Source organism: Triticum aestivum, chromosome 1D (genome assembly GCF_018294505.1).
Source record: "Triticum aestivum cultivar Chinese Spring chromosome 1D, IWGSC CS RefSeq v2.1, whole genome shotgun sequence".
Lineage (NCBI taxonomy): Eukaryota > Viridiplantae > Streptophyta > Magnoliopsida > Poales > Poaceae > Triticum > Triticum aestivum.
In genome coordinates, this window is record NC_057796.1 from 411,775,676 (window position 1) to 411,839,739 (window position 64,064).

Here is a 64,064-nt window from a genome sequence, read left to right on the forward strand (position 1 = left end):
AACCAGGCTATCACAGAGAACAAAGTGTGGAATTTGGTTGACTTGCCCGATGATCGACAAGCCATCGAGAATAAATGGATCTTCAAGAAGAAGACAGACGCTGACGGTAATGTTACTGTCTACAAAGCTCGATTTGTTGCAAAAGGTTTTCGACAAGTTCAAGGAGTTTACTACGATGAGACCTTCTCACCCGTAGCGATGCTTAAGTCCGTCCGAATCATGTTAGCAATTGCCGCATTTTATGATTATGAAATTTGGCAAATGGATGTAAAGACTGCATTCCTGAATGGATTTCTAGAAGAAGAGTTGTATATGATGCAACTTGAAGGTTTTATCGATCCAAAGGGTCCTAACAAAGTGTGCAAGCTCCAGCGATCCATTTATGGACTGGTGCAAGCTTCTCGGAGTTGGAATAAACGTTTTGATAGTGTGATCAAAGCATATGGTTTTATACAGATTTTTGGAGAGGCCTGTATTTACAAGAAAGTGAGTGGGAGCTCTGTAGCATTTCTAATCTTATATGTGGATGGCATATTGTTGATTGGAAATGATATAGAATTTCTGGATAGCATAAAAGGATACTTGAATAAGAGTTTTTCAATGAAGGACCTCGGTGAAGCTGCTTACATATTGGGCATCAAGATCTATAGAGATAGATCAAGACGCTTAATTGGACTTTCACAAAGCACATACCTTGAGAAAGTTTTGAAGAAGTTCAAAATGGATCAAGCAAAGAAAGGGTTCTTGCCTGTGTTACAAGGTGTGAAATTGAGTAAGACACAATGCCCGAGCACTGCAGAACATAGAGAGAAAATGAAAGATGTTCCCTATGCTTCAGCCATAGGCTCTATCATGTATGCAATGCTGTGTACCAGACCTGATGTGTGCCTTGCTATTAGTTTAGCAGGGAGGTACCAAAGTAATCCAGGAGTGGATCACTGGACAGCGGTCAAGAACATCCTGAAATACCTGAAAAGGACTAAGGATATGTTTCTTCTTTATGGAGGTGACAAAGAGCTCATCGTAAATGGTTACGTTGATGCAAGCTTTGACACTGATCCGGACGATTCTAAATCGCAAACCGGATACGTGTTTTTATTGAACGGTGGAGCTGTCAGTTGGAGCAGTTCTAAACAAAGCGTCGTGGCGGGATCTACATGTGAAGCGGAGTACATTGATGCTTCGGAAGCAGCAAATGAAGGAGTTCATATCCGATCTAGGTGTCATACCTAGTGCATCGGGTCCAATGAAAATCTTTTGTGACAATACTGGTGCAGTTGCCTTGGCAAAGGAATCCAGATTTCACAAGAGAACCAAGCACATCAAGAGACGCTTCAACTCCATCCGCGATCAAGTCCAGGTGGGAGACATAGAGATTTGCAAGATACATACGGATCTGAATGTTGCAGACCCGTTGACTAAGCCTCTCTCACGAGCAAAACATGATCAGCACCAAGACTCCATGGGTGTTAGAATCATTACTGTGTAATCTAGATTATTGACTCTAGTGCAAGTGGGAGACTGAAGGAAATATGCCCTAGAGGCAATAATAAAGTTATTATTTATTTCCTTATATCATGATAAATGTTTATTATTCATGCTAGAATTGTATTAACCGGAAACATGATACATGTGTGAATACATAGACAAACAAGAGTGTCACTAGTATGCCTCTACTAGACTAGCTCGTTAATCAAAGATGGTTATGTTTCCTAGCCATAGACATGAGTTGTCATTTGATTAACGGGATCACATCATTAGGAGAATGATGTGATTGACTTGACCCATTCCGTTAGCTTAGCACTTGATCGTTTAGTATGTTGCTATTGCTTTCTTCATGACTTATACATGTTCCTATGACTATGAGATTATGCAAATCCCGTTTACCGGAGGAACACTTTGTGTGCTACCAAATGTCACAACGTAACTGGGTGATTATAAAGGTGCTCTACAGGTGTCTCCGAAGGTACTTGTTGGGTTGGCGTATTTCGAGATTAGGATTTATCACTTCGAATTGTCGGAGAGGTATCTCTGGGCCCACTCGGTAATGCACATCACTATAAGCCTTGCAAGCATTGTAACTAATGAGTTAGTTGCGGGATGATGTATTACGGAATGAGTAAAGAGACTTGTCGGTAACGAGATTGAACTAGGTATTGAGATACCGACAATCGAATCTCGGGCAAGTAACATACCGATGACAAAGGGAACAACGTATGTTGTTATGCAGTTTGACTGATAAAGATGTTCGTAGAATATGTAGGAGCCAATATGAGCATCCAGGTTCCGCTATTGGTTATTGACCGGAAACATGTCTCGGTCATGTCTACATAGTTCTCGAACCCGTAGGGTCCGCACACTTAAATTTCGGTGACGATTGTATTATGAGTTTTTGTGGTTTGATGTACCAAAGGTAGTTCGGAGTCCCGGATGTGATCACGGACATCACGAGGAGTCTCGAAATGGTCGAGACGTAAGGATCGATATATTGGACGACTATGTTCGGACACCGGAATGGTTTCGGGGAGTTTCTGACATATACCGGAGTACCGGGGGGTTACCGGAACCCCCTGGGGAGACTAATGGGCCTATTGGGCCCTAGTGGAGAAGAGGAGGGTCGGCCAAGGGTAGCCGCGCGCCCCCTCCCCCCCCCCCCCCCCCACAGTCCGAATTGGACAAGGAAGGGGGCGGTGCCCCCCTTTCCTTTCCCCCTCTCTCTCCTTCCCTCTCCTCTCCTACTCCCACTTGGAAGGGGGGAGTCCTACTCCCAGTGGGAGTAGGACTCCTCATGGGGCGCGCCTAGGGAGGCCGGCCCCCTCCCCCTCCTCCACTCCTTTATATACGGGGAGGGGGGCACCCCTTGGAGACACAACAATTGATCATTGATCTCTTAGCCATGTGCGGTGCCCCCTCCACCATATTCCACCTCGGTAATATCGTAGCGGTGCTTAGGCGAAGCCCTGCGTCGGTAGCATCATCAACACTGTCATCACGCCGTCGTGCTGACGGAACTCTCCCTCGAAGCTCTGCTGGATCGGAATTCGTGGGACGTCATCGAGCTGAACGTGTGCTGAACTCGGAGGTGCCGTGCGTTCGGTACTTGGATCGGTCGGATCGTGAAGACGTACGACTACATCATCCGCGTTGTTCTAACGCTTCCGCTTTTGGTCTACGAGGGTACGTGGACATCACTCTCCTCTCTCGTTGCTATGCATCACCATGATCCTGTGTGTGCGTAGGAAATTTTTTGAAATTACTACGTTCCCCAACAATATCCTAACCATGTTGGAGGACTTTTATTGTTCTCCTACACATAAACCATCTATTTTCCTCAAAATAGCCACCATACCTACCTATCATGGTAGTCATTCAAAGATATATTGACATGCAAAATTGATCGTAACAGTTACATTACATGACTAGATGTGATCTTTCAGTGTCATTTGATTTGCATTATCATATAGAGCTAGCATGATATTGATGTGGCAAGGCCACTGTTATTCATTGTCTCAATATATGCTACGCTAGGTCATTGCACATCCTGGTACACTATCAGAGGCATTCATTTGAGTATACATCATGTTCATTGTCATAGAGTTGAGTTATGAGTAAAATAAAAATTAGTGTTCATCATTATATATTGTTGCTCCTACGAGTGAGGATATAAAAACCAGGGTATGCACCAAAAGGTGTGACAAAAAAGATAGAGGGAGAAACACTACTATTCCTTTTTAGTATACACTTGTGCTTAAAAGTAGCACCTGGTCTTAACAGATATCATAATGTTCTAAAAAGTAGCCCTACTACATATCATATAGAGAGTTTTCATGTTATATACTAGTTGAGGATTTTTATACTTGGCTTGTATATTCCAATTATGAGCTTCCTCAAATGCTCTAGGTCTTTGTGTGCAAGCAAGTTGGATGCACACCCCACTAGTCCTTAGTAGAGCTTTTATAAATTTGTAGCGTTGCATGGCAATCACTACTCCTTTCATTAACATCGATTGTAAGGCTTCTTCATTGCCTAATGATTAGATGCGTCAATGTAAGACTTTCTTTATTTTTGACTTATTATAAACCTCCATCATTATTTTATTTTCCATTAAGTGCAGTGTAGACTCGCGCTCAAGTATTGCATGAGCGTGTAGTGGTTGATACCGAAAGATTGCATAGTTATTGTCACTTGGTCAGCATTGGGTATGGTTTATGATAATATTGGCATTAGATTATGAGAAGGATAAATGTGACACTAAGTTCCCAACATAATATTGACCTTCTTTCTAAACCTTGGCATGGGAATTCTAACTAACATTTTGATTTATAAAAAGCAATAATTGTTTACTTGTATGTTCTAATGTTGCTTATTTATTATTAAATATAGGCAATTGCATTGTGTCGCGGTTATTTTAAGTAAAACTTTAAGAGATGATGTCAAATTGATCATGTTCATGTTAAGGTACCATTCATGATCAGAAATTATCTTCTTTTTGCATAATGATCATTTTTTAGTTCTGGAGAAATATTTTTTGTTTGAGGAGGGATTAAGCTTGGCGATGCTGATATGTCACAAATGTTTCTATAAAAAATCTGGTTTGATTATACTTGTATATCATAATTTCATAGCTTTGGCACCGATTTTTATCATTTTCTAGACTGGCCTATTAGGTCACGTAAAGACCGACATGAAAAAACTGAAAGGATGGTAGGACGTGTAGAATCAGGGAGAGAGGGTACCTACAGACTCCTCGAGCTTCTCTCTAGTTCTCTGCGTGAGTACTCTGTGTGTGTGGCGGCTTACACTCTAGGGAGGACTGGGAGCTCCTCTTTCTAGGTCATCACAAGTGATGGGCCTTGTGGGCTTAAGTGAGATGAGCCAGACAGCCCATACCGGTTCAACACTCCCCCTCAAGATGGGTGGTAGATATCTATCATCCCCATCTTGTCACATGCCAAGTTACAGTCCTTATTTCCAAGTCCCTTTGTCAAGCAATCTACGAACTGCTACCCAGAACTGACATGAGTAAGACTGATGATTTCAGCATCAAGTTTCTCCTTAATGAAGAAGCGATCAATTTCCGCATGTTTTGTCATGTCATGTCAAACTGGATTATTAGCAATGGCTATAGCTGACTGCTTGTCACACCACACCTTCAAGGGTCCCTTCCTCAGAAGTTTCAACTCGCTCAGTACATACTTCACCCAGAGCATCTCACACAACCCTTGAGATAATGCTCTATACTCAGCTTCTGCTGATCTAGATACAACAGGTTGTTTCTTGCTTCTCCATGACACCAAATTTCCACCCGCAAACAACACAATAGCCAGAAGTTGATCCTCTATCATCTTGACAACTGGCCCAATCAGAGTCACTATAGCCATCCACCTCAAGATGTCCACTCCTCGCAAACCACAACCCTTTACCTGGAGTCCCCTTCAAGTATCTCAGAATTATGTGCACAATATTATGACCACTCCTTGGTTCATGCATGTATCTTCTCACCACACCCACGGCATACGTAATGCCAGGCCTGGTATGACACAAGTATAATAACCTCCCAACTAGTTTCTAATAATCTTACTTATTCACCAGCTCTCCTGATTGTGATTTCACTTGATGATTTTGTTCAATCGGAGTAGGGGCAGCACGACATACCATCATGCCCATGTCACTCAAGAGATCCAAGGTGTATTTTCGTTGGCACAATGATATTCCCTTCTCTGTCCGAGCCACTTCAATTCCAAGGAAGTATTTTAGGTTGCCCAAATCCTTTACCTCAAACTCCTTGCTCAGACAACCCTTCAATCTCTCTATTTCCTCCTTATCATCTCCAGTGATGATAATGTCATCCGCATACACAGCAAGAATGGTGATCTTCCGATCGGAATGCCTGTAGAACATCATGTGGTCACTGTTACACTGACCATACCCCATACCACGGACAGCACGTCTGAATCTATCAAACCATGCCCTCAGTGACTGTTCAGTCCATACAAGGATTTCTTTAGCCTGCATACCTTCCCCGTGGTCTCTGACGTACCAAAACCTGGTGGTATCTCCATGTACACTTCTTCCTTCAACTCACCATGCAAGAAGGCATTCTTGAAATCTAATTGATGCAATTTCCACCCAAAGTTTGCAGCAAAGGAGACCAATATCCTTACTATGTTCATCTTTTCCACTGTAGCAAACGTCTCATCATAGTCAATTCCATAAGTTTGACTATATCCTCTGGTGACCAATCTGGCCTTATAGCGTTCCACCTTCCCCTCGGGATTCTGCTTCATGGTGTATACCCACTTGCAGCTAACTGCTTTCTTTTCTGCTGGTAATGTGGTTAGCACCCACATCTTGTTTTTCTTTAGTGCTTCCAACTCATTTATCATTGCTTCACGCCACTTCGGATCTTGCTTTGCAGCCTTCCAATCCTTTGGGACTAACACAGCTTGTAGAGAGGCAACAAATGCTCTATAGAAAGGAGACAAAGCCTCACAGGACACAAAATTGCCAATGTCATGATCGTCAAAACCATCTTGTGGTAGAGCCTTCCTTGCCACATCACCCTTCCTTGCCACTTCACGTGTCCCCTTTCGCAACGCAATAGGCAGTTCCACTGTGTCAGATGAGCTTGCATCACTGCCTTGCTGCTCCCCCTGCACATCTGGCTGCCGCTGTGAATATACCAGACGCGTGTCAGATGAGTTGTGCACTTGTGGCACTTGTGGTTGCCGTCGTGAGTACACCAGGGGAATCTCCTGCCACCGATCCCGAATAGGAACCTGAAGAGTACCAATCGTCATTGTTGGCTGGACTTGAACCTGCACCTCATCATCAATGAGAGTACCAGCCGGAATTGTAACCACTTTGGACATGAGCCTGCACATCACCATCAATGTTAGTACCCTCAGAATCACTATGAGTGGCCTGCTCCCCCTCTTGACCATCTTCCACATGGTGTAGGTGGTCAAGCTCTGCAAACAACAGACTCAGGTCTATTGGCTCACCATAGAATGGCTCAGATTCCGTGAAAGTGACATCCATACGTACAAATCTTCCTTTCTTAGAGGGGCACCAACATTTGTACCCCCGCTGACTGAAGCATAGCCCAGAAAAACACACTTCACTGCCCGCGGATCTAGCTTCTCAACAGAAGGTGGGTGATCACAAACAAAGCAGGTACTGTCAAACAACTTTGGGGGAACAACAAACTTATTTTCTCCAAGCAGCAACTCACACAGAGATTTCATGCCGAGTATTCTTGAAGGTGTCCGGTTGATCAGGTATGTGGTTGTCATAACTGCTTCACTCCACAAGAACTTGAGCACATTCATGGTAAACATCAATGACTGAGCAACCTCAAGGATATGTCGATTCTTCCTTTCTGCCACTCCATTCTGAGGGGGGTGTCCGGACAGGAAGTTTGATGAAGAATCCCTTGGTCAGACAAGAAGGTCCCAAAGGTATTCTTCACATAGTCTGTGCCATTGTCAGTCCTGATCACCTGCACCTGCACCTTAAACTGATTCTTCACCAACGCATGGAAATCCTAAAAACAGCTAAACACCTCATCCTTGTGACGCATCAAATAGATCCAAGTCATACGAGTATAGCAGTCGATAAAGGTAACAAAGTACTTCATTCCATGCATTGAGACAACTAGGCTTTTCCATACATCTAAATGAATAAGCATAAAAGGAGATATGCTCCTAAGTCCCTTACTCACATAGGAGGCTCTTGTGTGTTTAGCATATTCGCAAGCATCACATGTCAACTTGCTCTTGTCTATGTCACACATAACATCCGGAAATATTCTACTCATCTTATCAAAAGATACATGCCCCATCGTACGGTGATGAATCATGGCCTACTACTCCTTGTCCTCCATGGTCACAGCACACACCAAGTCCGGCTGCACCTCCTGGTCCATATACCAGAGCCCCCTACTCCTGGTGCCAGTCCCAACCATCTGCCTCGTCTGTTGCTCTTCAATCAAGCAACCAAACTTGTCAAGAATCACATGCAGTCTATTTGATAAATGAGAGCACTCATCGAGACCAAGTTGACAGGAAAAGTTGGCACATGTAAAACTGAGGATAGGGAGATGCTTGAAGTACATTGTACTATGCCAACCCCTATGACAGGCTGCTTTGTACCATTGGCAGTTTGTATAGTGCCCTTGTGAGTAGGAGGATGCTTATTGTAAGACTCAAACACACCGGATTTACCGACAACATGCTTAGATGCTCCATAGTCTAGAACCCATTCTGGACCATTCTCATTAGTGGCAAGAGATGCCTTTTTTAGATTGTGTTCATCGGTGGAGGCCCAACGAGCACAACCTCCATAGGCGGCATCATCTGCTCCTCTGCCTCTGCCTCCTCCAAACTTCATGCGTGATATGAAAGCATGGAGCTCCTCCAACTCAGCCCTCAACTTAATGGTCTGAGCATCCTTCTCACGTATCACCCCCTCGGTTGTTTTCTTGTCAGCCTGGATTTCCTCCACCTTCCTCTTGAGGCTCTCCAATTTTTTCATCATTTTAGTCTTCTTAGTTTCTGCCACAGACATGTTGTATTTCTCCTCTACTTCTGCAACCACCTCCAGTCGCTGCCTCTTTTTCCCTCTCATTTCTGCTTCTGCAACCACCTCCACTCGCTGCCTCTTTCTCCCTCTCATTTCAGTCACGGTCCCCTTTTCTCCCCCTGGCTGGCAGCAGCACCCAGCAACAACAGTAGCAGTGTTGCCTCCTTCACCTTCAGCAATTAGCAATAGCTCACACTCCCTGGCTAGCAGCAGCGCCCAGCAGCAGCTCCAGCAACAGCAGCACACGGCAACACGCAAGTGCAAGCAGCAACAGCAGCCCCTTCCCCCTTCTGCGAACAACAGTAATTCCAGAGGATCTTGGCCTCCAACAGCAGCCAACCCTCACAGCAGCTCTCCAGCTCCCGATCCCTGCACACACACGTACAGCAACACAGAAAGCAGATGCACTTCTCCACTACCCTTCTCCTCTTCTCCTCCCGCAGCACCGCCCACCAAGCTGAGGAGCAAGCAGCAGCCGCAGCACAGCCCACTCACGAGGAGACCAAGCCGCTCCTTAGCTTTCTCCTCCTACCGCGCAGCACAGCAGCTCCACCTCTCCTTGTTCCTCTGCCACGCAGAGCACCTCCTGCACAGCCACGCCGCGCCCTCCCAGATCCGTCGCCGCCTCACAAGATGTCGCCGCCATCTCTTCAGGCCCTGTCGTCGCTGGCTTATGATACCATGTAGAATTAGGGAGAGAGGGTACCTACAGACTCCTCGAGCTTCTCTCTAGTTCTCTGCATGAGTACTCTCTGTGGGTGGCGGCTTACACTCCAGGGAGGATTGGGAGCTCCTCTTTCTAGGTCATCACAAGGGCTGGGCCTTGTGGGCTTAAGTGAGATGGGCCAGACAGCCCATACCGGTTCAACAGAATGTCTCTGAGCTTGACACCAACTTCCCTCACCTGCCTTCGGCACCACCACAGCGGCCACCAAAGAAAAAATGACGAATCACCTCCTCACCCGAGATCGACGCGGCTCCATCGCTGATACGCAACGTTGCGGGCCTCCAAGGTAGCTCACCAAAGATGAAGCCATTGTCGTTAAATGAAATAGACTGTGGCAACACCCCGGACATGCCATCGAACTCCAGATCTGGCACCCCACCACGACTAAGACGCCGAAGAAGGAAACCATACATGTCATCCATCAACCACGAACCCAGCACACGTTTCGTCTTCCAGATGTCATTGATGCAGACCAGAATCTGCATCCGCTCCTGGGCTACCTCCCAAGCTCCGCGCCGACGCTGGAGCAGATGTCGTCGCAACGGCGGAGTCCGAGGACACAAATCCACCACAAGGATGCTGCCGCCGCCATGATATCCCTGCTTGAACAAACTAGTTCCCAAATCCATCACCGACCATAGAGATGATCGCCTCGCCGAAGAAGAATCCTGACTTTCTTTATTCAGGATCGTCGTCGCCGCCACCGAAGACGTCGGACGATCCAAAAACATAAGCTACTAAGGCAAAAACGATCCGCACACCGGGATCCGGCGCCCACAGTTTCTACCTTGTACTAGACCTATGGTGAAGCGTTTTCAGATAACATACAGCGGGGCAGTATCATCAAGGCAGAACCTGTTGTAATGGTCAGGCAGTTACCTAAGGCAAAAACGATCCTCTGGACGATCTTCGGGTCTACAAATCATCAAGTGCTAACAAACTAAAACCCACAGTTTCCGTCCAGTTTTTTGTTAATTAACCGGACAACTATCTTCGACCTTTTTTAATGAATCAGGCCTTAAGGGACTGGGTTTCAAAAACAAACTAAAACCCCAGAAGAAACATACAGCGGGGCAGTCGCAGCAAGTCTGACAAGTCCTTCGCCAGGTATCACGATTTGCTTAGGATGACAATTAATAATCGATACATGCAAGGAACTCCCTCCGTTCCAAATTACTCGTCGCAGAAATGGATGTATCTAAAACTAAAATACATCTAGATACATCCATATCTGCGACAAGTAATTCAGAACGGAGGGAGTACTACAATATTACCATCAGCAAGAGTAATAGTTTTTTTTTCCTTTAACATACGAGCATGAGTCTTGCAGACAATCAAGAAAAAGAGAAAATGGTTTCAAGAAAAGAAAAACACAGGATAGGCTGGAGATCATGTTTTCAGTCTTCGCATACAACATATACAGGCTCGGAAATGATACATACACAGCAAAACCAACGACTCCGGCCTCAACTCCGCAGTAAGAAGAAAAAACTTATCACAGTGGGCTTCGGGATCTGGGTTCTCTCCTAGCTAATAAGACAGGGGAAATTCAACAATACTCTGCCGATCAATGTAACAGAGAAAATTGCTAGGATTCTCCACCGATCAGGGTACTGATATAAGAAGAGACGTATTCCATTGGAAAAACAGGATTATTCTCCACGTAAATTTACAACATGAGATATTTGATGTGGTTGGTTCTGCAAGCGAAAGGCTGGAGCTCCACCTTAAGTCCGTCTTGGTATTGCAAATAGCACATTGTTGCTGTGAACCTCAGGAACTTTCAGGACTCTGAGCGACCTGCTGACTTAGCAGGGACAGAAAGTTCGTCCTTCAACATAAAAGAGAGATCATGCATCTGAGACAGCAATTTCTCCACATTTGCATTGCCAGCTTCTGATTTTGGTCTGGGGTTACTGTCATGACTTGTTGCGGACAATGCATCAACATCACCCATCTGCTGCATTACGCCCATCCTGCACATGGTGAAAACGTGTAATATCTGATCAATCATATATCACGAACGGGATTTGAGTGAGATACTAAACATTATACAACATGGCCTGCAATATACTCCTACTTCGTTCACAACCAATCATTCACCTACTACTTAATTCTGGCAATTGTAAGGATGAATTGACCTAAAAGGGAGCAAAATGCAACAGCAAATAGGCATGCGACTAAGGGTGCTGCTTGCTGGTCAGAAATTCAGAACCAGGTTATGAAGTGGATTATTGGTAGTGTGGCTTCAAATGGTTTACCATTGCAAAATAACACGAATTTTGAACCTATGGCTCAATGTAAACATAGAAAGAAAGCCCCAGGAAACGGGATATTAAAAAAAAACAGTTCAAAAATTTCTGAATTTTGTGGAAAGAAAAATGTGTGTTCTAAATGTCAAGGGGAAGTGGTTTCGCCATATTCCTATGCTACGCGTATTACATTTTGGGCCGCATTTGCGCGTATACGTGCGATACGAAGGGCCCAGGCCTGCACAACTGGTTCCCATAGACATGCCACTCCAGGTTTTCTTAAGAGAAGTCGCCACTCCAAGTTTTCTTAAGAGAAGTCATGCCATTACCAAAGATGGAGAAGTCCACGACTTGCACGCCTAGAAGAAAGATGGAGGACGGCGCCCACCAACCAAGACCCCTATATAAGGGCGTCCCCATTAAACGATGTAGGACGTTCAACCTCTTCGAAAACCCTAGAAGTGTAGTTTAGCATACTATTAGATCCGATTGTGACATCCCGCCGAGATCATCCATCTCCATCTCTGGCGGCTTGACCCTCAACTCGCCAGATACGCGCCATTGTGCATCTCCGTTGTAATCCATCTTTGATATAATCCCATGTAAGCATGAGTAGGCTTGTTACTCGCCACGCGAAGGCCCGAACCTGGGTAAAACTTGTGCGCCCTGTCCATCTAGTAACCTGCGGTGACATCATACAAATCCATGTACATTCACCATATTTAAGTTCAAGTATATCGCGAAACACTGTCAACAGCTGACGCCGAACATGGGGAACCTCACGCTACTAGATCGGATATGCCGTATTTAGCCTATCATCAAACTTGAACTCCACCATCTTCGCCGACACAATCGCCTTTTCTATCTTCATCGATATCATTGGCTCCACCGGGCGAGTACATCAATCCTACTTGACACTATCAAGACAAAAACCAGGCAATGGGCAGCGGTGGGTGTGAGAGGTCTAGCGATTTTGCTTCTGGCGATGGTCGCGCCTAGTGATTAGGGGCATCATGTCGTAATCCCCGAGTGTTACCCTTCTTATGGCTTGTACAAACTCTTCTTTCCATCAGTGCATTGAGTAGCAAGGCTTTTACATTTTCGAGAGAGAAAAGAAGTTGCTAAGTAACTAAAATTTGTCAAAATAAATCAGAAGTTAGCAATGATTGGATCCAATATTCCCTGAATACTAATGTGTTTATCAGTGACGAAATCAAGGCATTGCGTTCACAAAAGCTACACCTGGGCTCATCAAAGTCCAGTATACATTGTTACCAGTACAAGTCGAACAAACAAGCTGCCTAAACCATTCTAGTACACTTACTAGTATGCATCCTTGTATTTCATATGATGGAAGCTCAGATGAAACATACCAGTGACGGTGATAGCTGCAGCGCACAAGCTTGGTTTAGACTAATCTTCACACGCAGAAATGACTAGTTGGCTACCTGTGCCAAAATTTGGGCTTTGCCACAAAAATAACAAAGAAAATGGTGCCAACCTTCCGCCAAAAAAAAAAAACACTTACGGTGCCAAGCTATAATGCATAAATAAGGATCTGGGCTTGTCTAGCTTTGGTTCTCAAGTTAAAAACTACACATTTATTTGACCATTTCTGTATTGCTTTAGAAGCATCAAGCATAATTAATCAAGTATACAGTTATCCCCAATCCATGAACAAAAGAATATGCGCTCAGCTTAAAAAATGTACACTATCACTAACCTTTCGTGTTCACCAGGTGGAGCTGCATTTGCTTCATTAGAATTATCTTGTTTATTATGTATTTGGCGTTGGGATGGAACAGACTGTGCAAAGCTTCCAAATTCCAGCCCTGTCATATCAGCCGTCAATACTGAGGGTTTATCAGACAATGGAGCACCTGGCTGACCTTGTAAGCTTGTTTCCAGCTCAGGAGAGTTTTTGAAATCTTGCCAGTCATCGAATGGGTCATTATTGGCATTTATCTGCTCAAGGTTCTTAAACTGCTCTGTATGGCTTGAAGACCACAAGTCCACAGGTTCAGCTCCTGAAGGATCTTTGACGAACTGTCCTTCCACAGGAATTTTCATATTTCCCTGTGCTTGACCAAAACTAGCAAAATCTTGCCATGTATTGGGTGACTCATGAATTCCACTAACATCTGTGCTGCAGCTGTTAGATCCCTTGATATTGCTGGTTAGCCACAAATCCATGGAGTCAATTTCTTTAGCAGGCACAGACGAGACACCAGTCGTTTCTCTCCCAAGATTAGATATGTTTTTCTGTTGGTGACGTGGTGCGGCAACGTCTTGCCAAATATCAAATGTATTGTCTTCCATATTTGTTGAAACTATATTTGTAGTTTTGTTACTGCTGACATTTGCCGGTAATTGCACAGGGCCAGTTCCATCAAGCTGCTCAAATGAAATATCCATCAGTTCACCACCTACATTATATGAACTTTGCTGTGTTTGATCTGAACCAGCAAAACCTTGCCAATCATCCAGCATGCTATTATTCCCATTCACCAAGCCAGTATTACTTGATTCCCTAGTACTTTCTGTGAACCATGAGTCCACATCTGTTTCTCTGTGACTCACAGGTGAAACTTCCGCCAATTTTCCAGCTTCATTGAATGAAGCAACCCGTGCTTGACCAGGCGTGGTAAAATCTTGCCAGTCATCAAAAGAATCATCAGTTTGCTCAACAATTTCTGTAGAATTATGTTCTTTGACATTACCAGCAGGCCATAAATCAACAGCATGAGCTTCTAAAGAATGTTCTAGCTCTGCAACTGGATTTCCCAAACCATCTCCTCCTTGACCACTCGATGATTCTTCCACCAGTTTCACTGAATCTCCTTGAGCAGAACTTTGTGCAAAAGCTTGCCAATCATCAGACTCTGCAACATTGTTGGATGATTCCATGCTTCCTATGGGCAAGGGGTCCGTTCCTTTTATTTCTGAGTCGCTCACTAAAGGCCTCTCTGTATGCTCTCCAACATTTGATACTGTGCCCTGATTTCCACCTTCTGTAAATTCTTGCCAGTCATCAAAAGCTTCATCAGTACTGACTCCGATGTCACTCCTTCCAGACAATTCACTGTTCTCAACTGAATTCTTGTCAAGGGAGGACCCAGTGAACTCAGCAACATTGTTTCCAGCAACCATCCTAACGTTAGTCTCTGCATTAGCTGGGACAGCCTTCTGAATGGAAAGGTTGTCTACATTTAATGCTGAAGCTAAATCTTCTGATTCTATGTTTGTTTGATTTCCAGCAGCTAATACCGGTCTGATGGCAGTCCCAGAAACTGGAAAATTAGAAGGCTCAGCAACTGAGGCACTCTTAAATAGGTCCAGTTGCTTGGAGTCTCCAACAACACTTTCTGAGCCAGTAGACTGAAAGTGAGCATCCCAATTTGCAAATGCCGTAGTAGATTCCATTTGATTTGTGCTTTGAGAACCTGTTTTTGTCCTAAAGGAATCAAAGCCTTTCGATGTAATATGCATCTCTGAGCTACTGGATTCATGACTTCTGCTATGCTTTTCCTGCACTATAGTATGAGTTGGAGGAAGAGCAGCAGTGGTGGCAGCTATCTCCTTTTTCCTTTCAATGGAAAATGAGTCCAGGTTAACACCAGGCAAATCTAGTGTGCATGCAACTGATGGTTGTTTGTTGCTTGTGGAACTTCCAGATATTTCCCTATTCTCTGGGGGGAAAGTAAGTTTTAAGTCCAGAAGATCGGATAAGACCAACCCACTCTTTGGTGTCTCCTTGCTTTTATTTGAATCCGTAGAGTCGCCATCAAATTCTACGAGAGCCTGAATGAGGGGCAAAAACAACCATCAGCTACAGATAGCACCAGGGTTAAGATTCAGATATCAGACTATGTATCCTGCATACACAGTGTAAAGACAGAATGGAAATCTAGTGCAAATCTTGGAGAGGTAAATACCAACAACAGAGATGTCTTAACTTTCATTGGTTTAGACTCCACAAGATCAACCGAGTTTAATGGGAGCTCGAGCTTACTGAAACAATCCAGATTCCAGTTTACAATGGTAAGTACTACCTCCGTCCAGGTTTATTGGTCCCCTTCATAATTAGTGTCAAATTTTGACCATAGATTTAACTAACAAAATGTCAATGCATGTCATGAAAAATTATACCATGGGAAACTATGTTCAAATACGAATCCAATGATATAATTTTTGGTGACATGCATTAACATTTAGTTAGTTAAATCTACGGTCAAAATTTGACACAAAATACGATGGGGACCAATAAACCAGGACGGAGGTAGTAAGAGCCATGCTCTCGATGGCACATGCAGCACATGCTCTAGAAATGGCTTTAAATTGTCCATGTGGTGAGTGACCGAGTAAGCACCCAAACAACTACGTGGTATATAACTATATTAGTCACAATACATCTAGATAAGCATGTTGTCGGATTTACTAAAATACGAATCATACTTTAGACAGCACTTGAGACAACTAATGCATGGTTCCTAGACATTTGTGTCATTCAACATCGGGCGTGACATCAAAGACAAACACTGTGCCAATTGAACCACTGTTATATGTTATAAACCTCAATAAATCTATATAGATCTAGATTTAATAACTTTGAGAAATATGTGAAAGACAGATTCACTTAGGCCACAATGGAGATAAATCTAGATAGTTTCAGCTTCTCGATCAGAAAATATGTGCCCTAGGGCATGTTTGATGAAGCTTTCTAGGGCAGCTTCTCTTTTGCTTTTGCAAAAAAAGAAGAGAAAATGCTTCTCCATTGGTCTAGTATAAGGCAGAACTTGTTGTAATAGTCAAGCAATCATGTCTGAGAGGTATAGGCTCCTCCCTTAGACGATCTTTGCGTCTACAAATCATCAAGTGCTAACAAACTAAAACCCCAGGTTAGTAAATACAGCAGGACCAAGACTCATTAGATACTAGACATGCATCTACTTTAGCAAACTGAAGCTGCGCAAAACAGTTTCCCAACAGCTCTCCAATTTAAGCTGCAGCTTAATAAGAAAAGCTTCTAGTTTCCAACTTGATGTAATTGAGGTTTCTCACATTCTCGAGAATATGCTGTTATAAGGTCATTGTGAAGCAGCACAAGGTTGTGGAGGAACAACTCCACCTTGCTGCTACAAAGTGTACAGCACTAGTGTTGAAGGAACTACTTCGACGTGATGCGCTAGATATCGCTCTAGAGGCAAATATAGGCCGAGAGTTCACTCCAAAACTCCTAGAACACAAGTTCTAGTAAAAGATCTTAGATAAGAACACCAAGTTCATAGGTAGTGGGTACATGGGTTGAGTTACAAACTAGAAGTGAGGACCTCTATTTATAGGCTTTGTGAAGCCTTCACATCTCAACTTAAACTCATAAATAGAAGATCCGAGAAAACATTACTTAAGGTTCAGCTTCTACTCGTAGCTAGAACACTCCAAAACCATTATTTAAAGGTTAAGAAAACAAACAAATAAAACAACATATGACTTAAGGACCAATTTATCTAGAGTGGGTAGAACCATCTAGAAGCTTCTGGTTTGTTACTCTACTTTTCTATATTGTACCTCATCACATTTTTGGCAAACACATAAGGTATATATCATAAGGAGGACTATGGAACTTCTAGATCAATAATTCACCTAAAGTAGTGCAGTGGCCTTCTAGGAGAGCAGACCACAAGCAAGAAATTCCCAATTAGGCTACTCAGATCACGCAAAAATAAATTCCACAGAACGGGTACTAAAATCCAGTGAGAGGCTCAACCGTCGCATCATGAATCAACCGAGTTAGGGAAGGATTGCTAAGATACAATTGCTACAGCCTTGTGAAGCAACCAGTTTTTCAATTCTATGAATTATTTTGTGGAAGAAACATGCAAAAAAGTTACTCCTATTATATGGATCGGAGGGAGTATAAACATAAGGAATGGTTGTATTGAAAAGAAACTGGAAAGTGGTGAACTGGCAACGTTTTCCTATTATACCATAAAATGATTAATTTCAAATGCATTCTTTACATTACACTTTCTTCACAACAACAGCAAAACATCCTACATAACAAGCTAATGACTGTGAAAAAGAGGAATTGCATTGCAGTTGAAAAGACCCAGATTTAACTACAATACGCATGTTCGAGAACATGTCCTGTGCTTGATAGTATGACATCTCTTTCTTTTTAGTTAACAGCTTGCTCGGAAGCTAATCTCCTAGTGGCCTAGCGGAGAATTTCTTTCATGACTAAATTGGGAAATCCAATTGCACAGGTCTAAGCCACATTTTCTGCTACAAACAAAGACTTGTTTTCAGTTCCTCAATTTCTCTTTTAAACTTCTAGTTCCTTCATTGGAAAGAAAAAGAAACAGCAACGTCTCTAAACTCAAATGGCACTCGCAATTCTGCCAAATTTTCCATGTTATTTCATCCACATAAAAAGAAAGCCTCATTTCCATGGTTCAGCTTTATAAACAAGCATCCCATTATTTCGACTTAGTGCTTCCCTATTTCCACATGAACCCTGCCACTAATAGAGATCTTAAGGGAAGAGACCGAAATGCCAAATCTACGGCTTTCCACTACGAAGGAACGGCATTCCACTAGAGTCGCCAATTAGTACAGCAACAACAGATCGATGGAAACAAACGAGGCCAGAAAAGGAGCTCACAGATCCATCAAGCCGGAGCGAGCCGAGCAGCCACTGGTAGGCCGCACTGCCTCGGAAGGCGATGCCATCGCCCTCCCCCCGCCTGGGGGACCCGCAGTAGACGCAGACGGCGGACTGCGCGCCACGGAGGAGGCCGCCCGCTGCGCCGCAGCGCCCGCACAGGAGCTCCGGCGAGGCATCGGGTTCGAAGGCAGCGACGGCGTCGGCGACGGAGGGGAAGGGAGGGGCAGGGGGCGCGGCGGTGGTGCCCTCCCGAATGGAGGATAGGAGGCGATGGATGGTGGCGGTGGGGATCTCCATCGCCGGGCGCCGGAGGGGGGTTGGGTCCGATTTGTGTTGGGCAGTTCAGCTGCTCTCTCCGGTGATGAGATCGCACGTCTGGGGGAAAGAAATTACCACACGGGGCGATGCTCTGCGTCGGTCGATCGATTGCAGTTTGCGGTCGGACACCCAGCGAGCCGTACGATCAGGCTTCCCTGTGCCATTGGATCGGCTTCTCCCACCTCTCATCTCCGTCGCGCCCGGCTCGCAGGCTCCGCCAACCCGCAGTTGCAGCTTCGGCGTCTCATCTCCGTCATGGCTGGCTCACCACACCGTGGGGCGTCGCTTGGAGCACCGAGTTTTGCAGCACGCGGCTATGACCTCGGCGGGGCAATGGGTACTCGATACTCGTATGCCTGACGGAAAAAAAAACTCCATTACAACAAGGATATGTGAAATAAATATCGATGGGTGTATAAATGGTAAAAAAAATTGTACCCATCACATAGAGCGCGTACGGGTACTAAAAGCCAGAACTCGTACCCGCATATACATCTACCAACTACATATATGTCATGACACGTGGGACCTAGATGTCATTGGCTAAAGATGAAAAGAAAACTAGTGAAGACCTCTGAATTCCCCCCTAAGCCCCCCTCCCCCGCCCGACACAATAGCACAAAGAAAAACCTCATGCTCGGCCGCTCTCTAGCCCCGACCCATCCTCCATGATTCCCCTCCCTTCCCCAATGCTAACTGTAGGCGAATAGGAGGGAGGCATCGACGCCACCCTGTCTCCATATGTCGGTCCTCCATGTAGTTGTCTCTCCCGCTTCAACGCTTGCTTCTACTCCTTGACCTCGCATTACTTCTCTTCCTTCACGTTGCTGTTCTTGGTGCCTCAACTCCACCACCATAAGAGCGCCTCCTCCCAGCGAACCTCCATGTCATGCCAAAAGGACAACCAGAAGGCGCTACACTTCGGCACCGACGACCTCCTCTGCGACTCTGATGCGGGAGCATTAACTTGAAGATGTGGCGCATCTAACAATGATGGAAGTGGTTCTCATGCACCAATGCCTTCCCCTTCCTCCTTGCGTGGGAAGGCGGATGTGGCTCGGGGGATGGGTGGAGGGCAGTTGAAAGTGCAACTAATCCCCGGGTGGTTTTGGTAATTCATAACAACATATAGCTCATTGAACTAATATCCATTCAAGATTAATGTTTCGGAAAGTTCACTGATTGGTATGGCATGGACTAGAGATGTGGACCCCTCAAAATGCTAAAGACACATATTGGCAAAAGCTCAAGACTCTACATTTTCAATTTAGTGATCCAAGATCACATTGAGTCCATAGGAAAAGCAATATTATTAAAAGGGGATGAGGTGTTGCTTAATGGTTTGCTTGCTCAAAATGCTTAGTGATATGCTCCAAAAGCCCTCACCCACTTTCTCATTTCCACATATGTCCTAAACCTAAAGTCAAACTCAGCCCCACCGTTTGATCAATCCGGCGCCACCGAGTTCACTTGACATAGCCATTACCAGAAACCCTAATCAGTTCGGTCTCACCGGTAGGGATCTCGGTCTCACTGAGATGGGATTGCAAACTCTCTGTTTCCCTTCGTAACGTTTCGGTCTAACCAAGATGAGCGATCGGTCCCACCAAGTTGGCAATGCAAACTCTCTGTTTCCTTTTCGTAATGTTTCGGTCTCACTGAAATGAGCGATCGGTCCCACCGAGTTTGCCTGACCAAGTCTCTGTTTGCTTATTACTGAAATCGGTCTCACCGAGTTGAGGTTTCGCCCTAACCCTAGCGCATCAGTCTCACCGAGTTGGTATTATCGGTCCCACCGAAAAGCCTAACGTTCACATTTTGAACCAGGTCGGTGTCGGGGGGATGGACCCCGGGCAGGCAACGGAACCCGGATCCTCTTCAAAAACAACGGGGCTGGCACCACCCCTCAATACCGGCGCGCGCTTGGCCGGGTCGCTCGACCCGGCCAAGCCCCCCAAGCCGGCCAGACTAGCCGACCCGGCAAGACACGTCGACTCGGCCCCAACAACTGGCGCAAGACAGCCGAACCCGGCATGGCCAAGGCCTCCTCACCAAGCCAGCGCCACCCGTGGCGTGCTACGCAATCCAGCCGCGGGTCAACTCCCGTCCCATCCAGGCCATATGACGGGGACAAGACTTCAATCAACGATGACCAAGGCAATAGTGCCCCGCCCATGCCTCTGGTCAGCAGGAACGCGGCAACAGTGCCCCTCACCTACCCACTGACCAGGGCCAGCGTGGCAATAGTGCCCCCACCCTCACCGCTGACGACAGCAAGCGGCAACCTGACGGAGAGCACTGTACGCGGCTCGACTCGGCCACGCCCTGACGATCGACAAGACGGCGCACAGTCCCCCTAGGTTTGCGGGGCCCGCACCTAGGGGAACCCGGCGAACCACAAGCCCTCAGCGGGGCCCAGCCCGGGACCCCGGACACCGACTACACGGACCCAGCGACTTATAACATTACCATTGTACCCCCGAGGGGTTGGACTATAAAACCCCCGGGAGCCCACGATCATTCGGGGGGCGAAGCAGAAGGACTAGCCACAAAAAACAACAACACCGGAGAGAAGGAGCAGCCCAAGCCTTGGCCAGCTTCCTTCCTCCTTCATACAGCTCCAGGAGCAACATTGTACTATCGATCATCCAACTACACTCGGCAGGACTAGGGGTATTATCTCTCCGGAGAGCCCCGAACCTGGGTATGTCCGGCGTCCCGCGCCCGCTCATGCCAACCTCGCCTCTGAAGCCCACCAGCGCCCTCGAGCCTCCTCCTCTCTTTAGCCATCCCTTGGCATCTGTCGTGCGCCCACCATGACAGTTGGCGCCCACCATGGGGCAGCTCGAGGAGCTGGCCGGGAGCATGCTTCGAACGGGCCCCTTCTCCTACGCTGACGAGTCCATCGCTCTGGCGGACGACGTCGTCGGCGCGCTCGCCGCCTCCTTCGTCGCGCTGCGCATCTTCGATGTGTTCGCGGCCGGCGAGTACCCCAGCGAGGTGCTCAGCTACTCCAACTCTCCCCTCTCCCTCGGCGGCGGCGTTTCCGCCGGGGCAATGGGCGTCCATGTGGAGATCTTCATCACCGGCGACGGCGCCTCCTCCTCGTCGAGCAAAACGAGGAAGGCTGCCAAAGCCAGGGCCGCAGCAGATCGGATCGAGCCGTCCGATCCATTGCGCGCCGCGATGCAGAGCCTCCGCATCCCCATCGGCACCGACGTCGACGCCACCAACGTTGCTAAGGCCCGAACCCAGCTCGAGGAAAGGCGCCAGCAGATGCTGGACCTATCTGAGACGCTCGCCGCCACTCAGCGTCGCCTGGACACCGCTCAGCTGGAGCGCGATGCCGCCTACGGATTCACGCCCGCCGCGGCCGAGCCAAGCCGGGTCGCTGATGTGCGTGCCCGGGGAGGAGCGATCGGCCGGGCCCTCGGCACCGTCCCAACCGTCTACGAGACCCCAGCGAAGAACATGCGCGCGGCCCAGGCAGCCGCAATCGGCCTGGACCAGCTCGCGGGTGAGGAGCTAAAAGAGCGCATCGAGCGGATGCGTGAACTCCTCCACGTCGCCAACACCCAGCAGGACCGCCTCAACCAGCTCGCCAAGCTGGCGGGATCCGGCTCCACCCGCCTTGGCGGGCCCGGCGAACTTGTGCACACCGCATCCTCGCCACCCGGCGAGGCGCACTCCGGCCAAGCCCGGACTCGGCGCATTCCGGTCGCTACAGCCGCCGGTGGATTGGGTAATGAGCCCATCCTGGAGATCCAACGCGGACCCGGCCAGCACGACCGGCGTCCGGCTCCAACCGACCCGACCCCCCATGGCCTGGCCGCAAGACGACTCGGCCCGCGCGCCATGCTTCGGCCCGCGCATCCGGGAGGAGCCCTTCCCCAAAGGATTCATGCTCCCCGCCACACCCCCAAGTACAACGGGACGGTGAAGCCAGAAGACTGGCTCACCGACTACACCACGGCCATTGACATCACCGGTGCCAATCGTCGTCTCACCGTGCGCTACGCACCGCTCAAGCTCCAAGGGTCGGCCCGCACGTGGTTGAACATCCTGCCGATGGGCAGCATCAACACGTGGGTGGATTTCGAGGAAGCCTTCGTCCGCAACTTCACGGGGACCTACAAGCAACCCGGCCACCCTAGCCGGCTCGCCATGTGCGTGCAAGGACCTACGGAGACCGGTCGCGAGTATCTCGCACGCTGGACCGAGCTCCGGAACAGCTGCAAGGGCGTCCAGGCGATCCAGTACTTCGTCAGCGGGTGCCGAGACGGCACCCTCCTCAAGCACAAGCTCTTACGCTCCGAGCCGGCCACCACGGTCGCGCTCATGGTGACGGCGGACAAGTACGCCAACGCCGACTCCGCCATGAAGATCCAGGTGGCGCTGGATGAAGCCGGCAAGGCGAAGCCGGTTCCCCCTCCGAAGCCGGCCGGCGAAAGCAGCCGGCAGCAGCATCACCAGAACAACAAGCGCAAGGCCGACCAGCCGGTGCCGCGTCACGACAACCGGCTCGTCGCGGCCACCGAGCCCGCGGCGGACCTGGCGGCGAAGCGCCGGCAAACCGGCAAGACGGCATGGCAACCCGCCATGAGCTTCGAGCAGATGCTCGACGCCCCCTGCAAGCACCACAGCGGCGCAAGACCCTCCACGCACACGCTTCGGCAGTGCGCCATCACCAAGCGCATCATGAGGGGCGACGTCCCGTCCCCTCCGGCTCCAGGAGCGGGACAACCGCCTCCGCCTCCACCGCCGCCTCCAGCTGGCGGTGCGATGCGCGACGACGCCTACCCGGACCAGAGCGCGGCCTACATCATCTTCACCAGCCTCGGCGACAACAAGCGCAGCGAGCGCCTCCTTCGGCAGGAGGTGAACGCCGTCGTCCCGGCCAAACCGGAGTTCATGCACTGGTCGGATCGCCCGATCACCTGGACCCGGGAGGATCACCCGGCAGCCATGCCGAGTCCGGGTGGTTACGCCCTCATCCTCAACCCCACCATCGTCGCGCGACGCACATGCAAGTTCTCCCGAGTCCTCATCGAAGGCGGCAGCAGCATCAACATCCTCTACCGCGACACGATGACCAAGCTCGGCCTCAAGGCCGAGGACCTGGAGCCAACCCGAACGATCTTCCACGGCATCGTACCCGGCCTCTCCTGCTCCCCCATTGGCCAGGTCCGGCTAGATGTCCTGTTCGGTGACAGCGGCCACTTCCGGCACGAACCGGTCTGGTTCGAGGTGGTGGACCTGTCCAGCGCGTATCACGCGTTGCTGGGCCGGCCCACGCTCGCCAAGTTCATGGCGGTTCCCCACTACGCGTACCTGAAGATGAAGATGCCGGGTCCCAAGGGCCTCATCACCGTCGCCGGCGATTACCGCAAGTCCCTGGAGTGCGCCCGCCAAGTTGGCCGAGTCGCTGGTCATTGCCGAGGAGCGGCGCCAGCTCGACCGGATCGTCGCCCTGGCAGGCGAGGCCTCCACCGCGTCAATCCCGACCCCGGACCCGGCCGACGAGGCCGCCTTCAAGCCCTCCAAGGAGACCAAGAAAGAGAAGCTCAACCCAGAAGACCCCAGCTGCAGCAAGTACGTTGTCGTAGGCGCCCGCCTCGACAGCAAATAGGAAGGCGAGCTCGTCGACTTCCTCCGTGAGAATCGGGATATCTTTGCATGGACCCCCAAGGACATGCCGGGTATCCCGAGGAAGTACGCCGAGCACAAACTTCACGTCCGCAAGGACGCCAAGCCTGTCCGTCAACCCCTACGACGATTTTCCGAAGAGAAGAGAAGAACCATTGGTGAAGAGGTCGCCAAGCTTTTGGCGGCCGGCTTCATAATGGAAGTGTTTCACCCCGAGTGGCTGGCCAACCCAGTCCTCGTCCTGAAGAAGAACAAGACCTAGCGCATGTGTATCGACTACACCAGCCTCAATAAGGCATGTCCCAAGGATCCGTTCGCCCTCCCGCGGATCGACCAAGTCATCGACTCGACCGCCGGGTGTGAGCTCCTATCCTTCCTGGACGCTTACTCCGGCTACCACCAAATCAAGCTGGACCCAGCCGACGCCCTGAAGACGTCCTTCATCACGCCCTTTGGGGCGTATTGCTACATCACCATGTCGTTCGGCTTGAAGAATGCCGGCGCCACCTTCCAGCACTGCATGCAGAAATGCCTGCTACCGCAACTCGGCCGCAATATCCACGTATACGTGGACGACATCGTGGTGAAGACCAAGCAGCACCTCACGCTCCTCGACGATTTGAAGGAAACCTTCGCCAACCTCCGCGTATTGCTACATCACCATGTCGTTCGGCTTGAAGAATGCCGGCGCCACCTTCCAGCGCTGCATGCAGAAATGCCTGCTACCGCAACTCGGCCGCAATATCCACGTATACATGGACGACATCGTGGTGAAGACCAAGCAGCACCTCACGCTCCTCGACGATTTGAAGGAAACCTTCGCCAACGTCCGCGAATACAAGGAAAGGACAAAGGTTTTCGTGAGGATGAGCACGACACCTTATGGTTTGAGGACCGTGTTTATGTGCCCAATAACACAGAGATCAGGAAGTTAATACTTCAGGAGGCTCGTGACTCACCATACTCGATACACCCCGGAAACACCAAGATGTATTTGGATTTGAAGGAACGTTTCTGGTGGACTGGTATGAAGAAGGATATTGCCGAGTATGTAGCCGTATGTGATGTATGTCAGAGAGTGAAGGCTGAGCATCAGAAGCCAGCATGATTGTTACAACCTATGCCAATACCCGAATGGAAGTGGGATAAACTTGGCATGCATTTATCACCAGATTGCCCAGGACCAAATCATGATATGATTCTATATGGGTAGTAGTTGATCGCTTGACCAAAGTGGCTCACTTTATCCCAGTGAAAACCACCTATACAAGTGCGAAGTTGGCCAAGATATATATGACCAGGATCGTATGTCTGCATGGAGTTCCGAGGACCATCGTATCAGATAGAGGAACACAGTTCACTTCAAAGTTTTGGCATCAGCTGCACCAGACTTTGGGGACAAGGTTAGAGTTCAGTACAGCATTCCACCCACAGACAGATGGACAGACTGAGAGAGTCAACCAGATTCTGGAGGATATGTTGAGAGCTTGTGCGCTGGATTATGGATCTAGTTGGGATGACAATTTGCCCTACGCAGAGTTCTCATACAACAATAGTTACCAGGCTAGTTTGAAGATGGCACCGTTCGAAGCCCTGTATGGACGAAGGTGCAGAACACCGTTGATGTGGGATGAAGTTGGAGATCGATAGTTGTTTGGACCAGACTTGATCAAGGAGTCTGAAGAGAAGGTTAAGTTGATTCGCGATAGACTAAAGGTAGCTTAGTCCATGCAGAAGAGTTATGCCGATTCAAAACGCAAGGAGGTAACCTATGAAATTGGAGACAGAGCATATCTGCGAGTGTCACCTCTGCGAGGAGTGAAACGTTTTGGAGTCAAGGGAAAGTTAGCCCCGAGATTTGTAGGACCGTATCGAATTTTGGAACGTATGGGAGAAGTTGCCTACAAGTTGGAGTTACCTGAAGGACTGTCAGGAGTTCATGATGTGTTTCACGTTTCACAGTTGAAGAAGTGTCATGCTGAGATGGCCGATATACCGTTAAGAGATACAGTTCCCTTGGAGGCGATTCAGTTGGACAGCGATCTGACCTATGAGGAGAAGCCAGTCAGGATTCTTGAATTTGCCAGCCGAGTCACCCGCAGCAAGGTTATCAAGTTTTGCAAAGTTCAGTGGAGTCACCATACCGAGGATGAAGCCACCTGGGAACGAGAGGATGATCTTCGCAAAGACCACCCACACCTATTTTCTAGCCAACCCGAATCTCGAGGGCGAGATTCATCTTAAGGGGGGTAGGTTTGTAACATCCCAAATTTTGAATTTGGAATGTTATACATAGATCATTCATGCATATCATATTTTGCTGCATTTTGTTTCGCGATCCTCGAAATCCTAAGCAACTCAAGGACCATCGGAGAGAGTTGGGGATTTCACTGTTTTCATATTTGAATTCTATCAAATATTGAAACGAGGATTTTGGTTTTAATTATTTTACTCTTCAAAAATATTTCATATTAAAATATATGAGAGGAGATAATATGACTTCTCCAAAGTAATTGAAATATTGGAGGAAAAATATTAAAATCAAATATTGGATTTTTATTCGGAGTTTATTGCTATTTTATTTGAATTAGAAAAATTGCATGTTTTCAAAGTTGCATTTTAGGGCCAAGAAAATGATCATCTTGTTCTAAATATTTTATTTAGACGGTGAAAATTTGTTTTGGTATTTTTAGTTTTTTATTTTATTTTCTAGGATTTATTTAAGTTTCGGCGAAATTATTTTAAAAAAAATCTCCAGCGCCCGACTGGGCCGAAGCCCAGCCGAGCCGGCCCAACCGCCCCGCGCCTCGTCTCCCTCCAGGAGACCGCGAGCGCCGCCGCCCAACGCCGAGTCCGGCCGGGACTCTTTCCCCGCGCCGCCTTGCCCCCTCCCCCAAGCTAGCCCCCCTCCTATATATACGCCGCCCCCGCCACGACTCCACCACCACCCGAACCCCGCCACCCGCCGAACCCCGCCGCTCGCGCCACGCCGCCGCTGCCGTCGTCGCCCCGCCGCCCAGCGCCGCGCCGCCGCCTAGCGTCGCCCCGCGCCACCCGCCGCCGCAGCCGGACCTCGCCGGAGCCACCCCGCCTCGCCGGACCTCGCCGGAGTTATAAGCCGTCGTTCGGTTTTATATTTTAAACCGATTCGGTTTGTTTAGAAAACCCTAGTTTTCGTTTTTTTAGAATAGATCGGTTTTATTTTTTTTCCTGGTTTAGTTTAGTTAGCGGACGTTCATCCGTACGTTCGTTTTAACGAACGGTGTTCACTCGTTAGCCGCAGAACGTTCGTTCGTTAGCCTGTTCGTCAGTTTTTCTTTTTCTCGGATTTTCCGCGATTATTTTTCGATCGCGATTTCTGATCCGATTTTCGTTTCAGTTTATCTTTTCGCTCGTTTATCGGAATCAGGCGATTCAAGCGCCTAGATCTTCGTCTCGAAACCCTCTTTCTGTTTAATCAATTTGAACAAGATTTTGGTATTGTAAAATTTGACTTTAGTCCAGATTAGTAAACGGATCTTGTTTCTTTCGCAGTTTGAGTTTCGTTGCTCCGTTTGATTTGATTCTTTTTGCAAACCGGAGTTCTTAAGTTGAACTTTCTGGTTAGTTCTTCTTATTTGAGATTTACCCGTGCTTCTTTGCCTGATTGATTATGTATGCAATTGTTTGTTTGCGATAGAACACCCGGAGTGCGAAGCGTGCTACTACGAGTCTCTAGGTTTTGTGGATCGTCAGCAAGGCAAGTAACACATTGATCATACTCTTTTCATACCCAGTTTTTATGCATTAGCTCCAATCCTCAAACACTGCATGATTAGGATATGATTAACTTGTGGGTATTGGGAAGTAGTTGATGAGGTAGAACCTATTGCCCTGTGATATTCAAACCCTTGGGAGTTACTTCTACGTATCGCTTATATTGCTATGCTATGCTCGTAGACATGGTTTGGGTGAGTGAATCCATGACAGATGTGAGATTGTTAATTAATGGTTCAACTTAAGGTGGCAACTTTAATACACATCTGGGTGGATTGCTTGTCGGGCACCTGGAGAATCCAGTGTTGTCCTAGGATATCCCGGAGTACCGTGTGATAATCCTAAGGTCTGCCACCCAGGCTCAAAGGGAACTGAGATATTTTCATGCTAGAAACTTCCGTGTGCAGCCACAAGCTATTATGGGCTCTAGCATAGTTGAGTAAGTTGCATGAGCTCTTGAAGAGGTGGATCAGCAGGTAGAGGGATGTAGGTTGGTATGGTCTGCTCGGAGTAAAGAGTTAATGTTTCTGAAAGACTGTGTCTCGGTCATCCGTTTCTCAAACACCCTGTAGTGCGAGAAAATCCAACGGAGGAGATCGAGTCTTGTGGGGAAAAGTGCGCAAATCTCTGCAGAGTGTACAATCTAATCATGGTTAGCCGTGTCCCCGGTTATGGACAATCTTGAGTATCTAGTACTTGGAGTATCCTAAGTATCTCATCACTCTAAGTTAATATTGTTGGGTTGATAATTACTTTAATTGGGATTGAGTTGGAGGAACCTTCTCAATGATGTTTCAACTACCATGATAGTTAAATAAAATCTATTCCTTTGTTGTAGGGAAAAATTGGCTTTTCGCAAAACTATAACCATAGAGCTTTCCACCAGCCAAATATGCATGTAGTGATAGCACTATTCTGTTCTTGCTCTACTGTATTATATTGCCAGCATATTCCATGTGCTGACCCGTTTCCGGGCTGCAACGTATTATGTTGCAGACTTTTCAGACGAGGAGTAAGGTTCATTAGGTCGTTGCCGTGCAGCTCAGCTATGTCGTTGGAGTTGATGGACTCACTTTATCTTCCAAGCCTTCCGCTGTTATCGTATTAGATGGCCTTAAGCCATATTTATGTAATAAGTTCTCTTTTGAGACATTCGATGTAATAAGTGTGTGATTGCTACTCTGTTATAAATCCTTCGAGTACTGTGTGCGTCAGCATTACCGATCTAGGGATGACACTGAAGCACAGAGACTTGACCGTTTGAGGTCGGGTCGCTACTTGGTGAGACGACAATGATGCTACGATGAAGATCAAGGTGTCAAGCCGGTGACCATGGAGATCATGACGGTGCTTTCGAGATGGAGATCAAAGGCACAAGATGATGATGGCCATATCATGTCACATATTTTTGATTGCATGTGATGTTTATCTTTTATGCATCTTATTTTGCTTAGTACGGCGGTAGCATTATAAGATGATCCATCACTAAATTTCAAGGTATAAGTGTTCTCCCTGAGTATGCACCGTTGCTACAGTTCGTCGTGCCAAGACACCACGTGATGATCGGGTGTGATAAGCTCTACGTTCACATACAACGGGTGCAAGCCAGTTTTGCACACGCAGAATACTCGGGTAACTTGACGAGCCTAGCATATGCAGATATGGCCTCGGAACACTAAGACCAAAAGGTCGAACGTGAATCATATAGTAGATATGATCAACATAGAGATGTTCACCATTGAAAACTACTCCATCTCATGTGATGATCGGACATGGTTTAGTTGATATGGATCACGTGATCATTTAGATGACTAGAGGGATGTCTATCTAAGTGGGAGTTCTTAAGTAATATGATTAATTGAACATTAATTTATCATGAACTTAGTACCTGATAGTTTTTTGCATATCTATGTTGTTGTAGATCAATGGCCCGTGCTACCGTTCCCTTGAATTTTAATGCGTTCCTAGAGAAAGCTAAGTTGAAAGATGATGGTAGCAATTACACGGACTGGGTCCGTAACTTGAGGTTTATCCTCATTGCTGCACAGAAGAATTACGTCCTGGAAGCATCGCTAGGTGCAAGACCCGCTGCAGGAGCAACTCCTGATGTTATGAACGTCTGGCAGAGCAAAGCTGATGACTACTCGATAGTTCAGTGTGCCATGCTTTACGGCTTAGAATCGGGACTTCAAAGACGTTTTGAACGTCATGGAGCATATGAGATGTTCCAGAAGTTGAAATTAATATTTCAAGCAAATGCCCGAGTTGAGAGATATGAAGTCTCCAACAAGTTCTATAGTTGCAAGATGGAGGAGAATAGTTCTGTCAGTGAACACATACTCAGAATGTCTGGGTACCATAACCACTTGACTCAGATGGGAGTTAATCTTCCTGATGATAGTGTCATTGAAAGAGTTCTTCCATCACTGCCACCAAGATATAAAGGCTTCGTGATGAACTATAATATGAAAGGGATGGAAAAGACAATTCCCGAGCTCTTCGCGATGCTAAAGGCTGCGTAGGTAGAAATCAAGAAGGAGCATCAAGTGTTGATGGTTAACAAGACCACTAGTTTCAAGAAAAAGGGCAAAGGGAAGAAGGGGAACTTCAAAAAGAATAGCAAGCAAGTTGTTGCTCCCGGGAAGAAGCCCAAGTCTGGACCTAAGCCTGAAACTGAGTGCTTCTACTGCAAAGGGACTGGTCACTGGAAGCGGAACTGCCCCAAGTATTTGGTGGATAAGAAGGATGGCAAAGTGAAAGGTATATTTGATATACATATAAGCCTAAAAGTTGTTATTTATATTTCCTTATATCATGATAAATGTTTATTATTCATGCTAGAATTGTATTAACCGGAAACTTAGTACATGTGTGAATACATAGACAAAACAGAGTGTCCCTAGTATGCCTCTACTTGACTAGCTCGTTGATCAAAGATGGTTATGTTTCCTGAGCATAGACATGTGTTGTCATTTGATGAACGGGATCACATAATTAGAATGATGTGATGGACTGTTGGTGAACGTAGTAATTTCAAAAAAATTCCTACGCACACGCAAGATCATGGTGATGCATAGCAACGAGAGGGGAGAGTGTTGTCCACGTACCCTCGTAGACCGAAAGCGGAAGCATTAGCACAACGCGGTTGATGTAGTCGTACGTCTTCATGATCCAACCGATCAAGTACCGAACGCACGGCACCTCCGAGTTCAGCACACGTTCAACCCGATAACGTCCCTCTAACTCCGATCCAGCCGAGTGTTGAGGGAGAGTTTCGTCAGCACGACGGCGTGGTGACGATGATGATGTTCTACCGACGCAGGGCTTCGCGTAAGTACCGCTACAGTATTATCGAGGTGGACTATGGTGGAGGGGGGCACCGCACACGGCTAAAAGATCAAATCAATTGTTGTGTCTTTGGGGTGCCCCCTGCCCCCGTATATAAAGGAGCAAGGGGGGAGGTGTGGCCGGCCAGGGGAGGCGCGCCAGGAGGAGTCCTACTCCCACCGGGAGTAGGACTCCCTCCCTTCCTTGTTGGATTAGGAGAAGGGGGGAAAGAGGAGGGAGAGAGGGCCGCCCCCCTCTCCTTATCCTATTCGGACTAGAGGGGGAGGGGCACGCGGCCCTGCCCTGGCCGCCTCTCCTCTTCTCCACTAAGGCCCACTATGGCCCATTAAGCCCCCGGGGGGTTCTGGTAACTCCTCGGTACTCCGGTAAAATCCCGATTTCACCCGAAACACTTTCGATATCCAAATATAGGCTTCCAATATATCAATCTTCATGTCTCGACCATTTTGAGACTCCTCGTCATGTCCGATCACATCTGGGACTCCGAACAACCTTCGGTACATCAAAACTCATAAACTCATAATATAACCGTCATCGAAACTTTAAGCGTGTGGACCCTACGGGTTCGAGAACTATGTAGACATGACCGAGACACGTCTCCGGTCAATAACCAATAGCGGAACCTGGATGCTCATATTGGCTCCCACATATTCTACGAAGATCTTTATCGGGCAGACCGCATAATGATACCTCTTGAGCACTGCGTTGGTTTTCCCTTGAAGAGGAAAGGGTGATGCAACAAAGTAGCGTAAGTATTTCCCTCAGTTTTTGAGAACCAAGGTATCAATCCAGTAGGAGGCTACGCGCTAGTCCCTCGCACCTGCACAATACAAATAAATCCTCGCAACCAACGCGATAAGGGGTTGTGAATCCCTTCACGGTCACTTACGAGAGTGAGATCTGATAGATATGATAGGATAATATTTTTGGTATTTTTGTGATAAAGATGCAAAGTAAAATAAAAGCAAAATAAAAAGCAAAGGAAATAACAAAGTGTTGGAAGATTAATATGATGAAGATAGACCCGGGGGCCATAGGTTTCACTAGTGGCTTCTCTCAAGAGCATAAGTATTTTACGGTGGGTGAACGAATTACTGTTGAGCAATTGACAGAATTGAGCATAGTTATGAGAATATCTAGGTATGATCATGTATATAGGCATCACGTCCGAGACAAGTAGACCGACTCCTGCCTGCATCTACTACTATTACTCCACTCATCGACCGCTATCCAGCATGCATCTAGAGTATTAAGTTCATGAAAACAGAGTAACGCCTTGAGCAAGATGACATGATGTAGAGGGATAAATTCATGCAATACGATAAAAACCCCATCTTGTTATCCTCGATGGCAACAATACAATACGTGCCTTGCTGCCCCTACTGTCACTGGGAAAGGACACCGCAAGATTGAACCCAAAGCTAAGCACTTCTCCCATTGCAAGAAAGATCAATCTAGTAGGCCAAACCGAACTGATAATTCGAAGAGACTTGCAAAGATAACCAATCATACATAAAAGAATTCAGAGAAGATTCAAATATTGTTCATAGATAATCTTGATCATAAACCCACAATTCATCGGTCTCAACAAACACACCGCAAAAAGAAGATTACATCGAATAGATCTCCACGAGAGAGGGGGAGAACATTGTGTTGAGATCCAAAAAGAGAGAACAAGCAATCTAGCTACTAACTATGGACCCGAAGGTCTGAGGTAAACTACTCACACTTCATCGGAGAGGCTATGGTGTTGATGTAGAAGCCCTCCGTGATGGATGCCCCCTCTGGCGGAGCTCCGGAACAGGCCCCAAGATGGGATCTCGTGGGTATAGAAGGTTGCGGCGGTGGAATTAGGTTTTTGGCTCCGTATCTAATCGTTTGGGGGTACGTAGGTATTTATAGGAGGAAGAAGTACGTCGGTGGAGCAACATGGGGCCCACGAGGGTGGAGGGCGCGCCCTGGGGGGGTGGCCGCGCCCCCTACCTTGTGGCCTCCTGGAAGCTTCTCTTACATAGGGTCCAAGTCTCCTGGATCATGTTCGTTCCAAAAATCATGCTCCCGAAGGTTTCATTCCATTTGGACTCCGTTTGATATTCTTTTTCTGCGAAACTCTGAAATAGGCAAAAAACAGCAATTCTGGGCTGGGCCTCCGGTTAATAGGTTAGTCCCAAAAATAATATAAAAGTGGATAATAAAGCCCAATATTGTCCAAAATAGTAGATAATATAGCATGGAGCAATCAAAAATTATAGATACGTTGGAGACGTATCACATAACAACATACGTTGTTCCCTTTGTCATCGGTATGTTACTTGCCCGAGATTCGATCGTCGGTATCTCAATACCTAGTTCAATCTCGTTACCAGCAAGTCTCTTTACTCGTTCCGTAATAAATCATCCTGCAACTAACTCATTAGTTGCAATGCTTGCAAGGCTTATAGTGATGTGCATTACCGAGTGGGCCCAGAGATACCTCTCCGACAATCGGAGTGACAAATCCTAATCTCGAAATACGCCAACCCAACAAGTACCTTCGGAGACACCTGTAGAGCACCTTTATAATCACCCAGTTACGTTGTGACGTTTGGTAGCACACAAAGTGTTCCTCCGGTAAATGGGAGTTGCATAATCTCATAGTCATAGGAACATGTATAAGTCATGAAGAAAGCAATAGCAACATACTAAACGATCGAGTGCTAAGCTAACGGAATGGGTCAAGTCAATCACATCATTCTCCTAATGATGTGATCCCGTTAATCAAATGACAACTCATGTCTATGGCTAGGAAACATAACCATCTTTGATCAACGAGCTAGTCAAGTAGAGGCATACTAGTGACACTCTGTTTGTCTATGTATTCACACAAGTATTATGTTTCCGGTTAATACAATTCTAGCATGAATAATAAACATTTATCATGATATAAGGAAATAAATAATAACTTTATTATTGCCTCTAGGGCATATTTCCTTCAGTCTCTCACTTGCACTAGAGTCAATAATCTAGATTACACAGTAATGATTCTAACACCCATGGAGTCTTGGTGCTGATCATGTTTTGCTCGTGGAAGAGGCTTAGTCAACGGGTCTGCAACATTCAGATCCGTATGTATCTTGCAAATTTCTATGTCTCCCACCTGGGCTAGATCCCGGATGGAATTGAAGCGTCTCTTGATGTGCTTGGTTCTCTTGTGAAATCTGGATTCCTTCGCCAAGGCAATTGCTCCAGTATTGCCACAAAAGATTTTCATTGGACCCGATGCACTAGGTATGACACCTAGATCGGATATGAACTCCTTCATCTAGACTCCTTCATTTGCTGCTTCAGCTACGTACTCCGCTTCACACGTAGATCCCGCCACGACGCTTTGTTTAGAACTGCACCAACTGACAGCTCCACCGTTCAATGTAAACACGTATCCGGTTTGCGATTTAGAACCGTCCGGATCAGTGTCAAAGCTTGCATCAACGTTACCATTTACAATGAGCTCTTTGTCACCTCCATAAACGAGAAACATATCCTTAGTCCTTTTCAGGTATTTCAGGATGTTCTTGACCGCTGTCCAGTGATCCACTCCTGGATTACTTTGGTACCTCCCTGCTAGACTTATAGCAAGGCACACATCAGGTCTGGTACACAGCATTGCATACATGATAGAGCCTATGGCTGAAGCATAGGGAACATCTTTCATCTTCTCTCTATCTTCTGCAGTGGTCGGGCATTGAGTCACTCAACTTCACACCTTGTAACACAGGCAAGAACCCTTTCTTTGCTTGATCCATTTTGAACTTCTTCAAAACTTTGTCAAGGTATGTGCTTTGTGAAAGTCCAATTAAGCGTCTTGATCTATCTCTATAGATCTTGATGCCCAATATATAAGCAGCTTCACCGAGGTCTTTCATTGAAAAACTCTTATTCAAGTATCCCTTTATGCTATCCAGAAATTCTATATCATTTCCAATCAGCAATATGCCATCCACATATAATATCAGAAATGCTACAGAGCTCCCACTCACTTTCTTGTAAATACAGGCTTCTCCAAAAGTCTGTACAAAACCAAATGCTTTGATCACACTATCAAAGCGTTTATTCGAACTCCGAGAGGCTTGCACCAGTCCATAAATGGATCGGTGGAGCTTGCACACTTTGTTACCTCCCTTTGGATCGACAAAACCTTCCGGTTGCATCATATACAACTCTTCTTCCAGAAATCCATTCAAGAATGCAGTTTTTACATCCATTTGCCAAATTTCATAATCATAAAATGCGGCAATTGCTAACATGATTCGGACAGACTTAAGCATCGCTACGGGTGAGAAGGTCTCATCGTAGTCAATCCCTTGAACTTGTCGAAAACCTTTCGCAACAAGTCGAGCTTTATAGACAGTAACATTACCATCAGCGTCAGTCTTCTTCTTGAAGATCCATTTATTCTCAATGGCTTGCCGATCATCGGGCAAGTCAACCAAAGTCCACACTTTGTTCTCATACATGGATCCCATCTCAGATTTCATGGCCTCAGGCCATTTTGCCGAATCTGGGCTCACCATCGCTTCTTCATAGTTCGTAGGTTCGTCATGGTCTAGTAACATAACCTCCAGAATAGGATTACCGTACCACTCTGGTGCGGATCTTACTCTGGTTGACCTACGAGGTTCAGTAACAACTTGATCTGAAGTTCCATGATCATCATTATTAACTTCCTCACTAATTGGTATAGACGTCACAGGAACCGGTTTCTGTGATGAACTATTTTCCAATAAGGGAGCAGGTACGGTTACCTCATCAAGTTCTACTTTCCTCCCACTCACTTCTTTCGAGAGAAACTCCTTCTCTAGAAAGGATCCATTCGGATCTGTGATAGAAAGTGTACCCAACAGTCTCCTTTGGGTATCCTATAAAGACACATTTCTCCGATTTGGGTTCGAGCTTATCAGGTTGAAGCTTTTTCACATAAGCATCGCAGCCCCAAACTTTAAGAAACGACAACTTTGTTTTCTTGCCAAACCACAGTTCATAAGGCGTCGTCTCAACGGATTTCGATGGTGTCCTATTTAACGTGAATGCATCCGTCTCTAAAGCATAACCCCAAAACGATAGCGGTAAATCAGTAAGAGACATCATAGATCGCACCATATCTAGTAAAGTATGATTACGATGTTCAGACACACCATTTCGATGTGGTGTTCCGGGTGGCGTGAGTTGCGAAACTATTCCCCATTGTTTCAAATGTAGACCAAACTCGTAACTCAAATATTCTCCTCCACGATCAGATCACAGAAACTTTATTTTCTTGTTACGATGATTTTCAACTTCACTCTGAAATTCTTTGAACTTTTCAAATGTTTCAGACTTATGTTTCATTAAGTAGATATACCCATATCTGCTTAAATCATCTGTGAAGGTGAGAAAATAACGATACCCGCCGCGAGCCTCAACATTCATCGTACCACATACATCTGTATGTATGATTTCCAACAAATCTGTTGCTCGCTCCATAGTTCCGGAGAACGGCGTTTTAGTCATCTTGCCCATGAGGCATGGTTCGCAAGTACCAAGTGATTCATAATCAAGTGATTCCAAAAGTCCATCAGTATGGAGTTTCTTCATGCGCTTTACACCAATATGACCCAAACAGCAGTGCCACAAATAAGTTGCACTATCATTATCAACTCTGCATCTTTTGGCTTCAACATTATGAACATGTGTATCACTACTATCGAGATTCATCAAAAATAGACCACTCTTCAAGGGTGCAAGGAGTTCATCATCAACACACCATCTATTACCTTTTGGAAAGTGGTGTCTCCTAGATTGGTTAGGTGTCACTTGGGAGCCTTCGTCAAGATTGTGGAGTTGAACCAAGGAGTTTGTAAGTGCAAGGAGATCGCCTACTTCGTGAAGATCTACCCAAGTGAGGCAAGTCCTTCGTGGGCGATGGCCATGGTGGGATAGACAAGGTTGCTTCTTCGTGGATCCTTCGTGGGTGGAGCCCTCCGTGGACTCGCGCAACCGTTATCCTTCATGGGTTGAAGTCTCCATCAATATGGATGTACGATAGCACCACCTATCGGAACCACGCCAAAAATCTCCGTGTCTACATTGCGTTTGCTTCCTCCAAACTCCTCCCTTTACCTTCATATGCAATGATTTACATTCCGCTGCTATACTCTTAGAATTGCATGTGTAGGTTGATTGCTTGACTTGTGTTAAGTTGCTAAAGTTTGCCAAGACATAAAATTAGGACAATGATAGATTTTTATTTGATCAAGTAGTTTAATCACCCCCCTCTAGACATACTTTCGATCCTACAGCAGTGCCCCATGCAAAATGATAAAGGCGCTAGATGAAGTGGTCGCGTGCGGGGACACGAGTGGATGTGGCGTATCTGGAGGTGACCGACACCCGATTACAATCCTTTACCATCTTGTAGGTTTGCATGATACCACATGTTAGAGTCGAGAGAATGCCATTAACTCTAGTTTTATAAGTAGAGAACCAACTGGTTGGATGCATAGGAGGGTGGTTTTAACACGGTCCACCGGAGATCAAGCCATAGGTTTGACACCTGTGTATATTTTATGTAAAGACGTTTTTTTAAGTAAGAGGTGATAAGAGCATCTATAGCCGGACTCCTCAAATTGACCGAGCGGGCATGGAGACCACTGACCGGACATGAGAGAGAAGCAAACAATAGCAAAAGCTTGACCTAACCGGACCCCTCATATCTTCCCTATATGTCCCGGCTGTCCGCGAACCCTCATATCCATCTCAAATATGGGGAGGATACGAGGGCTCGCGGACACGCCCAGTCAATCCGCCACATAGGACGCGGCCCCACCCCAGACCACATTTTTCTCTTTATTTATTCAATTTTTTCTTTCTCTCTCTTCATCTCCATCAATCATGTGCAAGTGAGCGGACATATGAGGAAGAAAATAAGGATTGTGCCTGCGTGGATGGACAAATAGGGGCTCAAAACGGACACGGCCGGTCACTGACCGGGCGCGTCCGCGGGCGTTTGAGGGGTCGGATTAGAGGTACCTGGTTGAAGATACTCTAACTTTCTCAATCTCAAGACCTGTCGTCTCAGTCTCTTGAAGGTGCTCATAGAGACAGAGTATGTGTGTGTGCGTTCAATTGTGTGAGTATGTGTGCGTCTATGTGAGCGTCTGTGTAGTTTTTTAAGAAAAAAACACTCCGTTTTTATAAGTATGAAAAATCCATGTCGAAAAAAAACGAATCCTTCTATAGCTCATCATTTATTGGAGCTCGTTTAGGGTTTTTCCCGGGTTTGGTACCAAAAAGAAGACAGCTACGTCTGAGCTAAACTTGGAACGAATTTCGCTAACCGTAGTAGTAAATAGGGTTCAGAGAAGTTTGTAAGCTTTTTCTCTTTTTTCGTTATCTCAAAGGTGCCCAAATACGAGGGAAACCAAAATTTGAACCGTTGCCGCAGCACAAGAGGCAATTAACACACGGCGCAAATCTCATCGACACGCGAATACAGGGTCAGTCGGCACACGGCACACCACGACCGACGCGATGCCAACCCAATCAGCATATGAAGGCAGCATCGGCGTGCTCGTCGCTGCAGTAGAGGCCGGGCTGCTGGACGTAGCCCTGCTTGGCCAGCAGCCCGCGCGCCCTCTGCACGAGCTCCCTGTTGGTCACCTTCTTCCCGCGCTTCTCCTCCGCGAGGACGGCCTGAATGGCGTTGCTGAGCGCGCCGTAGGACACGCCGCTGGCCGTGGTCAGGTCCGCCGAGGACTCGTCGGTCTGGCACCCGCTGATCAGCACGCCGTTGCGTGGCGGCGGGACCTTCGCCGCGGCGGCGCCTGCGTACACCTCCTCGACGCTCCGCACCTCCTGCTCCATGGCTGGTCCGAGCGCGCCGGCCTGATCCCCGCCGTCGCCGCCCTCCGGCTTAGCCTTCGGGGTCAGCTCCGTGACCATGGCGGCCTGGTCAGCGCCATGCCGGAGCTTGCCGTGGCAGTGCACCACGGCCTTGACGAACTTCTTGATCTTGGGCGTGGCGTCGTCGCCGAAGTGGTGGAACAGCGTCGTCCGGATGGAGCCCACGCCGACGTCGTCCTTCCCGGTCTGCTCCTTGAGCATCCGGATGTACGTCGACAGGGGCAGCGACCGGCTCGTGGCGGTGGCGGTGCCGGCCGGCGGGCCCGCCTGCTTGGCGCGGCGGGAGAGGCGGATGCCGACGTACTCGAGCGCGCCCCGGACGACCCCGAGGAGCGAGGCGCACAGGTTGGCGCCGGCGGACGGAGGCCGCTGCCGCTGCCGGGCCCTGCTCTGCTTGGTGCTGTTCCCGATCTGCTCCTTGGTCTTGTCGATGAGGCCGCCGCTGTGGCACGAATCGGATACCATGGTGAAGAGGCAGCCATCGGGCACTTTCCGCACGAGCTCCGTGAAGTCTTGGTCTGCGGCAAAGGAGCTCCTTCACTTGTCAGCCACATCAGACAGTAACAGCTCCAAGACGAATTCGGAGCACTTTCAATCTTTACCTTTGATGAGATTGGTGTCGCAGGGCACGATGCACTCGTCGTAGCCGGTGTCGTCGTCCTCGCCGGTCTCGGCGGGCAGCTGCAGGCCGTGGCCGCTGTAGTGGAAGAAGAGGGAGTCCCCGGGCCGCGCGCCGCCGACGAGCCGCTCGAGCTCGAGCCGGATTTTGGCGCCCGTGGGCGGCGGCGTGGACGGGTCGGCGTCGGCGAGGACGCGGATGTCGGCGTCGTCGAAGCCGAAGCGGTCGACGAGGCAGCGGCGCATGCGGGCCACGTCGTTGAGGCAGCCCTTGAGCTCCCCCTCCGTGCCCGGGTAGTTGATGCCCACCAGCACCGCGCGCTTCCGCCCCATCGACCGGCGAGCCGGCGCGCTCCGGTTGGCGCTGCAGGACGCGACTAGGTTGGTGGGGTGGCGCTCCGATCTGGCAGGCAGTGCGGGGGTGGTGGGGTGGTGGAGCTCAGAGGTGATCATCGCTGCCAGTGCTCGCTTTTTTGGATACTGGCTCGTGGCGCCAATAATTCCGTTCGCGTCAGGTCAGCTATGAGTGTCTTCACCACGGATGATCTCATTATACTACTCCATGATGGTTGTGGCACTATTTCTAAGATAGAGTACATACATATCAGTTGCCACTAACCATAAAAGGCAGCAGAGTGGGAGTAAGATACATACAGATAATGTAATGGCAGGTTTGTATATGGTATAAAGATAGTGGGAATGGCTTTACCTGTTCTCCCGTAATTTTATCTATTTTTTCTGCTTTTGAGAAACATGGAGGTATGTATATAGTATTATTATATAACCTCAGAGCATGTGATTGTTATTCTGTGATGAAACAGTCCAATCTTAGCAACACATGGTGTCCAGGTCTCCAAAACCACAGTCCACAACAGACAGTTTTGACACACGAGGAGAAAACGTTTCTTCTCCCATCCCATCGACGGACAAAGAAAGACAACGGATGATGATGTTTCACGGCGCTCTCAGCATATGAAGGCCACCTCGGTGTGCCTGTCGCTGCAGTAGAGCCCAGGCTGCTGCTTGTACCCCTGCTTGGACAGCAGCTGGCGCGCCCTCAGCACCAGCTCCTTGTTGCTCACCTTGCCGTCCTTGTCCGCGAGGATGGACTGGATGGCGTTGCTGAGCGCGCCGTAGGACAGGCCCTTGGCCGTCGTGGCGTCCGCCGAGGTCTGGTCGGTCTGGCATCCGCTGATGAGGACGCCGTTGTGGGGCGCCCTCGCCGTCGTCCCGGCGTACACCTCCTCCACGCCGTGCACCTCCTGCTCCATGGCCGGCTTCAACTCCTCCTGCTTGCCCTGCAGCTTGGCCCTGATCAGCTCCTGCGCCAGGGCGCCCACGAGGCCCACCACCCCGCCGTGCTGCCCCTGCTGGAGCTTCTCCAGCATCACCTTCATGAACTTCTTGATCTTGGGGCTCGCGTCCTCGCCGAAGACGTTGAACAGCGTCATCCGGATCGACCCCACCTCGATGTCGTCCTTCCCCGTCTTCTCCTTGAGCATCTCGATGAACGTCGAGAGGGGCAGCGACCGGTTCTTGACGTGGCCGTCTGTACCTGAGTCCAGGCTCGGCTCCTCGGACTCAGCGTCGTCGTCGTAGCTGCTCTGCTGGCCGCCGCGGCGAGGGAGGTGGACTCCTTGGGACTCGAAGGCTTCCCGGACGGTCTGTTTGAGGAACGACCGGAAGCCGCCGGAGCCGGAATCAGACCGATCTTCCCGTTTGCCTTGCTGTGCCTTGTTCTGCTTTGTGCTGTGGCCAATCTGCTCCTTGGCCTTGTCAAGCAGGCCACCGCTGTGGCAGGAGTCGGAGACTATGGTGAACAGGCAGCCATCAGGGACTTTCTGCACGAGCTCTGTGAAATCTTGGTCTGCAGTGCACAGAAGGAAATTAGAATGCCATTGACAGGAAGAGATGCAAGATGTTACTGGTTATTAATTTCTCTATTTCTATGTATTGGTTGCCTTCTCGATATATTTAATATTTGAAAGCAGAGGATTATCAAAGCACTGGAAAATTGTCTGCAGATAGCCATCAGCCTAATTGCCCTATGAGTTGAAGCAGGCTCAGAACATTCTATTGCGAGAAAAAATATATCATGATTAACAAGTGCCAAACATGGCCTGGTTGATGACATACAGATCTTCTTAAACTTCTCTTTGTTAGAAAAATAGACCCTGATCACTTATGACACAGTTTGATTGATGTTGATCCACTACAAGTTTGAACTAACTTGGTACCCTCTGCACGGCTAGGACTAAACCGGTTTAAGGAATGCAGAGCTTTGGTTATTTTGATGTTTGTGACATGTTCCATGGCAAAAATTGGTAATGTAACTTAGGTTAGGAGTGTGGAGCCTAGGTCCTGCTGGTCCAGCAACATGTTTCAGCTTAGGTTAGTGTTTGCCTGTTTGGATTGGTACAAAACAGAGGTAACAAACTCTTGCTACTAACAAACCAAACCAAAATTCTGTGACTTGCGAATTTGGCAGCATTCGAAATGGGGCCTTGGTAGCAAATTTTGACATCAAACAGATCACCTGCAGTCTCTTGCCATCTTGCATAAATAGCATAGTTCAAGAAAGTTGATTGTATATCCAAATATTTTGGGCTATGTGGTGAAAAGTCTGCAATCAGTACTGTCACAGTGTACTATCTGAAATCATGGTCACTTTAAAACTAATCCAATCAGAAATTCAAAAATTGCCACAGTGCTAAATCCCCTAAAGTCTGCAATCAGTAGTTCAGTACTGCCGCAATGTACTATCTGAAATCATAGTCTCCTAAACTAATCCAATAAGAAATTCAGGGTGCTAAGTCCGCTGAGTCGTAGGAACGTGACAATCAATCAAATAACGTCCCTCTCAGATCTCACCAATCACTCGATTCGATCCCCACTTACTAACTGGAACTAGTAGTTCGAGGCAGAACAACTACAGGAGCAACATGGCACGAGACACAACGAAAACGGAAGGGCGTCACCGGATCTGCGCACCAGTGATGAGGTTCATGTCGGAGGGGACGATGCACTCGTCGTAGCCGGTGTCGTCGTCCTGGCCGGTCTCGGCCGGCAGGCGGGTGCCGTGGCCGCTGTAGTGGAAGAAGAGGGAGTCCCCGGGGCGCGCGTCGGCGACGAGGCGCGCGAGCTCGCGGCGGATGTTGGCGCCCGTGGGCTGCAGCGGCGCGGCCGGGTCGGCGTCGGAGAGGACGCGGATGCCGGCGCCGTCGTCGTCGAAGCCGAAGCGGTCGACGAGGCAGCGGCGCATGCGGGCCACGTCGTTGTGGCAGCCCTTGAGCTCCGCCTTGGTGCCCGCGTAGTTGATGCCCACCAGCACCGCGCGCTTGCGCCCCATCCTTGGGTTCGGCTCGGCGGTCGTCGGCGACGGCGTTGGTGCGGCGAGGCGACGCGGCGGGCCTCGGGGGGTCCGATGGATGGAAATGATGGCGTGGATTTGGTGGGGTTTGCTGCTGGGGCTTTTTGTTTGGGGTTGGCGCCGGCTGTCGCTGGCGTTTCCGATCTGGCAGCTGCTGTGCTGGGTGGTTGGTGGCCGTGTGCGACCTGGTCGTCGTTTCGTGCTGGGTTGGTCAGCGACGCGGCGGCCGATAATAACACTCTGCTCGTGCAGCCAAACCCACGGGCCATGGCCCATTCAGTCATCTCCCCCCTCCCTCGGTCCAAATATTCCATAGTTTTTTTTAGGTGACGGAGGCGAACCAGAGAGGAGTAGGGCATTTTGCAGACCGAGCTCTGTGAAGCCCTTAATTTTGAAAAAATAAAAATTAATTTCAAACTTTTCGGTTTCAATTTTTTTTGAATAAAATGCACATGTATACAAGGATGTAATGTGTGTTTGTGTAAAATTTCAGGATGAAATGCCTTGAATTGCGAGCTGCACAAAATAAAACAATATCATGGACTTTGAGGATGAAGAGTGCATATGCTAAACAGCCCCAAATTTGTTTTTTTTGTAGCTCTCGGTTTAACGGATTTTGACATGAAAATTTACACACGTGTACAATATGTCTCTTTGTATATGTGTACTTTTAGAAAATTTTCAAACTGAAAAGTTTGAGTTTTGAAGTTTTCAAATTAAGTCTCCGTGGAGCTCAACCTCCATTTTGAAATTTTTTTACTAGAGAGGGGAAGGGGATTTTGGAGACCGAGCGCCATGGAGCCGTTAATTTTTGACGCTCTTTGCGTCAATGGCGGGGGTGATGCATAGAGCGCGCTTGGATTGGCCGGTCCGCCACAGTCTAGCGATTTTCTTGCTCAGTTTTTTCTTCAATTTTTCAACCGATTTTTCTAAAAAACACGCAGCTAGACTTTTACGGATTAAAAATAACATATTGTTCCAATATAAGAAAATGTTTGTGAATTTTTAAAAATATTCATAATTTGTTTCTAAAAATCATGAATTTTAAAAATATCAATGGAGAACAACGAGAACAAAAACTCTTAGTCGTCAGCAATGCCGCACAAAGCCTCATCGATATGGGGTTGGACTCAGAGGATGTCTATTCAAGATGGCACTATTGTCATCGTCGGAGCGACGTTGTCGGGACACCAACACCTTCTACTCAAGGATGAGACACGAGAATCCCTTGCCCTTCACTTTCACTATGCCGGAAACGAGTGGAGATGCTCTTATGTATTCGAGAGTAATATAAAGCTAGCCACGAGGACAGGGCGTTTTGGTGCCCGAGCCCAGCTGAACATGATATCTTCACCTTCCATTATATGCTCGGGATCCGTGAAAAGAGGTCTGCCATGTCGGGCGCGGGTGGCAGAAAATAGGCAGAGGCGAAATACGGTAGCAAACAGTGCGCTAGCAGGGGCGTGCGTTTAAGACGGAGCAGGTGCGGGCGTGGACTGGCCCGTGGACCAGTACGTTAGTGTTTTTGGCGTTCCATGGATCAGATAAGGGGAACAGGCCGGTGCCGAGAAACTGAGCCGTCCGTCTGACACGTTTGCGACACACGTGCGTCTCGGTCGTTCTGGAAAACCCTTGCCGCCCAACCACCCCCGGCCGCCACACCACGCTGCGACGACCGGCAAGAGTATTTCTTGCGGCGGCGATAGCTCGTCGACGGCAACCGCTACGTGAGCGACATGGAAGATGCTGGATTGGACTTCCTCCTCGATGCCGTTGACAGGTAAGCGATTTTGGATCCGAGCAAATCTACGAGGGGACTAGCTTGTATGCCAACTGACTGTCCATGGCCGCCACCAGTCCCATTAGCATCTTTTTTGATAGGTTCCCCCTGCAGGAATTCGCGGACAGCCACGAACACTCAGATTCGGTTCCTCTGATTTTGTTGGCGAGCGGCGGAGTAGGAGCGACGGCCCCTGCTGATTCCAATGCTGGCTCCGGTTGTGGTCAGCAGATCGGCGGCGACGGTAGCGAAGCTTCGCGTGCTGGGGTCCAGCGACGACCGGAGTCATCCCCGACGAGGTCCACAGTCCACTGACAGAGTCAATCCCCAGGCCCCTCTGGTTGGACAAAAAGGTAGGAAAACAAGATTTCATGGTTTTCGTAGGATTTTCCATTGTGTGCATCCCTGGTTGGACATGGTGGATTAGTCGGAAGTTTCAGACAGGATATAGGCTATTGTAGATGTGATGTAAGCAACGAACACTTTGAAACATGAAATTTCATGGATTCAGCACGTTTTTTGCAACCCCCGAGAAAATGTTATTGCATTACTAAATGAATACTGACAACCTGCGTGCTGCCAGGGTAATCACAAACTAAACTCAGAGAGAAAGCAAGAAAAACGAACTGATTTTTTTTGTCTAATTTCTGAACTGCAGGTTAAGGCTGGGTAGTGCGCCGTCCGACCGGATGCCATGTCCATCCAGAATGATTTCTATGGGTTGGAATAGTCGATTCGCAAATAAGCAGAGGAATCAACAAAAAGTGTGATAAGGCCTGAACTAAGTTTGAGTTTTTATTCCTTGGGTGAGGCATACGACTTCTACAATTTGTACTCGTGGGAAATTGGCTTTGGTATTAGATATGGCAAGAGCAGATTGAATGCAGAGAGGACAAAGTGCATGCAGGAGATCGTCTGCGGTTGCTCGGTAAGTTCTAGATTTCGTATAGTTTCATTCTTTCGATTTAGGTAAGTGCTCTGACCATCGTTTACCCTGAACAACGTGAAGGGTAAGCCAAAGAAGGAGAATAACAAGTCATGCAGGTATATTAATCTTGGGACTTGATAGCAACACCCAGCTTTGGGCAGCATTGTGAAAACCGAGCTATATTAATCTTGTGCTAGAAAATACTACACGTATTAGACTGATAGATGGGTTGGTTTTTTTCACAAGTAACCATTGAACAAGACCTGTATTCATATAATCATACTATTAATACTATTTGATCAACTGATTATTGCCCTTGTTAATCTAATTTGAAGGTTACTGAGTGATTCTTTTGGATTTAGTTTGGCTGTACCTGCAGAAATTTTGGCATGTTTACTACTTTAGTTATGCTTCTCGAGCGGCATTGGAATGATTCTCAGACTACTTTTTCCTGTGATCTTCAGCGATGATGCCATGATGGAAACTGGAGTGCAACTTAAGTTGTCTATATATTCTTGCAGTGGAGAAGGTATGTCAAACATATATTTGATCATTCCAATGTTTGGCACTTAAACCATGTGCTTTTACATGCAGATCTTCCTGGTGTTGTATCATGCATTTATGTGCTTTAGTTTTCTTTTCTGCAAATAAGAAAACATATGTTAGTTCATCTGAGCTCATGTGGTAGTTCCCAAGATCTCCAAGATTAAGAAATCAAAAGATGAATATGATACAAAGGTGTTCACAGTAGAACCCCCTGAATTTGTTGGATAAGTATTATCTATTAGAAACAAGTTAGACAATTCTCCACCTCATAACTTCATGAATTCAGAAGCTGGGAAACTGGTCATAAAGCGAGGCTTTCATTTTTTGATTCGTTCATTTTGCCATGGGTTATAAGTTAATGGTTCATTGAGTTCATGCATGAGCTGCTATGTTGCATCAGCTATGAGTTTACAATTTGCAAATGACACTAACAAAGATATGACGCAAATTCAGGTGATGACCAAACAAGAGGCTGTTGATGAGATCACTACTTTTGGAGGTGGCAATCAGCAAAGTTTATCCGGGCACCGTGCACAGGTGGTGCAAATGGCATGTGCTGAAGAAAGCGAAGGAGACACTGGGCCCTCTGTACACGAAGAAGAGTGAGTTCCAGGCTGAGTTCCACGAGGTTGTGAACCACATGCTAACTGAAGACGAGTTTGAGACAACGTGGGATATGCTGTTAGATAAGTACAATCTGAGAAAGCACCCCTACATGACCCAAATATATGAAATCAGAAAAAAAAAGTGGGCAAAACCATATTTCAAGGGTGTTTTCTGCGCCAAGATGACGAGCACACAATGCAGTAAGAGCGTTTCCCCATGTTTGGCTTATGACAGGGACAGATCGAGCATTTGCCGAAGAAGATTGCTTACGAGAAAATGACAATGAAAGGGAACAAAGGAGCTATCCCAGAGTTCCTGTGCGACGCGATCGTTGACTGAAGTGGAAGATAGTAGTACTTTCAGTCTTCATGCAGCCGGGCCGTATCTTTTAGCTGTACGTGTGCTAGGCAGTTAGATTAACCCGACTAAGTAGTTGGGTCATTTTGCGGCACAATCCCCTACCATCTTGTATGTTGTGAGACAAAATGACCATATGTCTACATTTGCTGGGGTTTCATCTATTTCTGGTGATTTAATCCACTTGCTTTACCTACATGACGTTGGCAACCGTGTTCATACAGCAAAACAAACTTTTTGGAGATCCCCAAAAATTTCAGGTAGGATGGGTGATGTTGGCAATTTTTTGTGTGCCTAGCAAACAGTTTAGATCTTCCATCAGGAGGAACCAAAAGGATGGCAAACAGTTTGGAATTATATAACCCTTTGTCAGTTTAGACATAACCGCCATCTGGGCGGATAGCTCCTCTCTAATTGATCCGCCCAGCATGGTTGCCCTGATGATCGTGGTTTGCGCTGGGAGTACCGAACAACTGCGCGCCTTGGTGCCCGCGGCTTGCTAGTTGCTGCTGAGCACGAGCTATCTGCAAAATGCTCATCCTTCGTACATATGCCTGCTGGTCTGGAAGTCGAAGGAACGACACTGCCGTGCCTGCGAATGCAGATCAATAATTCGGACAGAGTGCTTAGTTGGGAGATGCGATCTGGGCTCTGAAAATCAGTTAGAAGCTACAAAAAAATTCAGATCTACTTGCGTCGTACCGGCTGCACTTATAGAACCGGGGTCCAGAGCAGTCTCCCGTCCATGCAACATTAGTTTCGAGCTCCGCATCGCAAAATGGACGGGGGATCAGAGGAAGGAGAAAGTCTGCCGGAAAGGGGAGCGAGGTGGAAGAAGCGGTGGACATGGCGGCAGAGATGCAAGCGGGTCAGCACTACAGCGATGAGGATATTTTTTGGGCACAGTTGGGTGTGGGGCGGATGGCTGCGAGTCCCGCGTCTGGTTGCCGTGTGTGTATCCGGCGCCGTGCACGGCTCAGGCCAGCTCAGAGAAAAGAGTGAGCCGTCGAGCGACTACCTGCTCCGCGCGTACAGTGCACCGCGCCGTCGCATTCATTGCGCGCCTGGACTGGTTTAAATACCGTGATATACGGTCAGGAAATACAGCAAGATGCACAGATCTATATGCCAGCTTGCGATGTGGATTTCAGGAGCATCTGAGCTCGAGCTCAGAATCGAATATTCGTAGCCACGACTGCTTTTTGGTAATGAAAAAACGAAAGACCACATAGATGGTATACGCCACTTTGCATACCAATCCTTGTCCGACACCACAAATCAAACCGTTGAGTGCTGATATCCATACGACCATTGTACGACGATTCGAATTAAACTGCCTCACTGGATCTTGCATCTACCCAAATCGGAAATGGAAGTTTCGTACGCGCAGCTGTTCCGGCACTCCCTCCCGAGCGAACGCCAGAGAGGCCTCCTTCCCGAGCGCGACAGCTAGGGGTTCCCAGCCGCCGACGGCCTGCCGCCACGACTGCCAGCCCGCCACCGCGGCGCGCCCAGCCGGCCGAAGCCCCCGCCGCCGGCACAGGAGCCCAGCAGCGCCTCCCTCCGTCGAGCAGCCGCTCCCACCAGCAGCGCCTCCCTCCCAGCAACGCCTCCTCCCGGAACTACGCCGGCGACCAGTCCATAGGCAGGTAGACACCGCACCTTCGTCCTCCCTCTTCCGTCGCCCCCCTCCCTCCTTCCTCTTGCATCCTCTGTCTGTTCAATTTTTTTTCCTGATTTTTGTGTCGGATGAATACTTGCTGTAGATTGGATATTGTGTCGGATGAATAGTTGCTGTAGATTGGATATTGGATACTTGCTGCATGATTTTTCCAGTGCACGTTCAGGTTTATATGTGGAAGGATTTTGCCTGATAGGTGTTTGTGATAATGCTTGTAGGGGCAAATGTTTACAGATGGTAGTTTGATTTATTCTTTCAGATGAGAAAATGTTGTTGTTTAAACATGTTAGCAGTGAAACATGCAATGGCTGACGATATATGAAAAGGAAAAGATTAAGTCGTTTTATCTGCACCGTCTTGACCTGAAATCAAAGCTTAGCAGTAGCATGCAGTTTGAGAGAGCAGATTCTTTGTCTTGGTTATACCAGCCGAAATTTGTTAACACGTTAGTACTAGTGGTATTGTTGGGCATGATAGATGTCCCAAATCTTGTTTAGGATTGGGAATATAGTTGTTATGCTGTGTTGTTGATTTTAACAGTCAGCCCTAAAATATTACCGTTTAAAGTGATTGTTTCTCCTTTTGCATGTTACCTGATTGATCTTCGGTTCCACCTTTCGTGTTATGCCATGATAACAGCTAACTAATTATTTGATTTGCTGCTCCATATTCATTTTACACTTACTAAAGTCTAATTCTATTTCTATTCCATTGGAACTTGGAGTTGGAACAGGTCATCAACATTTTCAATTGGAGCTGCTTGGAGCTGCTTCAGCATCCTCAGGAGAGCAAACAAGAAGGTAATCTGCTGTTCCGAGCTTCTATACATACTTTTTGTGAATTGAAAAATGTAAAATGTATCCCCGTATGGGAGATTTTCTGAAATGGTGAATTTACGTATCCGTATCGGTGCATTTAACGTCTCTCCACCAACCAGCAGCGCCTCCGTCGTCCTCGCTCCTCTGATGGAGCGGACGGAGTGGAGCCTCTCCGACTTCGAGATCGGCAAGTTCATCGGCGAGGGCAAGTTCGGCAAGGTCTATCTCGGCCGCGAGAAGCAGGTAGGCCCTTAAAATCCTGGCCCCCGAACCTTCAAACTTCGATTTCCCCAAAAAACTTCAACTCCGATGGAGCTAACACGGCGGAAAACTGCGGCAATCCAGAGCGGCTATGTGGTGGCGCTCAAGGTGACATACAAAGCGAAGCTGCAGAAGTACCGGTTCCACGCGCACCTGCGGCGGGAGATCGAGATCCAGCATGGCCTTGACCACCCCAACGTGCTCCGACTCTTCGCCTGGTTCCACGACGCCGAGCGAGTCGTCCTCGTCCTCGAGTATGCCGCCCGCGGAGAGCTCTACAAGCTCCTCCGCAGCGTCGGCCACTTCTCGGAGCGGACCGCCGCCACCGTGAGCCCTCCCCATCCCTTTCCTGCCGTCTTACTTTCCCCCAGCCATGCGGCGTTTATTGATTCGATCAACCCAGTTGTTATTTGCAATCTGCAATGAAGCTTGAACGTTTTGAGCTCTGACTGCCCCACAGAAATGCCCATAAAATTGATAGAGGACTTTTTCTAGCATTTCACTGGTGAAGTATTTACTTTGATTGGGGTCGTGTGAGGTAGGAAGATCAGTGAAAAGGGTAGTGTCTCTACCTTAGCATATTTGTTAGTAGGTGTTCTAAAACAATACTATGTGTTTAGTCATGTTGGTTTGTCATGCCTTGTTGAAATTAATAAACTGTCTGATCGTTAAGGATTTTGGCATGAGTTATTCATTTTATTTGGGTACGATAGATCTCTGTACATCACTGCAAGATGAAGAACTTCTTAAGAACTCCAGAACATCTTTAGAAACACAAGGTAAAAGCCTCACTCACCCTCTTTTATAAACGATGGGCTGAAGAAAATCTGTCATTTTCTGTACACAAAGCCCATCTCAAGAGTGACACTTCCAACCCAGTCTGAGATCTAAACCATCCAACCCGAAGATCCAAACACAGTAAATCGTATTTCTATATTCTGAACAGTAATGAGTCAAACAAACAGTCTGCTTAGTTTGACATGTACTCTGTGATATACTGCACATGAGGCTGTCAAACATGATGGACCTATGTTGCTTTTATTCTGACTTACCATTGTTGTGCTGGATTTTCTGTTGATCCAATTCCTTTTCTTTTTCTTTAGTATGTAGCAAGCCTTGCTGGTGCATTGGCGTACTGTCACAAGAAGCAGGTAATTCACAGGGACATCAAGCCGGAAAATTTGCTCCTTGATATCGAGGTTGGTTCTTCTGCATGCAGCTGCTGCACCCCTATGTGTTATCGTATCAAAGTGCTTATTTTTAGAATTTAAACAGGGCAATATTTTGATATGCCAGTGATAATTGTACTGTTTTTTTCTTGGCCATCCATGTTTATCAACAACATGGAATTCAATTACGTCATTGCTGTAAATTATGCCTGCCTTTTTTTTTGCGGAAAATAAATTATGCCTACCAACAGATGGATTAAACAATAATTGGACCCATGCATTGCTGCGGTAATTTTAGTACCATTTTGTGCTCTAATGAAATGCATGTATGTTTCCTTGAAGAGTGGGAATGCATGTTTGTGCATTGTGATTAGTTTTTTTACTTATAGGCTAATATGTGAAAATTACTTGTGAGATCAGATAAAAGAGACAATAGATCCCATTTGCCTTGTCCTTACTGCAAGCATAAACTATCAAGATATCCTTTTAGGCTGAAACTTTATGAAGATATATGTTGAGAATTTCAGGAGCTATACATTTGTGAACTGAAGCACTATACATCTCGTGTGTTTGGAACTTATGACCATTGGTGATTAATCCAATTGAAGAGAAATTTGAGGTTATGGCAGACATAGCTTGTATTTTTCAGTTAGCTGTATAACAGAGACGAAATAGCAGATACGTGGTATCTTACTCTATAATTATTTGTAAGTAAAATAGTGCAGTGTAATATCTGACACCCCAAAGTTTTAAAACTCAAATGCGATGTCCACCAATGTGGCAATGTACATGGGTGCCCCATTTCTTTTCTTTGACTAATAGTACACGTTTTGCAGGTAAATACTGCTGGTCGTACATGATTATGCTGATTTGCACTTGCGTAGTATATATGAATGTAAACACCTGGTTACTTTGTAGATGCATGTCCTGTATACCTTTCTCGAGATTACTGAGGAGCTACTTATGTCGCAATAGAGACTATCAAATACTGTCAGACACCTTATTAGTTGTGCTGTCCACATCCATATGAGTAAGAAACTATAGTAAAGACCATCATTTGTTGTGCTGTCCACATTGGTATGTGAGAGCTGATTGCTGTTGACACTTTTAACTCTTTCTCTGTCCATAAGATGCTGAGTTTTTTAATCTATTTATAAAAGTTACTAAATTCCATTTTGCAGGGCCGACTTAAAATTGCAGACTTTGGATGGGCGGTTCGATCAAATGCTAAACGTCACACACTCTGTGGCACAATAGATTACCTGGCACCAGAGATGGTAGAGAAAAAGGCTCACGATTACGCTGTTGACAACTGGACTTTAGGAATCCTGTGCTACGAGTTTTTGTATGGCTCGCCACCCTTTGAAGCTGCAGAACAGCAAGATACCCTGATGAGGTAAGAGCTACAATGTTTCTGTAGCTACAGTGTGTGTTTTTTGCCTGGCCTTCCTTTGATACACATTCTCTGGAACATTAATTTTGAGCAGGATAGTCAAAGTGGACTTGCTGTTCCCTAAAACTCATGACATATCTGCAGATGCCAAGGATCTCATTTGCAAGGTAACATTTGAAATATTGGTATCTCTTTTTTTTTTGGATAATGGGTTCTTATATCCTAAGGAGATGAAGTTGAGAGTATGAATTTTGTATGCAGCTGTTAGTGAAGGATTCAAGCAAGAGGATTTCTCTTGACGATATTTTGAAGCATCCATGGATTGTAAAGAATGCAGAACCTTCAGGGAGTTGCATTGAGCAAAAAACTAGTGCCTAAGCTCCTCGGGAAGTTCACGTATGTGTTTCACTAAAAGGCTAATTGAATATGCATGTTATTTTGCAATCGAATTACTGGTCAACCTATAATCCTGTACGGTACTCAGAAATCTTAAATGCAGTACATTTGCTAATCAAGATAAGTTTAAGTGGTAAATTCAACTTTCTGGGATCAATTTCTAGAAAAAAAATCTGTTATTTTGATAGCGTAGCATATGTTTTGCTATACCAGAATAATCACTCGGAAATGCAAACTCAAGAGTGTATCAGCAAGTATGTCGCAGTACATTTTCATATCCAGCCTGGCTCCCCTGTCTGAGAAACAGTTCCAACATGATTTAATCAATTTATAACATGCTCTAATGCCACCTTAAATTCTTACTGCAGATTTCTTGATCACGGCTGCAGCCTCCTCTTATTTGTTGTTTGAATTCGAAACTTCAATAAAATTACAAGGGAAATTGGGAGAGAATTGAATCTTGTCCCAACTCTGAACCTTGCTGCTATGGCCAGTCATGTTCTGCCCAGCTGTAAAACCCCCTAGTCATTTTTTTAAATGCTAGCGGCACTATTCTTTGTAACACTATTAGTAATATACAAGAGGCAAGGCGTATAATGAGTGGCAAGAATTCTCTTCATAAGTAATATGCTGCATATTTTGATAGGTAGTCAGGTTAACAATGTTGTCGATATTTGAAGTCTTCCATGCGTTAGAATTGCGTTGCAGGTGCCTTGGATTGGGCCCTGATATTATCTGTAGCTGTGAGAATTACTCCCTCTGTTCCTAAATATTTGTCTTTCTAGAGATTTCAACAAGTGACTACATACGGAGTAAAATGAGTGAATCTACACTCTAAAATATGTTTATATACATCCGTATGTGGTAGTCCATTTGAAATCTCTAAAAAGACAAATATTTAGGAACGGAGGGAGTATATAACAAGCTTGTCATTGATTGTCAGCATTGGGTCAGGTCACTATAGTTGCCAGCGAAACAGTTCTTCTCTTTGCTCCTCTTCCTAGATAAAGGAAGAGCTGTATTGGCCTCTGTGAATGAATCTTTTGCCAACCATACGTGAAGTGTTTCTATTTTGTTTGTGGAACACAAATAATGTCATACTTCATCTTTGCCGAAACCGTGTCTGAGATTTCTACTTCCAGATGTAATATGTGAATGTGAATGTGAATGCTTTATATACTGTAAACTTTAGGTGCCATCGGCTGCTCCACTGTTTATGTCATAATGCACTTTTTTTTGTTATTGTTGCGGGTGAGTAATGCACTCTGGTTAATGGTTATTTTCTCCACAGGGTATTTCTTGTCGTTGGGAGCTGGCCCGGAAATTGACGAAATACCTCTTCTTTTTGGCAAACTTTGGCGAAGTTACTTGTTTGCCAATATGCAAAACATGGATGTGAACAGTTAGCATGGTCTGCACTGACTTGGCCTTTCTCCAGAGATTTTTTTTTTGCGGGCCTACTACTAATACCCTCTTGGGGTTGGGGGTTAATTAGTGTTCTGGAATACTATTTTCAGTGTACACCTGTAACTTCAGAGTCCTCGCTTCCACTGCTCTGAATAGCTACATTGAATTTGGAATCCCACTGAAATGCGTGCATTGAAAATATCAAGTTTTTTTTAATTAATATGTTGTGCACACGCAGTTGAAAAGGGGTTTATATGTGGAAGGATGAAGGAAATAGCAAAGGAAAAAAAATTATAGGGAGTTCAGTTTTAGGGGCAGTGTAGGTGCAACAAAGTTTAGACCCACAATGCCGTCAAAAAAAAAGTTTAGACCCACAAAATTTAGTGAGTTGAGCTTGAGAAAAAAAGCTTTTCTTAAGCACCTATGCTTATTTTTACAGGCCAGACGCTTAATTAGGTGTCTCTCCTGTAGAAATAGGCACCGTTACTTCAGACAAAACGGGTATATTTTTCTAAGCACCTAGCATTGTACAAGGCCTTACGCAGCAGACAGCGCCTGGGGCAGAAGTTTTGGCCTTCAACCGTGATGGTGAGGGCGTCGTTGTCGGCGTTCTGGGAACGGGGGTTCCCAGACTTGCCTGCCTGCGGCCCACGGCGTGGCTGTGCTAGCAGGCCTGTACGACCCATCTTCGTCAACAAGGCATTCAAGACCATCGCGAGGGGCCAAGCCCCGCGAGGCGGACGACACAAGACCTCCTCAGGAACGGCCTCACCAGGTCGGCTCGCGAGGAGCGGAGAGATCAAGGCGGGGCAAACCTCGCGAGGTTCTCGTGACGTGAGCCATGACGATCGAGACCAGGCGGGCGCCAGGCAGGCGCCAGCGCGCACAGCGTACTCGTTTCCTCTTTGGTGCTAAGGCGGCCAGCGCAGGCGTAGAGTACCGACGCGTCAAGCAAAGGTTACCATATCAGTGCAACGAGACCAGGACTGGAAGGACGGCAAGACAGAGGTCACCTGGAGCCCAAGGTGGCGTCACCACCAGAGCCTTTTGCAGGCGAAGACTGCTTTTGTCAGGATAAGCTGTACTAGCTGTCCCCTTTCAAATTGGCCGTTGTTGGCTCCCTTCCCGCTTGATATTTGGGAAGAGGACCAGTGCCTCTATAAATAGGACTAGCCACCACAGTAGGAGGCATCTGATCTTGAGCCAATCCTTGGCCACACACCGAGCACAAGAACACCTCAACCTTAGGAGACTGTTCTTTCCCTTGTACTGTTCATCATCAGCCCAAGAGGCAATCCACCACCACCACACTGGATTAGGGTATTACACCACAACGGTGGCCCGAACCAGTATAAACCTTGTGTCCCTTGTGTTGTGAGTTCGTCGAGTTCGTCCGCGAGATCTTAGCAAGTTAGGGCATGGATCGGTAGGAGGGAACAACTTCGCGCGCACCCCAGAGTTCAAACATTAAGGGTTTTGCCGGAACCCGTGATCCGACATTTGGCGCGCCAGGTAGGGGTGCGCCGTATCCTCCCTTCCGTCGATCTGTGCTCCGTTGCTCCATCGTCTCCATGGCGGATGCTCGCCGTGCTCGCGCTGAGCGCCGGGCTTCCCTCGCCACCCGCGTCGCTCAGACGGCTCCCGTCGGCGGGCCACCTCGTCGTTCTCCGTCGCTTGCCGCCAACGCCGCCACCGGCCCGGCGGGGAACGAGCAGCAACCATCTTCGCTGCATCCCTCGGTGCGGCGGGACGGCCACACCGCCACTCCATCGCTGACCCCGGCCGGCTCGTCATCCCACGCACGCCGTGCTCCCACGGACGCACGGGCCGCGCTCCTCATGGCGAACGAGCTCCTGCGCTACCGCCCCGTCAACGACCTGTACGAGGATTGGCTCGACCGCATCGCCGAGCTTGTTAGCGCCGCAGGGGGCTCCCCTGCACCATCCCTCTCGCTGCCTCGCCCACTGTTGGGGAACGTAGTAATTTCAAAAATTTCCTACGCACACGCAAGATCATGGTGATGCATAGCAACGAGAGGGGAGAGTGTTATCCACGTACCCTCGTAGACCGATAGCGGAAGCGTTAACACAACGTGGTTGATGTAGTCGTACGTCTTCACGATCCGACCGATCAAGTACCGAACGTACGGCACCTCCGAGTTCAGCACACGTTCAGCTCGATGACGTCCCTCGAACTCCGATCATGCCGAGTGTTCAGGGAGAGTTTCGTCAGCACGACGGCGTGGTGACAATGATGATGTTCTACCGACGCAGGCCTTCGCCTAAGCACCGCTACGATATTATCGAGGTGTAATATGGTGGAGGGGGGCACCGCACACGGCTAAGAGATCGTTGATCAATTGTTGTGTCTATGGGGTGCCCCCCTGCCCCAGTATATAAAGGAGCAAGGGGGAGGCGGCCGGCCAAGGAGGAGGGCGCGCCAGGGGGGAGTCCTACTCCCACAGGGAGTAGAACTCCTCCTTTCCTTGTTGGAGTAGGAAAAGGGAAGGGAGAAGGAGAAAGAAGGAAGGGGGCGCCCCCCTTCCCTAGTCCAATTCGGACTAGTCCATGGGGAGGGGTGCGGCCACCCTTTGGGGCCTTTCTCTCCTTTCCCGTATGGCCCATTAAGGCCCAATACGAATTCCCGTAACTCTCCGGTACTCCCAAAAATACCCGAATCACTCGGAACCTTTCCGATGTCCGAATATAGTCGTCCAATATATCGATCTTTACGTCTCGACCATTTCGAGACTCCTCGTCAAGTCCCTGATCTCATCCGGGACTCCGAACTCCTTCGGTACATCAAAAATACATAAACTCATAATATAACCGTCATCTAACTTTAAGCGTGCGGACCCTACAGGTTCGAGAACTATGTAGACATGACCGAGACACGTCTCCGGTCAATAACCAATAGCGGAACCTGGATGCTCATATTGGCTCCCACATATTCTACGAAGATCTTTATCGGTCAAACCGCATAACAACATACGTTGTTCCCTTTGTCATCGGTATGTTACTTGCCCGAGATTCGATCGTCGGTATCTCAATACCTAGTTCAATCTCGTTACCGGAAAGTCTCTTTACTCGTTCCGTAATACATCATCCCGCAACTAACTCATTAGTTACAATGCTTGCAAGGCTTATAGTGATGTGTATTACTGAGTGGGCCCAGAGATACCTCTCCGACAATCGGAGTGACAAATCCTAATCTCGAAATACGCCAACCCAACAAGTACCTTTGGAGACACCTGTAGAGCACCTTTATAATCACCCAGTTACGTTGTGACGTTTGGTAGCACACAAAGTGTTCCTCCGGTAAACGGGAGTTGCATAATCTCATAGTCATCGGAACATGTATAAGTCATGAAGAAAGCAATAGCAACATACTAAACGATCGAGTGCTAAGCTAACGGAATGGGTCAAGTCAATCACATCATTCTCCTAATGATGTGATCCCATTAATCAAATGACAACTCATGTCAATGGCTAGGAAACATAACCATCTTTGATCAACGAGCTAGTCAAGTAGAGGCATACTAGTGACACTCTGTTTGTCTATGTATTCACACATGTATCAAGTTTCCGGTTAATACAATTCTAGCATGAATAATAAACATTTATCATGATATAAGGAAATAAATAATAACTTTATTATTGCCTCTAGGGCATATTTCCTTCAGTCTCCCACTTGCACTAGAGTCAATAATCTAGTTCACATCGCCATGTGATTTAACATCAATAGTTCACATCACCATGTGATTAACACCCATAGTTCACATCGTCATGTGACCAACACCCAAAGGGTTTACTAGAGTCAGTAATGTAGTTCACATCGCTATGTGATTAACACCCAAAGAGTACCAAGGTGTGATCATGTTTTGCTTGTGAGATAATTTTAGTCAACGGGTTTGTCACATTCAGATCCGTAAGTATTTTGGAAATTTCTATGTCTACAATGCTCTGCACGGAGCTACTCTAGCTAATTGCTCCCACTTTCAATATGTATCTAGACCGAGACTTAGAGTCATCTAGATTAGTGTCAAAACTTGCATCGACGTAACCCATTACGACGAACCTTTTTGTCACTTCCATAATCGAGAAACATATCCTTATTCCTAAGGATAATTTTGACCGCTGTCCAGTGATCTACTCCTAGATCACTATTGTACTCCTTTGCTAAAATCAGTGTAGGGTATACAATAGATCTGGTACACAGCATGTCATACTTTATAGAACCTATGGCCGAGGCATAGGGAATGACTTTCATTCTTTTTCTATCTTCTGCCGTGGTCGGGCTTTGAGTCTTACTCAATTTCACACCTTGTAACACAGGCAAGAAACTCTTTCTTTGACCGTTCCATTTTGAACTACTTCAAAATCTTGTCAAGGTATGTACTTATTGAAAAAACTTATCAAGCGTCTTGATCTATCTCTATAGATCTTGATGCTCAATATGTAAGCAGCTTCACCGACGTCCTTTCTTTGAAAAACTCCTTTCAAATACTCCTTTATGCTTTGCAGAATAATTCTACATTATTTCCGATCAACAATATGTCATTCACATATACTTATCAGAAATGCTGTAGTGCTCCCACTCACTTTCTTGTAAATACAGGCTTCACCGCAAGTCTGTATAAAACTATATGCTTTGATCAACTTATCAAAGCGTATATTCCAACTCCGAGATGCTTGCACCAGTCCATAGATGGATCGCTAGAGCTTGCATATTTTGTTAGCACCTTTAGGATTGACAAAACCTTATGGTTGCATCATATACAACTCTTCTTTAATAAATCCATTAAGGAATGCAGTTTTGTTTATCCATTTGCCAGATTTCATAAAATGAAGCAATTGCTAACATGATTCGGACAGACTTAAGCATAGATACGAGTGAGAAACTCTCATCGTAGTCAACACCTTGAACTTGTCGAAAACCTTTTGCGACAATTCTAGCTTTGTAGATAGTAACGCTACTATCAGCATCCGTCTTCCTCTTGAAGATCCATTTAATCTCAATGGCTCGCCAATCATTGAGCAAGTCAATCAAAGTCCATACTTTGTTCTCATACATGGATCTCATCTCAGATTTCATGGTCTCAAGCCATTTTGCGGAATCTGGGCTCACCATCGCTTCTTCATAGTTCGTAGGTTTGTCATGGTCTAGTAACATAACCTCCAGAACAGGATTACCGTACCACTTTGGTGCGGATCTTACTCTGGTTGACCTACGAGGTTTAGTAATAACTTGATCTGAAGTTCCATGATCATCATCATTAACTTCCTCACTAATTGGTATAGGCGTCACAGAAACTGGTTTCTGCGATGAACTACTTTCCAATAAGGGAGCAGGTACAATTACCTCATCAAGTTCTACTTTCCTCCCACTCACTTCTTTCGAGAGAAACTCCTTCTCTAGAAAGGATCCATTCTTAGCAACGAATGTCTTGCCTTCGGATCTGTGATAGAAGGTGTACCCAACTGTCTCCTTTGGGTATCCTATGAAGACACATTTCTCCGATTTGGGTTTGAGCTTATCAGGATGAAACTTTCCACATAAGCATCGCAACCCCAAACTTTAAGAAACGACAGCTTAGGTTTCTTGCCAAACCATAGTTCATACGGTGTCGTCTCAACGGATTTATATGGTGCCCTATTTAATGTGAATGCAGCTGTCTCTAATCCATAACCCCAAAACTATAGTGGTAAATTGGTAAGAAACATCATAGATTGCACTATATCCAATAAAGTACGGTTATGACGTTCGGACACACCATTATGTTGTGGTGTTCCAGGTGGCACGGATTTGTGAAACTATTCCACATTGTTTTAGTTCAAGACCAAACTCGTAACTCAAATATTTGTCTCCGCGATCAGATCGTAGAAACCTTATTTTCTTGTCACGATGATTTTCCACTTAACTCTGAAATTCTTTGAACTTTTCAAATGTTTCAGACTTATGTTTCATCAAGAAGATATACCCATATCTGCTCAAATCATCTGTGAAGGTCAGAAAATAACGATACCCGCCGCGAGCCTCAACACTCATCGGATCGCATACATCAGTATGTATTATTTCCAATAAGTCAGTTGCTCGCTCCATTGTTCCGGAGAACGGAGTCTTAGTCATCTTGCCCATGAGGCACGGTTCGCAAGTACCAAGTGATTCATAATCAAGTGGTTCCAAAAGTCCATCAGTATGGAGTTTCTTCATGCGCTTTACACCGATATGACCTAAACGGCAGTGCCACAAATAAGTTGCACTATCATTATCAACTCTGCATCTTTTGGCTTCAATATTATGAATATGTGTATCACTACTATCGAGATTCAACAAAAATAGACCACTCTTCAAGGGTGCATGACCATAAAAGATTTTACTCATATAAATAGAACAACCATTATTCTCTGATTTAAATGAATAACCGTCTCGCATCAAACAAGATCCAGATATAATGTTCATGCTTAACGCTGGCACCAAATAACAATTATTTAGGTCTAAAACTAATCCTGAAGGTAGATGTAGAGGTAGCGTGCCGACCGCGATCACATCGACTTTGGAACCATTTCCCACGCGCATCGTCACCTCGTCCTTAGCCAATCTTCGCTTAATCCGTAGCCCCTGTTTCGAGTTGCAAATATTAGCAACAGAACCAGTATCAAATACCCAGGTGCTACTGCGATCATTAGTAAAGTACACATCAATAACATGTATATCACATATACCTTTGTTCACCTTGCCATCCTTCTTATCCGCCAAATACTTGGGGCAGTTCCGCTTCCAGTGACCAGTCTGCTTGCAGTAGAAGCACTTAGTCTCAGACTTAGGTCCAGACTTGGGTTTCTTCTCCTGAACAACAACTTGCTTGCTGTTTTTCTTGAAGTTCCCCTTCTTCTTCCCTTTGCCCTTTTTCTTGAAACTAGTGGTCTTATTGACCATCAACACTTGATGCTCCTTTTTGATTTCTACCTCCGCAGCCTTTAGCATTGCGAAGAGCTCGGGAATCGTCTTATCCATCCCTTGCATGTTATAGTTCATCACAAAGCTCTTGTAGCTTGGTGGCAGTGATTGAAGAATTCTGTCAATGACGCTATCATCCGGAAGATTAACTGCCAGTTGAATCAAGTGATTGTTATACCCAGACATTTTGAGTATATGCTCACTGACAGAACTATTCTCTTCCATCTTGCAGCTATAGAACTTATTGGAGACTTCATATCTCTCAATCCGGGCATTTGCTTGAAATATTAATTTCAACTCCTGGAACATCTCATATGCTCCATGACGTTCAAAACGTCTTTGAAGTCCCGATTCTAAGCCGTTAAGCATGGTGCACTAAACTATCAAGTAGTCATCATATTGAGCTAGTCAAAAGTTCATAACGTCTGCATCTGCTCCTGCAATAGGTCTGTCACCTAGCGGTGCATTAAGGACATAATTTTTCTGTGCAGCAATGAGGATAATCCTCAGATCACGGATCCAATCCGCATCATTGCTACTAACATCTTTCAACATAATTTTTCTCTAGGAACATATCAAAATAAACATAGGGAAGCAACAACGCGAGCTATTGATCTACAACATAATTTGCAAAATACTATCAGGACTAAGTTCATGATAAATTTAAGCTCAATTAATCATATTACTTAAGAACTCCCACTTAGATAGACATCCCTCTAATCCTCTAAGTGATCACGTGATCCAAATCAACTAAACCATAACCGATCATCACGTGAAATGGAGTAGCTTTCAATAGCGAACATCATTATGTTGATCATATCTACTATATGATTCATGCTCGACCTTTCGGTCTCAGTGTTCCGAGGGCATATCTGCATATGCTAGGCTCGTCAAGTTTAACCTGAGTATTCTGCGTGTGCAAAACTGGCTTGCACCCGTTGTAGATGGACGTAGAGCTTATCACATCCGATCATCACGTGGTGTCTGGGCACGACGAACTTTGGCAACGGTGCATACTCAGGGAGAACACTTTTATCTTGAAATTTAGTGAGAGATCATCTTATAATGCTACCGTTAATCAAAGCAAGATAAGATGCATAAAAGATAAACATCACATGCAATCAATATAAGTGATATGATATGGCCATCATCATCTTGTGCTTGTGATCTCCATCTCCGAAGCACCGTCATGATCACCATCGTCACCGGCGCGACACCTTGATCTCCATCGTAGCATCATTGTCGTCTCGCCAACTATTGCTTCTACGTCTATCGCTACCGCTTAGTGATAAAGTAAAGCAATTACATGGCGATTGCATTGCATACAATAAAGCGACAACCATATGGCTCCTGCCAGTTGCCGATAACTCGGTTACAAAACATGATCATCTCATACAATAAAATTTAGCATCATGTCTTGACCATATCACATCACAACATGCCCTGCAAAAACAAGTTAGACGTCCTCTACTTTGTTGTTGCAAGTTTTACGTGGCTGCTACTGGGCTTAGCAAAAACCGTTCTTACCTACGCATCAAAACCACAACGATAGTTTGTCAAGTTGGTGTTGTTTTAACCTTCGCAAGGACCGGGCGTAGCCACACTCGGTTCAACTAAAGTGAGAGAGACAGACACCCGCCAGTCACCTTTAAGCAACGAGTGCTCGCAATGGTGAAACCAGTCTCGCGTAAGCGTACGCGTAATGTCGGTCCGGGCCGCTTCATCTCACAATACCGCCGAACCAAAGTATGACATGCTGGTAAGCAGTATGACTTATATCGCCCACAACTCACTTGTGTTCTACTCGTGCATATGACATCTACGCATAAAACCTGGCTCGGATGCCACTGTTGGGGAATGTAGTAATTTCAAAAATTTCCTACGCACACGCAAGATCATGGTGATGCATAGCAACGAGAGGGGAGAGTGTTGTCCACGTACCCTTGTAGACCGATAGCGGAAGCGTTAACACAACGCGATTGATGTAGTCGTACGTCTTCACGATCCGACCGATCAAGTACCGAACGTACGGCACCTCTGAGTTCAGCACACGTTCAGCTCGATGACGTCCCTCGAACTCCGATCCAGCTGAGTGTTGAGGGAGAGTTTCGTCAGCACGACGGCGTGGTGACAATGATGATGTTCTACCGACGCAGGGCTTCGCCTAAGCACCGCTACGATATTATCGAGGTGTAATATGGTGGAGGGGGGCACCGCATGTTGGATAACGTAGCAGAAATTCAAAATTTTCTACGCATCACCAAGATCAATCTATGGAGTAATCTAGCAACGAGGGGAAGGGGAGTGCATCTACATACCCTTGTAGATCGCGATGTGGAAGCGTTGCAAGAACGCGGATGAGGGAGTCGTACTCGTAGCGATTCAGATCGCGGTTGATTCCGATCTAAGCACCGAAGAACGGTGACTCCGCGTTCAACACACGTGCAGCCCGGTGACGTCTCCCACGCCTTGATCCAGCAAGGAGAGAGGGAGAGGTTGGGGAAGACTCCGTCTAGCAGCAGCACGATGGCGTGGTGGTGATGGAGGAGCGTGGCAATCC

General features: G+C 46.9%; 2 protein-coding genes, 1 long non-coding RNA gene and 1 pseudogene across 9 annotated transcripts; 2 read left to right on the plus strand and 2 right to left on the minus strand.

Moving 5' to 3' along the window:
* Window positions 1–10,580: 10,580 nt before the first annotated feature.
* On the minus strand, window positions 10,581–18,600 carry LOC123182482 (uncharacterized). The gene is made up of 3 exons (XM_044595050.1): window positions 18,227–18,600; window positions 13,286–15,363; window positions 10,581–11,286 (listed from the first exon to the last, which is right to left on the minus strand). The coding sequence occupies exons 1-3, from the start codon at window positions 18,524–18,526 to the stop codon at window positions 11,094–11,096; spliced, it is 2,571 nt and encodes an 856-aa protein (XP_044450985.1). The 5' UTR covers window positions 18,527–18,600; the 3' UTR covers window positions 10,581–11,093.
* Window positions 18,601–38,600: 20,000 nt separating this feature from the next.
* LOC123182483 (metacaspase-4-like) lies at window positions 38,601–43,380 on the minus strand (annotated as a pseudogene).
* A 1,394-nt stretch (window positions 43,381–44,774) lies between these two features.
* LOC123182484 (uncharacterized) lies at window positions 44,775–47,584 on the plus strand. Of its 2 annotated transcripts, XR_006492183.1 has the most exons (6): window positions 44,775–44,982; window positions 45,097–45,335; window positions 45,641–45,910; window positions 45,992–46,026; window positions 46,375–46,439; window positions 46,910–47,584. It is a non-coding gene; the product is annotated as an uncharacterized lncRNA (long non-coding RNA). The 2 variants fall into 2 exon arrangements; XR_006492184.1 differs by lacking the exon at window positions 45,992–46,026 and having other exon boundaries at window positions 46,910–47,582.
* Window positions 47,585–48,775: 1,191 nt separating this feature from the next.
* On the plus strand, window positions 48,776–54,760 carry LOC123182485 (serine/threonine-protein kinase Aurora-3). Of its 6 annotated transcripts, none has more exons than XM_044595055.1 (9): window positions 48,776–49,068; window positions 49,825–49,900; window positions 50,041–50,161; window positions 50,264–50,506; window positions 51,283–51,378; window positions 52,530–52,744; window positions 52,836–52,908; window positions 53,003–53,137; window positions 53,506–53,782. In XM_044595055.1, exons 3-8 carry the CDS (start codon window positions 50,066–50,068, stop codon window positions 53,117–53,119), a joined length of 840 nt encoding a protein of 279 aa, XP_044450990.1. In that variant the 5' UTR covers window positions 48,776–49,068; window positions 49,825–49,900; window positions 50,041–50,065; the 3' UTR covers window positions 53,120–53,137; window positions 53,506–53,782. The 6 variants fall into 6 exon arrangements, with proteins under 6 accessions (XP_044450990.1, XP_044450991.1, XP_044450988.1 ...); XM_044595056.1 differs by having other exon boundaries at window positions 49,834–49,900; window positions 50,038–50,161; XM_044595053.1 differs by having other exon boundaries at window positions 49,834–49,900.
* Window positions 54,761–64,064: the final 9,304 nt, after the last annotated feature.

Bases quoted from the DNA above. Each gene is read 5' to 3' on its own strand.
- LOC123182485 (XM_044595052.1), top strand. From the start codon at position 49,985: ATGGTGAATTTACGTATCCGTATCGGTGCATTTAACGTCTCTCCACCA. The intron at 50,162-50,263 runs GTAGGCCCTTAA...GCGGCAATCCAG, and splicing joins ATCTCGGCCGCGAGAAGCAG to AGCGGCTATGTGGTGGCGCT. The intron at 50,507-51,282 runs GTGAGCCCTCCC...CTTTTTCTTTAG, and splicing joins CGGAGCGGACCGCCGCCACC to TATGTAGCAAGCCTTGCTGG.
- LOC123182482 (XM_044595050.1), bottom strand. From the start codon at position 18,526: ATGGAGATCCCCACCGCCACCATCCATCGCCTCCTATCCTCCATTCGG. The intron at 15,364-18,226 runs GTGAGCTCCTTT...CCCCTCATTCAG, and splicing joins CGCTCCGGCTTGATGGATCT to GCTCTCGTAGAATTTGATGG. The intron at 11,287-13,285 runs GTTAGTGATAGT...CACCATGTGCAG, and splicing joins CCACCTGGTGAACACGAAAG to GATGGGCGTAATGCAGCAGA.